The sequence below is a fragment of the Aulonocara sp. 'chitande type north' Nkhata Bay genome, linkage group LG2, assembly GCF_057382095.1.
Source record: "Aulonocara sp. 'chitande type north' Nkhata Bay isolate Kocher_YH1m ecotype deep benthic linkage group LG2, A_spYH_male_GT1.1, whole genome shotgun sequence".
NCBI classification, from domain to species: domain Eukaryota; kingdom Metazoa; phylum Chordata; class Actinopteri; order Cichliformes; family Cichlidae; genus Aulonocara; species Aulonocara sp. 'chitande type north' Nkhata Bay.
In genome coordinates this window covers 38,845,030-38,917,118 of record NC_141345.1, presented here as the reverse complement: position 1 = coordinate 38,917,118, position 72,089 = coordinate 38,845,030, and the positions used below count along the sequence as shown (strand labels likewise).

The 72,089-nt window shown below is 43.2% G+C and overlaps 1 protein-coding gene across 4 annotated transcripts; it reads left to right on the top strand.

Annotated features, from left to right (window-relative positions):
* The first annotated feature begins 14,220 nt into the window (after positions 1-14,220).
* Positions 14,221-67,200, top strand: slc7a11 (solute carrier family 7 member 11). Of its 4 annotated transcripts, none has more exons than XM_086261996.1 (12): positions 14,223-14,743; positions 33,998-34,124; positions 36,140-36,255; positions 38,250-38,375; positions 39,431-39,530; positions 45,620-45,664; positions 46,474-46,597; positions 49,533-49,636; positions 50,260-50,356; positions 56,407-56,556; positions 59,004-59,181; positions 64,984-67,196. In XM_086261996.1, the coding sequence occupies exons 1-12, from the start codon at positions 14,482-14,484 to the stop codon at positions 65,037-65,039; spliced, it is 1,485 nt and encodes a 494-aa protein (XP_086118122.1). In that variant the 5' UTR covers positions 14,223-14,481; the 3' UTR covers positions 65,040-67,196. The 4 variants fall into 4 exon arrangements, with proteins under 4 accessions (XP_086118129.1, XP_086118137.1, XP_086118122.1 ...); XM_086262021.1 differs by lacking the exon at positions 14,223-14,743 and adding an exon at positions 32,284-32,437 and having other exon boundaries at positions 64,984-67,198; XM_086262003.1 differs by lacking the exon at positions 56,407-56,556 and having other exon boundaries at positions 14,221-14,743; positions 64,984-67,199.
* The last annotated feature ends 4,889 nt before the right edge of the window (positions 67,201-72,089 follow it).

The window sequence follows — 72,089 nt, the reverse complement described above, 5'->3', positions numbered from 1 at the left end:
ACAAGCAAACCCAGGACGAATCTGTGGATTATTTCATACATCGTATGATAAATGTGTTTGAAGCTAATGGTGGAATACCGAAGGACGACATGACAGGCGTCACCGCCTCCACATGTGAGCACCATCTCTGCGGCCATATTTTACGGGGACTAAGATCAGATGTGGCAGCCAAAGTAAGGTGTTCGCAAGTGGGGAGGGAAAATTAACCTCGGCTAATGGAACTACGACGCCATGCCCGCCATGCTCAGAACCACCTTGACGAAAGGAAAAGCAAGAAAGAGGAAAAACAGAGCGCCGACCTCCACAACGCAGCCTTAACGCTGTACAAGGCTGCAGTGAACCCGTGGGGTGGCTTCCACTGTAAAGCCAGCTGGCGCTACCGAGGCCGGGGAGGAAGACGTGATCGAAGACACGATCAACAACAACAGCAGCGGGGAGGAGACCCAGATGCCTGCTTTTCCTGTGGTAAGCATGGACACTGGAAGCGGAATTGCCCTAACCGAGGCTATCCGAGACGTGAACAGCATCAACACTAAAACGACCAAGTGACCAGGGCCAGGGGTGGGTGCAGACGGACTGAGACCGGAGTACGGTGTACATTTTAGGACATCGTCAGGTCTCAGGAAAAAAGTTGTCAGGTCTCAGTCTCAGAAGAAAAAATGTCAGGTCTCAGTCTCAGATGAAAAAATGTCAGATCTCAGACTCAGATGAAAAAATTACAGGTCTCAGACTGAACAACAACCACAACAACTGGTCCAAACACATACAGAATGGATTTCACTAAGATGATCATTGTTTTAAACCCTAAAGCTTTCACAATGTGTTTTTAAAAATGAAGGTGCTATGTGCTATACGTCCATGTGAGGTGTGACTCACAATACAACTGCACAGGACTATACTGTGTTACTGGGTGAGTGTGTGTATCATGCTTAATGATAGATGCCAACCCAAAAAAATGTTTTTTAAGCAAAGATGTTGCTTATTTCAGAAACACAATGGTCACCCACACTGATCATTCTGAAAACCATAGCATACATTGCCTTTTGGTTTTGATGAAAATCGCTACATTGGCAGGTTTTAATTACAGTAAATCTGTAGTTATTTTTTAAACATTTCATTCACATATAATAAACAGCATGTGCAAGTTGGATACTTGGATACTAGACGGCTGACTGGATTATTTGTATAAGACTACAACTGCATGAAAAAGCTCAACAGCTTCTGGTGTCCTAATTAACTGCCCGCCAATGACCATTGCAACTAGTAAAAACAAAGCAGAGAAGAATGAAAAACAGAGCAGACAGCACATAAGAGAATGATAAGTGAGTGTGGTTGATCCGCCACTTATGAGAAACACAGAAAATGAGATTTGCTGTTTCCCTCTGAATGCAGCTGAGGAGTGGGGCTGGATAAATGACCTTGGTGTTAATGGAAATGTGATTCTCTTCTGCTCCCTCACATTCTTACAGTCTTCTCTCTTATTTAAATTTCTCATTATCTTGATATTTTCTGAGAGCCTCATCTTGGCTTATTGAAATCCTTTGATTCAGTGACTCATTGAGTTACTTTTCAATGTGAAAAAAATTCTTCCACATGGAGGTAAAAATGCTCTAAAACACACAGTAATTATTGCATTTCCCCAAAACGTATTCAGTCTTTCTATGGCAAACACAGAGGTGTCCTCAGTCAGGACTGAACTGGACAGGTACATTCAAAGTGCTGTTCTGCTCAACCTGAGCACCCAAAGAGTTTCGTACTACAAGCATCGTTCATACAGACATACACACATTTCAAAAAGCACTTTGAAAGCACTTATATTTAGGTATATTTATAATTCTTATAATCATAGTCTGTCAGTCATCCATCTCAACACACTGTAAAAATTTGTTGAATTATAAAATACTAAAATATTGTAAAATAAATAAAACTGTAAAGTACTGGTAGCTGTTTTTGCCAGAACATCGCTGTACTTTTTACAGGTAGTGAGTGAACACATTTATAAGACATAATGGCATCTTTTTTGTCAACTGTAATTCGGTTTAGATTCCCCTCACCAGCTTTCCACGCCTGGAGCTGGTTTGGAGGCAATCAGGCGTGGAAGACTTAAGACTTACCTGGAAATCCCCTCGGCTCATCACTCTGGCTCTAGCCCACCTTCCAGACTCCTGGATAATTCACTGTCTCGTTTGGAAATCTCTCAGTGCTTCATCTGCCTGCTCTCCTGCCACCACCACTCCTCGAACCTTTGGAACTCAGGTCAGCCCTACTGTAGCATTCTGCTAACCCGGATTCACATTACCTCTTCTCAGAGCTCATCTCTCTCCACCTGCAAGTAAGCAGTCAGTTTAGTTATATTCACTTCCATTCATCCATCTTCTTCCACTTACCCGGTGCCGGGTCGCGGCAGCAGCAGCCCAAGCAGAGAAGCTCAGACCTCCCTCTCCCTGGTCACCTCCTCTAGCTTGTCCAGGGGAACACCAAGGCGTTCCCAGGCCAGCCAAGAGATATAATCTCTTCAGCGTGTCTCCTCCCGGTGGGACATGCCCGGAGCACCTCACCCAGGAGGTGTCTTAAATGTGTATGCAAGTGCTTGTGTGTTTACTTCATGCAATTGATGATAGAAACATGTCATTTAGTTTTCCCTAAAGCCTGATTTTCAAGTCATACAAAGAATAAACCAAAGTATTTGCAGTACAATGTATTTCTATTCCCTTTTGTTGGATATTCATTTGTTAGTTCTTGTAACTGCTAAAAGTGTTTACTAGTTTTTGCCTGTCACGTATATTTTTTATACCATGTAAACTGTGAAATTCCAAGATTTTCAAACTTGCCTTGTAATAGTGGCCTCACAGAGTCTCTGGAATCTACAGAAAAGAAATCACAACAAGATGACATTCAGGAGTACAAACTGGTGTTTTGAAGATAAGAATACAATGACATTGTGATGCAGCTTTAAAACAATTTTAAAAGCATACCATCTATAGGGAAGACATCGACATCAGACTCTGCATGCTGGGGAGATCGCAAAGCTGTGTCGGTTTGTGTGTTGTGCCGGAGTGGCGAAAGGTGCTGGAAGCTGGGTGGGGCATTATGATGGTTGCTATCAGTGGGCTGGGGGGCAGACTGCGGAGTGGTGAGGGCTGTTTAGAAAAAGATAATTTATTGAAAGAATACAGACAACTTGTCAAAAAAGTTTCCTTGTGTCAGACACAGATATGTACACAGACACTAGAAATGATTTTATTACCTGGTATTTTCACTTGAGGGGCCTTTTTTTGTAGGCTGCTCATCCTCGGAGTCCGTATATGTGTACAGGGGATTTGGTGTAAAGAAATAAAATTAAAAACGGTATTAAGTAATTGTAAATGTGCTTTTGGCATAATTTTTCCTAAAATTACAGTTTGATTTCTAACAACACAGGAAACAGAGATGTGCAAGAGGGTCTAGTATACAAGGAATTTTTGAAGTGTACAAGTGTACACGGCTTTGCATTTTTTAAAAAGTTTACAAACTTCCACCTTTTGGACTATATTATGTGGTGATATTGCAGTATGCAAGCACCACCAAGATCATAAATTCTTAACAATCAAAGATATGTTTGTGAGTAAAAAAGTTTTACTTGTGCTTTCGTTTAAGACTGGTTTGGGTTTCTGCTTCGGACTGAAGGTCAGATGTATCACAGTGTTCACGTAGATATCTCTGAAGACTGCGTTCTGTAGTGATGTTCGGATCGATCCTGAAATATCGATTCCTCCGATACCAATCATTTATGTTCTAGAATCGATTCTCACATTAAAATATCGATATTTTAGTAATTTAGAGTAAATTTGTAGTTTATCATTAACAGGAACACAGTGGAAAGAAACTATAACATTTGGATTGTCTACATTCGAAGGAACTATTTCCTCTTCCGCCTTTCATAGTCATGTGCAAAATACAGCTATATAAATGTCTCGCAGTCCCTTGGCGTGCGCACTCACAACAATGGCTGAGCATGATTGTGCGGACGTATTTTACCTCCACAAACAGCTGAGACGTGGTTTGCGATACATGTGGCAAAAAAGTGAGGTGTTGCTGCAACATCACTAACCTTGTCAAACACCTCAGAGTAAATCATTATCACAGAATATGACGAGGGTATGTTGAGGTGAACTGAAGACGAGGAGAGGGACAGGTGCTGCTAGGGCGAGACAGACGTCTCTCACGGGTCCTTTAGTGCTGCAGGCAGGCAAAGTGTTCAAATAGCGCAACTTCAGATTTTTTATTCCTGTATGATGAACTCTGCATTATTAAGTGATAAGAACAAGTAATCTGATGTCCTGTAATCATTATGATGCTATAATTTGAGATACAACAAATAAAATAAGTTTTTGTACAAAGTATCGGATCAGTATCGTCGATACCACCCTGGATATTACTTGGTATCGCATCGGAAAGGAAATCAGTGGTATCGCACATCACTAGCGTTCTGCTTCGTGAAATGTGCCTGGAAATTCTTATTATTATTATTATTATTCAAGAAGAGCTGAAAGCAATAAAAGCCCCTCTAGCTAGATATGTAATCACCATGTTATCTTTTGCCATTTTGTTAAGGTAATTTATGATAAAAGGCACTTGGTGGGAGTCTAGATCAGGGGTCCCCGATCCCAGTCCACAAGGGCCGGTGTCCCTGCAGGTTTTAGATCTCACCCTGGGTCAACACACCTGAATCACACGATTAGTTCATTCCCAGGCCTCTGGAGAACTTCAAGACATGTTGAGGAGGTAATTTATCCATTTAAATCAGCTGTGATGGATCAAGGACACATCTAAAACCTGCAGGGACACTGGCCCTCGTGGACTGGGATTGGGGACCCCTGGTCTAGATGAACTATTGTGAAATCGAATAGGTGCATGGAGCCATTGTAGTTTGGCTCTAAGAACACAGTTTAAAGATTTATTGTATCATAACCCTTCAAATCTTGGGAAACTCATCAGATTTTCGGCTGCAGTGTTGGTTTGACTGCGTTTCTTGGTTCCCTGAACTACAAAGAAGTTTCTTTTCTTGTAGAACTGTGATTCTAAAAGATGTTGATGATTCCTTTCAGTTCATTGAGGAGATTTTTAAAAAAGTCTCTTGTTAGATCATATGTATTAATCCGGTGTCTGCAGAGACAGCTATCAGGAGCATGGTTGTTGTTTCTTTAATATTCCAGGGATGCACAGCATGTATTTGTGTCACACAGTACTTACTTATCTTGCACCTGCTTGTACAGAATACTTAGAGAAAACATTCTGTACAAACAACTTGAACAGCATCATCATCATATTTCCTACACCACGGACAATGTGTTTTCTTGTCTTTCTGAACTCAAAGTGAGAAATCCTTCTGCTGCTCTGCCATGCAAAAAAATTGTGAGTGGTCAATGTGAAAGCATGCAAAGAACACAACCTTAAACCGACCTTTCTGTGTGTCCATAGCATGTGTCCATTTGTTTTGGCAGCTGGTATTTGTGTGGAATGCAGCATATAGCAATGAAAACAATGTCATTACTAGTTAGTAAGATCTACCATACACCGACTCCACACACACACGTTTCCCCTCTCTTAGTCTGTAAAGACATGTTTATGTGAAACATTATATAAAGTTAGCCAGTAGCTGTACACATGAGTCAATCTCTACATTCAGACAGCACAGAATTCTTTCACATTTGAAATGTACACTTATATATATATATGTTACAAGTATTCAGATCTTCTTTAATTGGCTTGTTTCTCCCATGCACATAGAAGGCATCAATATCCCTCTCAACATTTCTGTGCTTTATCTTTTAGATTTTTTTGGGAGAGTGGAATGCCAAGTTATTTGGTAGGGCTAGCAGGCTTGGTTAGCAAACTGCATTCATATACTGTATGGATCCTTCGTAACAGACTAATAAATTACTGAAAAAACCAAGTACACACTTCTTAAATGGGGTGTACAACACAGCAGACCATATTGCTTGTCATGGATTTCCTTTAAAATGTTTCTAAAAGACAGCAAAACACAGTCAGAGTTAAGAGTTTCTACTCATCATGGGTGAATGTCATTGGGCTTTTTATGATTTCTTTGAACTGTTCTGTTTACATGATGGAATGATCGTACAACACACATTTTTATTTTGATTAGCTACAGACGTTTGATACCATTTTATGCCACTGAAAAGTGTCTCTCTCACTGGCAGAGCAATTCTTGTTATCATAGGATTCATTTAGATGAGATTCTGCAACCAGTGGCAATTCCGTATCTCCACAATCTGCAACCGAACTCTGTCCTCCAAGATGACAATGTATAGCCCCCGTAGAGCTGGCATAATGAAAAACTACCTCCAGCATTTGGGAGTAGAAAGGATGGAATGACCTGCCTACAGTGCTGACCTCAATCCCATTCACCTCCTGTGAGATCGGCTTGGGCGTTACCAACACAACCACAATGGCAGACTTGTGACAAATGCTGGTTGAAGGGATGCCCTCCAGCAGCCATGTGTGACCAATCTAGTGACCACTATAAGGACCTCCATGGGTGGCTGTAGCTTAGGAGGTAGAGCAGGTCATCTGCTAAATATATATATGTATATTTTTGCTAAAAAATATACATATATTTATATATTTGATATATTTCACCTGCTAATTGGAAAGTATGAAGGTACGAAGGTGTCTATGTTAGAAATCACTTACATATCTTTACATTGATTGCCAAGAAGCACTGTAAGAACAAAGAAATAGTTAAACAAACAAAAATGTCCTTAATTTCTGTGCGAAGTACAGAGAAGTACAAAGCCCACAAATCATCTTGACCATCATAAGTTGGTGGAAATTTCCACCATACTGTTCATCCATTCATGAATTAATCCATCCATCCATTCAGTGTGTGGTCTGTGAAAGCTCACACCCTTCATGGAGTCGGTGTCTTCAGCAGCTTCTGAAACTGGTTAAAGTTTTGTCAGACAGCGACAGAGAGCATGATTCTGTGATTTTTATTTAGAAATCTCAGTTGCAAGAATAAAACAATAGTGGTGTGAGCAGCTTCTTAACTGAAACTGTAAAGAACAATGTCCAGTATACATCTGTCCCAAGCCTCATAAATCATGTCTGTAAAAATGTCTAAATGCTTTGTCCCCTCCAACTTCTGGGAAATCGATCTCACCATTTTCACTGATGGTTTGAAAATTTGCAAATACTCCCGCAACATAAGTCGCCTCAAGGCGCTTCATAGATACAGAGAAAAAAGCCCAACAATCATATAACCCCCCTATGAGCAAGCACTTTGGCAACAGTGGGAAGGAAAAACTCCCTTTTAACAGAAAGAAACCTCCGGCAGAACCAGGCTCAGGGAGGGGCGGCCATCTGCTGCGACCGGTTGGGGTGAGAGAAGGAAGACAGGATAAAAGACATGCTGTGGAAGAGAGACAGAGGTTAATAACAGATATGATTCAATGCAGAGAGGTCTGTTAATACATAGTGAGTGAGAAAGGTGACTGGAAAGGAAAAACTCAATGCATCATGGGAATCCCCCGGCAGCCTATGTCTATTGCAGCATAACTAAGGGAGGATTCAGGGTCACCTGGTCCAGCCCTAACTATATGCTTTAGCAAAAAGAAAAGTTTTAAGCCTAATCTTAAAAGTAGAGATAGTGTCTGTCTCCTGAATCCAAACTGGAAGCTGGTTCCACAGAAGAGGGGCCTGAAAACTGAAGGCTCTCCCTCCCATTCTACTTTTAAATACTCTAGGAACAACAAGTAGGCCTGCAGAGCAAGAGCGAAGTGCTCTAATAGGGTGATATGGTACTACAAGGTCATTAAGATAAGATGGGGCCTGATTATTTAAGACCTTGTATGTATATGGGGGTGGGAATGCACGTTTGTGTCCGCGCCTGTTCGTCTGTGTCTATATGTCAGGTCAGGTCTTAGACTCGACCTCTCTGGGTACATCTCAGGCCCTCCAAAGTACGGAGGCCCATCTCCCCTCACCACACTCCCTGCCAGTGGCTGATGCCCTCAGACGTTGGTGTGTTGGTGGTTCTTGTCGACTGGGGCTGGGCGCTCATGTATGTACCGGCTCACTCCTGGTGGCCGATTGGCGGGGCCTGCTGCCTGTGGCCCGGCTGGGCCCCTTCCGGGGGGTGGGGTGCCCTCAGGCCTCTGGCCTCTAGATCTGCTGGGTGACCTCTCGTTTGGGGCTCTACTCAGCTCTTCCCAGGAGGGTGGCACGGTTCCCCCCTTTTGGTGGTCCTCCTCGGGTCCTCGTACTCTGGGGCCTCTGGATGTCTGGGACCTGGATCTCCTCCATACCTGCTTCATGCCCTGGTGGACGGGGCTATGGCTCCCCACACTCCCTAGCAGATCGTTACATGGAGAAACCTTTTGAATACAAGCATGCTGATCCACACAGGTGTACACACGGGTGTTCACAGACGCGGACTACACCTTTCTTGGCTGCTGCCTCAAAGCACATTGTGCGCTGTCTATCTTGCGTGCTGCACAATAGCGTTTAATATTTAGTATCTACTGTTATCTACTGCTAGCTAGTTTATTGTGATGGTGCTGGGGTTTTTTTTAATTATGTTGCTCTTTTTTGTTTGTTTTCTCTTCTGTTTTTTTTTCTCCATACAGGAGATCCAGGTGTTTGTTTGTTTTTCTTTCTTTCTTCCAGCGTTCATTTGCAATGGTTTGTATTACACCAGTTTATCTGATCCACAATATGGGCCTGTACATTTTTTATATTGTTTTCAGTACAATGCATTATATTATCTTTGTCAGTGAGAGATAAATCTGCTGTGCCACAGTGTGCCCACATCCAGCCTTTTTGCATGGAGACACACTCATGAATGAAGCTGAAGTCATGGTGACAAGTATGTTCAAAAGTTATGTGATTGCCGACTCACTGATCCTGAGGGATGACTTACAATGTTAGAGCTATTTTGTACATATGTTGCTACAGAGAGGTGACAAATGAAAGAAAAATAGGATTAAATATGTTCTATGTGCTGCTAGAACAGTGAGAGTAAAACGTGATTTTTCCTCAGTTAATGTTTTGATGAAGTTGCTTTTTGCTGACTTGAAATCTTTGCTCTGAGAACAGAAATGTTTGATGATAAAGAGCATTTTTGTGCTTTTGTACAGCAGACCCAAACCGTGTCAGCACAAGAGGCCCACTAGGTTGTCACCTCATTTTCTTAACTTTGTGTACTTCTGTGAATTTATCAGTAATATCTGGTCTCAGAATGTTGTTTTTTTTTGCCAAAATGTGTCAGAGAAAAACAACCCCAAAACGCTGAGTATAATCATTTGAAAAAGGCTTCTCTTGGTGCTTTGCGACATACTGCTGACAAAGGCTTTCAGGCAAAACCACAGGAGACACACCCATGCCCCAAAAAACAAAATCCTACATTGTGTCATCTAATGATGAAACTTCCTCAAATGACAGCCAGTAAATAGCTAAACGTGGGCTTTCCAGTGATGGCAAGGTCAGTATGGTTGACAGGCGCTGCTAGACAACTCGAAATAAAGGCTGTGACAATATAATGAATGACAATAAGTGAAGGACGACCTTAGAACTGAAGAAGCTTCTCGGATGAGAGGTGAAACGTCTTCAAGCAACTTAAAGAAGTCCAGACGCTTTTCTTTGCAAGCTCCTTTGACTACGATGACCTGGATGACTGAGAACCTTCACAGACAAGTGAAGGACGTTGTTCCATCTTTTTCTTGAGGTTCTCTGGTGACTTAGTGGCAGATTAAATTTTGGTAGACTGTCATGTTTGGACTTGTCCACAGCTGACTGAACCTTTTCTTTCTGGCATCAGTTTGAGAACCACTGAACTAACACAACAAATCCTCTGCACTGTAAAAAATATCCCTAACAAAAGCTTTGTTTCTTTCTGTTTACATGAAAGCTAAACCTGGGAAAGTGGCACTGGCAGTAGTGCAGAAGTAGATGTTATGTTTTACATCATTTCAGTCTCAATTGACTATAGGTCAATGTACTGATGCTAAAATAATTTTTAAAAAGTACAAAATATGCTTAGCGTATTAGTTAACTTTGTGTTCATGAATAATGCATTTCAAACCGCAGACATTCAGTTGAAAAGGATGGAGATGCAGCTGTGTTATGTATTAAATTAGATCTCTCATTAATGACTAATAATATTTTTTGGAATGTTCAATCAATAAATTGTTCATTATAATTACAGTTACAGTTATAGTTGGAATTATAATTAGATTACAACTTGGTTTATGACAATAAATCAGTGAAATGACAGATTTAAGGAGCAGCTCCCCTGCTCACTCTGATCACATAAGCAAACACCTGAGTCGCCTTGCAGGTCAAATCCTATTAGTCCCACGTGTTAACGCTCCTCCAATGATTGTGGCACTTCTAATGCCTGGGCTTAACTCTAGTGGCCTGGAAAATAGGCCCCAAGGGAAGGTCATAATTACAGCTCTAGAGTAACCTGTAAGAGCTTTTTGCACTCACAGGTTAGAGAAAGGATGAGCACAACCAGACCTGAGGATGCATTTATGCTGCGTTCCAAGTTGATGATAATCACCCAGTGGAAGTATGATGTATCCTGAATTAACCATCTAACACAGCTAAACTGGAAAGTCAAAAATATACAACCAGTTTGCAGGTTCACAGGTTCTGGTGTCACTTTCAGCTGTGGATGTCTTAGATCCTTATCTTGCAGAAGAACCCTTTCTGTCCCCTCTCTTATTGGACGTCACTTTATTAATGTCTACTCACCTAATCTCCATCCAGTCTCTGTCTATCGGACTGATATACACTCTAAACCAAGGCACAATGTACATTTCAATTCCTTTAATTTTAAATATGTTTATATTAATGTACAGAATTCACCTGCTTGCTGCTACATATATATATAATGTTCTTCCTCTACACCCCCCCCCACCCCCCCACCCCCCCATTTTTGCACATGTCGAGGAGCGTGTCAGGCTACATTTCACTGTGTGTTATACTTGTATAACTATGCATGTGACAAATAAAGAACCTTGAACCTTGAATCTTGATATGATTTAACACAAAGTTTAAACTTTAAAATCACTTTATTTTCTTTGTCAGTCTTAACACAGAAAATCTGTCACATTCAAACATTGGGTCATACATATACAGGGAGTGCAGAATTATTAGGCAAGTTGTATTTTTGAGGAATAATGTTATTACTGAACAACAACCATGTTCTCAATGAACCCAAACAACTCATTAATATCAAAGTTGAATGTTTTTGGAAGTAGTTTTTAGTTTGTTTTTAGTTTTAGCTATTTTAGGGGGATATCTGTGTGTGCAGGTGACTATTACTGTGCATAATTATTAGGCAAGTTGTATTTGTGAGGAATAATTTTATTATTGAACAACAACCATGTTCTCAATGAACCCAAACAACTCATTAATATCAAAGCTGAATGTTTTTGGAAGTAGTTTTTAGTTTGTTTTTAGTTTTAGCTATTTTAGGGGGATATCTGTGTGTGCAGGTGACTATTACTGTGCATAATTATTAGGCAACTTGACAAAAAACAAATATATATCCATTTCAATTATTTATTTTTACCAGTGAAACCAATATAACATCTCCACATTCATAAATATACATTTCTGACATTCAAAAACAAAACAAAAACAAATCACCGACCAATATAACCACCTTTCTTTGCAAGGACACTCAAAAGCCTGCCATCCATGGATTCTGTCAGTGTTTTGATCTGTTCACCATCAACATTGCGTGCAGCAGCAACCACAGCCTCCCAGACACTGTTCAGAGAGGTGTACTGTTTTCCCTCCTTGTAAATCTCACATTTGATGATAGACCACAGGTTCTCAATGGGGTTCAGATTAGGTGAACAAGGTGGCCATGTCATTAGTTTTTCTTCTTTTATACCCTTTCTTGCCAGCCACGCTGTGGAGTACTTGGACGCGTGTGATGGAGCATTGTCCTGCATGAAAATCATGTTTTTCTTGAAGGATGCAGACTTCTTCCTGTACCACTGCTTGAAGAAGGTGTCTTCCAGAAACTGGCAGTAGGACTGGGAGTTGAGCTTGACTCCATCCGCAACCCGAAAAGGCCCCACAAGCTCATCTTTGATGATACCAGCCCAAACCAGTACTCCACCTCCACCTTGCTGGCGTCTGAGTGGGACTGGAGCTCTCTGCCCTTTACCAATCCAGCCACGGGCCCATCCATCTGGCCCATCAAGACTCACTCTCATTTCATCAGTCCATAAAACCTTAGAAAAATCAGTCTTGAGATATTTCTTGGCCCAGTCTTGACGTTTCAGCTTGTGTGTCTTGTTCAGTGGTGGTCGTCTTTCAGCCTTTCTTACCTTGGCCATGTCTCTGAGTATTGCACACCTTGTGCTTTTGGGCACTCCAGTGATGTTGCAGCTCTGAAATATGGCCGAACTGGTGGCAAGTGGCATCTTGGCAGCTGCACGCTTGACTTTTCTCAGTTCATGGGCAGTTATTTTGCGCCTTGGTTTTTCCACACGCTTCTTGCGACCCTGTTGACTATTTTGAATGAAACGCTTGATTGTTCGATGATCACGCTTCAGAAGCTTTGCAATTTTGAAACTGCTGCATCCCCCTGCAAGATATCTCACTATTTTTGACTTTTCTGAGCCTGTCAAGTCCTTTTGACCCATTTTGCCAAAGGAAAGCACGTTGGCTAATAATTATGCACACCTGATATAGGGTGTTGATGTCATTAGACCACACCCCTTCTCATTACAGAGATGCACATCACCTAATATGCTTAATTGGTAGTAGGCTTTCGAGCCTATACAGCTTGGAGTAAGACAACATGCATGAAGAGGATGATGTGGACAAAATACTCATTTGCCTAATAATTCTGCACTCCCTGTATAGAATTCACTTCATGTTTCATTCAGTTTATTTAACTGTACTTTGACACATTCATTGTAACATAATCCCTCCCTCCAGATGAATTCTTTCTTTTCCTTTTTAAAACTGTGTTTTTGTCAATCACAGTTTATTTAATGCAATTTCTTTTTATTAAATTACACGCTTTACAAGTCAGACATTCAGAGACTGGTGTGTGTCTTGCAGCCCCATCCTGCACCGCAGACACACACCAATGTCAGACTCTGTACAGGCTCTCAGTGACTCCTCCTATCAGAATCCCTTCAAAATTTTTATTATCTTATTTATTGGATGTGGTAAAATTCCCATTCATGAAACACTGTGTTATTTTCTGATCAACGTTAAGCATAATTTAGTAAAATTCACATATGAATTTCTTTCATGTAAAATCATGTATGATGGTCATCTGGTGACAGAGTTCTTATCTTCTCACATTCCTACTGTCACCACTAATCTACCAAGGCTGAAGCCCGATCATGTACGCGCACAAAATTCAGACATGCAAGCAGTCATTGTTACTACTTGAACATATTTCTCTTTTATGTATTGATCAAACTTATAATAATAATAATAATGGATTGGATTTATATAGCGCTTTTCAAGGCACCCAAAGCACTTTACAATGCCACTATTCATTCACTCTTCATAACTTTATGAAACCAGATATCAGAAAGAAGAACCATGCAGCCAATACAATTTTCAAGCTTGGCAGAGAAAACAACATTTTGGTTTTGACCATTGGAAACAGAGAAGCAGGATTGTTTCACAAGGCAGCAGAATGGGAAGAGAAAGACGCAGAAAGCCTTTTTTATTCCTGTGCCTTTGTTTTCTTACATGATCATTTGATTAGCAGTGAAAACAATGATATGCATGTTCAGTAGCTAACTTTGATTTTACATAAAACAGAGCAGTGTTTCACCAGCCCTTACAGGGTTTCTAATACTTCCTTATTTTCTGTTCCCTTGAGTACCATGGTCACCTCGAAGTAAAGCAGTTTGTATAGCTCTTTGAAGTTGCTGCTGTCCCAGGAAAGCTGGTTTTACCTGCTCGCCTCGATTGAAATCATCCCAGGGCAGGTTACAGACCTGTGTCGTCATGTTAATAAAAAGAGGAGGACGTTGAATTACAAGAGGAAATTAGACAAAAGAGAAATTGGATAAGGGGTGGAGATGAGGAAACGAGTGAGTCTGTGTTGAAAAACAGGTTGCTGTGTCATGATTACCCAACAGAGCAACACCTCACTGACGTGAGCCAGGATTTACACAAGAGGGGCTGCAGGAAGGCAAACTCAGGGTGAGACAGCAGTGCAGAGAAGAAAGAAAGGAGAGAAAAGTTTCGTGATGTCAAAGGGTAGACAGCCGGGCAGGAAAGTGAGACGTAAGTGAGAGAGATAAGAGAGAGGGAGGGCAGAGTGAAGGTTGGTGGGTGGGAGGAGAGAGAGATAGAGAGCACGGCCTGCCTGGCCTTTAGTCTTAACTCAGAGTTTTGTAACTTTCAGTCACAAAGACGGGGTGTCTGCAGTCACAGACAGAGCATTCATAAAGAGAAGAAGCGTGGTAGGCACTGTGTACAGAGATGACTGGAAGCTCTGCATCTGCTCACAGAGAAACTGCAGCAAATGGACACAAAGCTTCCTCAAACGGGACAGAACTCAAGCGTGAGGACGGAAAGGTAGAACTGGGGAAGAAGGTGACCCTGCTCCGAGGCATCTCCATCATCATTGGGACCATCATCGGAGCCGGGATCTTCATCTCACCAAAGGGAATCCTGAAGCACTCCGGAAGTGTGGGAGTGTCCCTGCTGGTGTGGATTGCCTGTGGCGTGCTGTCCCTCTTTGGTGAGTTGGAATATGAGCAGAGGAGTTCTGCTCTTGTAATATACTGGTGGAGCTTCAGAAAACTGTTTGTGGCTGTAGAGATTTAACAACAGACATAAAAAGAAGTCAGAAAAGTAACAAACAGAAGTCATTTGTTTTCTGTATAAAGTAAGATTAAAAAAGAAGAGATGTAACCATCACTGCCAAAAACACTGTCAGTATTGAAACCGTCGAGTAAGCTTCTTCTGTGCTAAAGCTGCTATTTTACAGTTCACTAATGCAAATATCAGAAGTGTAGTGATGATTTTAATATAAAGGCTCATCTCACAGCCACAAAAATCTGCTTCAAACCATGAGCTGAATGTTTCAGAGTAAAGTTTTATGGCAGCCATCAGGGCTGAACTCACTAACTTCGGTCTGATCTTCAAGTCTCAGTCAAACTTCAGTCTGCTTCACAGCATCGCTGTAAACATGGCTACACATACACAGTGACCTGATAACTCACTGTTGGAGACTGTAAAAGTCACACAGCATCAACACTTATAAAACTTTTTTCCTGCATGATTGCTGTGATTCTGCGACTTATTCTGAATATTCTCACACTTTGTGTCTCGCTCCAACAAATATGGACCTAACTATGCGTATATGTAGCTTTGTCTTCAGCACCACAGTGGATTTCAAATCAAACAGTCAGGATGTGATTGAAATACAGAGTTTCAGTTTAATTGAAGGGTTTAACAAAAACATTGCACTGACTGTTTAGAAGTTACAGACATATTTATGCAGTTTCTAGAAATGTAAATGGACAAACTCATTTTACACATGAACATAACTCATTTGCTGTCAATGATGATCTCAAGTATTGAAACCCAAGGACCTTTACAGCAGCACTTCCGCCTGTTATCTGCATGTCCATGCCAAAATGTGGCCTCTGTCATGTTACACAGAGGATGTGCTATGCCTACAGGCTGTTTAGTCAGGTCAGAATCTGCAGTCTAATCCTGAATTCAGTTCTGACTGGTCAGAGTCTTATTGGGAACAAAAAGACTAAAAAAACACTGGAGAAGAGCAGAATCTGTTGTTGAATACCCACAGCAGTGCAAGTCCAACAAAGGAGAGCTGAAGCTCCACTGCGGTCTTTGCCTAAAGCACATGCAGGCCAGAGGTCAACAGAGATGGACATGGGCGAACACAGACAAAACCTCTGCCCGGGGGCTCTCCTGGCTCCACCTTCAACAGTTGGGCAATTCTTCACTTCCTGGTTTTAATTGTGTGCACTAATGATTTCTCAATTCATTTTCAAATCTTTGAAAAAAAATGACAGATGTGCTCATGGGTTTGTTACCTTGTGCAATATGTGAATATACATAATTGCTTGGTTTCTTTGAGAAAGATAACACTTGAATTATGTAATTTTTCAGACTCTCAGTGAACTTAACAACCACCAGAACTTACGAGATGTATCAATTCTGATTTGATCATTAACCACAGGACATATTAGCCAATCATCCTGACATGTAATAATGAACACCACAACTATTGCATGACCTCCTTTGAGCGAGCCGGAAGTAAAAACGTCTTTTTAACATGAAGAAAGCTCCAGCAGAACTGGAGGGGGCGGGGGGGGGGGGGGGGGGGGGGGGGGGGTAGGTCTGATTGGGGTTGAGGGGAGGAACACAGGACAAATACATGCTGTGGGAGAGAGTCAGAGATTAATCCAGTCCCAATAAAGTTTAAGACCACCTGAGAACTGGCTAACAAAGTTCCAAGTAGAGCTTCAACATGCTACAGGAAGAAATGGAAGTGAAACAAAACTTTTTTCTAGGTTCTAGGTTCTTTATTATTTGTCACGTGCATAGTTATACAAGTATAACACACAGTGAAATGTAGCCTGACACGCTCCTCGACATGTGCAAAAATTGGGGGGGGGTGTAGAGGAAGAACATTATATATATATATATATATATATATATACACATATAGTATATACACTGGGTGAATGTGCAGTAGTAGCAGCAAGCAGGTGAATTCTGTACATTAATATGAATAGACATCTGACTATTTTACAGGATAGACAATATAAACATATTTAAAATTAAAGTAATTGAAATGTACATTGTGCCTTGGTTTAGTGTCTGGAAGAGTCCTGTCTCAGTCAATTATAGATGATGTGAGAGGGTGGGTGTGTGTGTTTAGGGCACGGATGGCTTGGGGAGAGAAGCTCCTCTTGAGTCTCTCTGTCCTTGCCCGGAAGATGCGGAACCTTCTACCAGATTGCAGAAGTTGGAACAGTTTGTTGCCAGGATGGGACGGGTCCTTCAGTATCTGCGCTGCTCTAGTCCGGCATCTCCTGGTGTAGGTGTCCTGAAGCGGGGGGGGAGCAATCCTGCAGCAGCGTTCTGCTGTACGGATCACTCTCTGGAGAGCTTTTTGGTCCTTCACACAGCTGTTCCCGAACCACAATGTCATGTTCTGTGTGAGGATGCTCTCCACAGCGCCTGTATAGAAAATCCTGAGGATCTTTGGAGAGACCCTGAACTTCCTCAGTTGTCGTGGGTGATACAGGCGCTGCCTAGCCTTTTTGGTCTGGACCTGAATGTGGGCAGCCCATGTCAGGTCTGAGGAGATGTGGACACCAAGATACTTGAAGGACTGCACCCTCTCCACTGGAGCTCCATTGATGATAATGGGCTTGTAGTCTCTGTGCTGACCCCTTCTGAAGTCCACCACCAGCTCCTTGGTCTTGCTGACGTTCAGCTGGAGGTGGTTGTCCTGGCACCACGATGCCAGATTCTTCACTTCATCCATGTAGGCCGCCTCATCGTTATTGGAGATGGCACCCAACACCACTGTGTCGTCAGCAAACTTCACAATGGTGTTGGAGCCATGGGTGGCCACACAGTCTGAAGTGTAGAGGGAGTAGAGCAGTGGCGAGAGGACACATCCCTGAGGTGCTCCTGTGTTGATGGTGTTGCTGTTGGAGAAGCACCTGCCCACCCTCACCACCTGAGTTCTGCCAGTGAGGAAGTCCAACACCCATGCACACAGACGGCTGTTAAGTCCCAGATCCCTCAGCTTTGTGAACAGTCTGCAGGGCACTATTGTGTTAAACGCTGAATGGTAAATGGTAAATGGACTGGTTCTTATATAGCGCTTTTCCACTCTTCTGAGCACTCAAAGCGCTTTACACAACTTGTGCATTCACCCATTCACACCCATTTGCACAAGCACAACTGACATTCACACACATTCATACTCCGATGAATGCATCGGAGAGCAATTTCGGGTTAGTATCTTACCCAAGGATATTTGGCATGCAGACTAGGGCAAGCCGGGAATCGAACCACCAATCATTCCGATCAGTAGATGACCTGCTCTACCACCTGAGCTACAGCCACCCCAGCTGAACTGTAATCAACAAACAGCATTCGCACATAGTTACCCTGTTTCTTGTCCACGTGGCTGAGAGTGGTGTGTAGGACGTGGGCGATGGCATCCTCTGTGGATCTGTTGGATCTGTAGGCGAACTGCAGCGGATCTGTAGGCGAACTGCAGCGGATCTGTGGTGTCTGGGATGGAGGAGGAGATGATGTTCTTCAGCAGCCTCTCAAACACCTTCATTACTACCGAGGTCAGTGCAACTGGCCGGTAATCGTTCAGGGATGAGGGTTTGCTGTTCTTGGGCACAGGGATGATGGTGGATCTTTTGAAGCATGTGGGGACCACAGACTTCGCCAGGGACTCGTTGAAGATGTAAGTGAACACACTTGCTAGCTGGTCAGCACAGCAGCGCAGCAGACGGCCGGTGATGCCGTCTGGCCCCGCCGCTTTCCTTGTGTTCACTCTCCTCAGCGCCGCTCGGACGTCATGCTCCGCGATGCTGGTCACCGGTCTCTCGCTGATGACGTCACTGTCCTCGGTAGTCAGGCGGTAGATAGCATTAGCCGCCTGGCTAACCTCGAAACGGGCAGAGTCGGCGTTGATCGGCGCAGTGTCCCTGGCTTTGTAGTCCGTAATTGTCATGGTTGGCTGTGTGGCAGGCGGGCAAGCAGGAGTGGTGGATCCAAAATGCAGGACTCAGACACAGAAGTTCAACTTAAAGCGCAGCTTTATTGCTGGAAAACCTCTTACTAACTAAACTCACCAAAAGACAAACAAAAACACTGGTGGACAGAATACTGAACTGGAACTAGAGCTAGAGCTGGAAACAAAACACTGGTAACACGGAGGCAAAACACACACACAGCTTGTTGAGGGTACGACGCAACACTGACACAGAGAAACACAGGGTCTAAATACACTGGGAAGTAACGAGGAGAATGAGACACAGAAGGAGAGCACAGCTGGGGGAAATTAGAACTGACGAGACAAGCAAAGCAGGACACATTCACATAAGTCACGGACCTTCAAAGTAAAACAGGAAGGATCACACAGAGACGCGAACTTGACACAGTGGAGACTGCAACTAAGAAACACAGACATAAACCATAAGGCAGAGGACTCTAAGAACCGAGAGACACAGAGGGGAACTCAAACATGCAGACACAGACTTACACAGAACAGAGGGGACATAGAGAAACATGAAGGGCAAGGGATCGAAACTAGAAACCATAGAAACTCACACAAGTACAATAATACAAAAATTACAAAGAACTGAAACGCTGGGTCAGGAGACCCAGGACCCTGACAGTAATGGTGCGTAGTCCGTGCCACATACTCCGTGTGTCGCCCTGGTGGAAGCGGGACTCCACACGTTCCCGGTACCTGCGTTTGGCATCTCTCACCGCGCGCCGCACGCCGTATGAGGCCGCTTTGTAGGCGCTCATATCGCCAGTGGCGAGACCCGCGTTGTAGGAGGCGGTCCTGGCGTTTATAGCAGTGCGGATCGATCTGTCCATCCACGGTTTCTGGTTTGGGAATGTGGTGACTCTGGCAGTGGGGATAATCTCCTCCGCTAGCATATTGACGAAGCATACTGCTACTTCCGTAAACTCGTTGATGTCGACTGCGCATACTCTGAACATGTCCCAGTCTACGTCGTTGAGTGCGTCCTGTAGCGTAGCTTCTGATTGGGCAGTCCACCGTTGTACCTCCCTCGTGGTCACGTCTTCCCTCCGTATGCTTTGTTTATACTGGGGAATGAGGAAGATGGCGTTGTGGTCAGACTTCCCAAAAGCCGGGTGTGAGACAGCTTTGTAGCCCTGCTTGTATGGCGTGTAGCAGTGATCCAAAATCCGATCCCCTCTCGTTGGACACGAGACATGCTGGTAAAAGTTTGGCATGACTTGTCTGAGGTTCGCTTTGTTAAAGTCTCCTGCTACAATGAGGGCTGTGCCCGGGTCCTTGTTTTGAAGCGAGCTCAGCACATCATGTAATTCGGACAAAGCCATACCTGTGTCCGCTTGGGGTGGGATGTAGACCGCCGTGGCGATGACTGAGGTGAACTCACGGGGCAGATAGAAAGGGCGGCACTTAATGCTCAGGAACTCCAGATGTGGCGAGCAGCCGCTGGAGAGAGTAGAAATGCTCCTGGCATCACACCACTTTCTGTTTACCATGAAACACACTCCTCCACCTTTGGTTTTGTTCGACTCTGCCGTTCTGTCCACGCGGAGCACAAAGAATGAATCCGACGGAGTTACGGCCTGGTCCGGCACGGTGGGGGTCAGCCATGTCTCCGTGAAGCACAGAATGTTGCAGTCCCTCATGTCACGTTGGAAGGTGACCCTTGCTCTTAGGTCATCGAGCTTGTTCTCCATGGATTGTACATTGGCCAGTAGGATACTGGGCAGTGGTGCGCGATGCGCCTGCTGTCTCAGTCTGTTCCTAATACCAGCGCGTTTTCCCCGGCGCTTTTTTGTTCTGTGCCTCGGATGAGCGGCCCGTCCTTTGTTGTTCTCTGCGCCGCGTAGAATCTCTGGCGGCCAGGAAGGGTCAGGTTTAAAAGTGTCCAAGATTAGATGTGCAACCTTGGCACCGATGTTTACAAGTGATCCGCTGTCGTATACTATAAGACTAGAGGATTTTGGGATGTAAACCAGAGCAAAAAATAAGTAAAAAACAAGAAAAGTGGATAGTCGGAGCGGAGCGGTCAGGAAGGCGTCTGGACGTGGCCGCGCCATCTTGGAACATCAGTGATTCTTGAGATAAGGGACAAAACATGTCCAGCAGATAAAACCCAATTTTGTGGTTAAAAATATGCATACAAGTGTTACCCAACTGCCTAAAAGACAAACCATGTCATGGCTCGCTGTGTGGCAGGCAGGATGAGGACCCAAAATGCAAACTCACGGACTCAGGGGATAAACTCAAAATCACAGCTTTAATGCTGGAAGGCAGATCACAGAAAATACAAAACTTAAACTGGGAACCATAAACTAACACTCGCAGAGAGACACAGGGAAATCCACTTAGCATGAGGGAGAACGCGACACAGAACTGAGGGAGACGCAGACATAAATACACAGAGGGTTAACGAGGGAAGTGGGAACACACGGGGACACGGCTGACACAGATAACCATAACGAGACAGGGCAGGGTGAACGTAACATGACGTATACAGGCGCGAGAGGCACAAAGTAACACAGGAAGTGCACGGGGGTTCAGACCGGAGGAGAGAGAGAGCACAGGGAGAACATAGACATAACGGGCAGGGGAAACAGGGAATAAACACAAAGAGGGACGAGGGCTCATGAATACACAGAGGGGCACACAGGGGGTAAGAGTCACGAAGGGAAAACACTTAGGGAACAACACAACAGGGCAACTCAGGAAACATGGCCTAAATAAGGAACGAAATACAAAAATACAGGAAACTAAGAATACTGGGCCAACATGGCGACGGCATGGGTGGAGACACGAAGGCTGCAGCTGGCGGCGGCGTGGAAGCTGGGGACGGGGACTCCGAGGCTGCAGCTGATGGAGCAGCTGGTGGCTGGACGGGCTCCTTGGGCCCCCCAGTTGACGAGGAAGGTTGCTGAACAGGTCCCTCGGACCCTCCAGCGGAGACAGGCGGCTGAACGGGCCCCTCGGACCCTCCAGCGGAGACAGGCGGCTGAACGGGCCCCTCGGACCCTCCAGCGGAGACGAGGAGGTGCTGGCTAGGCTGAGCAGAGCCGCCAGCAGAGACGAAGAGCGGCTGGAGGCGTTCCCCTGAACCCCCAGCGGAGACGAGGAGGTGCTGGCCGGGCTGACCAGAGCCGCCAGCGGAGACGAAAAACAGCTGTCGGACGGGACCCTCGGACCCTCCAGCTGACGTGACGTAAAGCGGTGGTGTCGCCGCAGGGTGCCAGATAGGCACACCCGGGAGTTCAACAGCAGATGCAGGACAAACAGTTATGGAGGCCCCTGGCTGGACTAGGAGCTGAGGAAACACAGGCTGCTGAGGCACAATCCCAGAGAGAGAAAGAGCGGGTGAAAAACATGCTATAGGGCTTAATATCTTGGCACAAAAGACCATGAAATGAGCAGTGGTAGTGACCACCAGTTCTGAGCCAGCAATCATTAGGTTCCCAGAGTCTGCATCAGTCTAAAGCGGCTCACAGGTTACTGGCCCAGTCTCAGTAATCCTAGGAGAGGTCAACATAAGCTGGTTGGACTTAACCGATGGTAGTGTGCGGCTCAGAGGAGCTGGTTCAACCATACAGAAAACAAGAATTGCCACTCGATCCACAAAAACAAGGCTTAGATCATCAGGAGCTGACTCCTGGAAAAACAGTAAATACACAGGTATGGACCTAACCAATGGCACCGTGGTAGCATGACTGTGGTGTGTTGGATGAATGTGTTTGTTGGAACCCGCACCCGCAGTGATCTGTGGCTTCAGAGTGATAACTATATTGAGTGGAGAGACAGATACAGGTAAAACGGTACGTAAACCATTAACTGAAGCAGGTGACACTTCAGGCTGAGAGTGAGTGGTTACACCATTGTTCAAGGCCAAAATCCTATCTAGTGATGAGTTCACAGAGGCAGGAGAAAATGGTGTCACGTTAACCCTGATCTCAGCCTCCATCTCCTGAGTGGAGGTAATGGTGCTGGAGCAAAACAGTTCAAAATCACCTTGTTTATTACCTCCAGGAAGACAGAAGTCATGTCAGGATAACTAGTTATGTTTTCGTTACCTTCATTCAGAGACTGGTGGAGGAGCAGGGCTCATGAATACACTTAGGGAACAACACAACAGGGCAACTCAGGAAACATGGCCTAAAAAAGGAATACAAAAATACAGGAAACTAAGAATACTGGGCCAACATGGCCCAGGACCATGACAAACCAAGGCAATGTTTATACAACAAAACTACAATTTTGCATTTTTTATAAATATATATTTATTTTAAATGGTACAATTCATTACCAGTACCTTAAAAATCCATTGTCCAGAAGCAGGTGTGATAATATTACAATACAGAAAAAAAAATTAAAAGTAATGTAAAATTTAACATCATGGCTCTCATCACTAAGTATTTAAGTCAATACCTTATATAATATCAAAATATGCAATTGAAAATTTATTTTTAAATATTTTTTAAGTGATTAAAATCGTGTCCAGAGTTTTTGTCAACACCATCAGATTTTTTTAAAAGTACAAAAAAATCAGGAATTATTGTGGGCAGCTTACACTCTGAGGACCCCTTTACCACTTCCTGTTTGATACACATGCCATGAGGTCACTGCTGTGATAATTTGTTTGTTTTTATTTCATTTATTGCACACCTTTCTGATAAAACTCTGTGTCACAACCATAGTGCGTCAACACCAAAGTCGATGAAATGCAAGATTTAAATTTTTTTTCTTGTAAAAAGAGCCTCATTTAGGTAGATTGTAGAGGCCATAAGCAGCTGATGAAAAACAAGATGGCTTCTGTCAGATAAACATGTGTTATGAGAGAAAGTCGGTGATGTCAACACCATCAGGATTTTGGTCTGACGGTGTTGACCCTTTTTCTAATGGTGTTGACAAATGCCACAAAAGTGTGCTATTCATCAATTATATTATCAATTATAAGTTATTTTTTACTAATATTTCAGATATATTACCTCCTGTGTATTTTACTGATATTTCTGCTTCACAAATGTGTCAAATATTATCAAATTTGTATTATCTTGAATCTCATTGTTTATGTATACATTATTGATCCTGTAGGAAAATGCTTAGTCCTCTGCATTTAACCAATTCACTCAGTGATGCAGTGGGCAGCTACCAATGCACAGTGTTGGGGAGTAACGGAATACATGTACCGCCGTTACGTATTTAAAATACAAAATATGAGTAACTGTATTCCGTTACAGTTACCGTTTAAAAAGGTGGTATTCAGAATACAGTTACTTTGTTGAAATAAATGGATTACACTGCGGTACTTTCCTGTTCCATTTTGTCGCGGGTCAGGACTGTTTGGGTTTTGTTTGACAGCTACGTTCTGTTGTTCCAGGCGGCAGCGTTACGGTTGCCATGGTTACAGGGCGACGCTCTCTCTCTCTCTGCGACTGTGTGTTTCCTGGGTGAGAGAGCGCCTTTTCGTTGTTGTTGTTGTTGTGCTAAGCTAACAGGCAGAATGCTACAAGCATAGCTCTAAAGAATGTAGCATCATGGGCAGTGTAGTCCGTGTTGCAGGGAGAATGGACTGCCATACACGTTATGGGTCTGTGAGCGCGAGGAGGGAGAAAAAGGGGAGTGGAAAGGTACGAGTTGTCATCGAGGAAAAACGGGAGCTGGAAGCATGTAAATATAATAATAACCACTTCAGCCAAGAAGAGTGCCTGACGAGCCCAGTTGTAAGTAAGCTATTAAGACTCGACTGTACACTGTGTTCGTGTTTTCCTCCGAAAACAATAAGTTCCGTTGGAGCAGTCTTTCAACGCCTCTCTCTGTCTCTCGCAAGAAAAGTTGACCCACACAACAAAGTAAAGCTATTTTTCGGCTACGAGCCGACAGGGACCCCGCCGTATTAGTCAGAGGTCCCTTTACTACAGTTCGGAGTCGCGGACCTTCAGTAATAGTAATAAATCACACAGCAATAGTACATTCACGTTGTTGTAAAAAGCATGATAATATATTAAGTAATCCAAAGTATTCAGAATACGTTACTGTCATTGAGTAACGTAACGGAATACATTACAGAATACATTTTGGGGCATGTATTCTGTATTCTGTAATGGAATACATTTTAAAAGTAACCTTCCCAACACTGCCAATGCAGGATAGCCGCTGTTCGTTGTATTTGAACGCCCAACCTTTCAATCATGTGGCATCTACTGAGCTAGCTGTGCCCGAGAGCTGTTCTTTAAGTGATGATGGATGAATCCTGCTTCCGGGCCCAAACTACTGTGTTTATTAAGCCTGTTGTGCTGTTAAAATGTTTTAATGCTTTTATCTTGTTCTATTACATCTGAACAAGCCCCTAAAAGCAGCCAGTGATCACTGTCAGCCTAACCATCGCGAACCCTCACGTTAACTTTTATCAAGTGGAAAAAAGTTAGTGTTCATCCTCCAGCTTCACTGTGTTTATGTTATGCTAAGATAGCTGTGTCGCTAGCGATCACATAGCACATCATTATATACCAGCTAGCCCAACTTCAGTAACCTGACAATAGTCACTGCAGTTTAGTTTTCTGTCTCCATTTATGTTGGAAGTGATAGCAGAGCTGGTGTATCATGTTCAGGTGGAAACAAGCAATCTAACTTTAACTCTGTTAAATTTCATATATTCTGTCTTCATGGATACCTGGATGTTACACCTGGTAGAGCCACACTGATCATTTTATTAAAGATGAAAGAATTTAGAGAGTTTGTATCTCTCAGTGATGCCGCAGAGTTCCTTTGACTTTGGGATCTGCAGCGGAGTTTGGACCTGGAAACAGCTAATGACATCAAACTTAATGGCTGGATAGCATTTCTATTGCTTAATGCATAATTGTGTTATGAATATTCATCCTTAATCTGTGAAAAAGCATAAGGTTCAGAAAAATTATAGTGATTACGAAATGGTACATTTCAGGCTAAAATAGCAAAGGGGAAGCTGTCAGTAGAGGAACGAAAGAGAAGGAACAGGGATGATCAAAAAAGAAGGAGAGAAAACATTAACAGCCAGCCTGAGTTGAAGAAAGAGTTTCTCATAAAGGGAAAGATGGACAAATAGAGTGAAAGAGGGAAAAATAAAGAACATCAGTGATCTGAAAGGAAGAGAAAAAAGTCAGAAGACAAGGTTTTGGAAACAAGCGCAGAGGGGCCACCGTAAATATACTTTTATTTATTCACTCCACATAGCAATGTTTGGTTTCTTCCTGAATACTATCGTTGTTTATATTTACTGCGGGAAGAAATGGTAAAAACTGTGTTTTATAAGGAAAATGCTCAAAAACGCTCTCCGCCTGTGAACAAGAACAAAACCCAAAGAAACCCCAGCCTTTCCTGTTGGTCGAAAAATGTACCATGTCGACCAATAGAAAAATGATATGGCAACATGGCATTTAGTTGTTTAGGAAGGGGGAAGTTGTAGGAGTGACAGCGGTGTTTTGAGATGTGAGAGATTTGCGACGTTTAGCGCAAATCTTGTGTAGTTAGTGTGTAGTGTAGTCAATAGTTTTGTTGTGTGTGTCAGAACAATGAGGCGACTGCTGAATGTTACAGGTGTTACAGCAGTGATACATCTCCTGTTGTCAGGCCTGCAGGTATCAGGCTGTTGTTCTCCTTCATCTCATAGTGGACAGAAATTATTTTTGCAGTGACACAAATAATTTGTGTGGCATCAGATTTGATGCAGAACAGCTGATTGTTCTGTAAATAGTGTGAAATGTTTATTTAAAAACATCTTGGCTGCATTTTTAGGTAAACAGCTGCAAAAAACTTTGTTGTTTGCATAACTCAGTTACTTTTTTGAAGAAGTAACTATAATTAATTGCCCAACATTGGTCATTATTTACTGTATTTTGCAGACAGAGAGTTACAGACTCTCTCCCAGACCACAGACTCATAATACAAGTCAGAGCTTTATAGAAAAAAAAAGAAAGTTGTGTTTTCAAAATTGGAGTTCAAGTTATTTTCCTTCCAATAGTGTTAACATCCTACACAGGTCAGGAAAAAGATTTTTTTTTAAATTTTCGTTGTAAGTGGGCTAAAGCAGTTAATTAAAAGTAGTCTAACATAAATGCTGTAATTTGATTACTTTAATAAACCATGTAACTTAGATGGATTTGATGCTGGCGTGACCACAGCGGACACGTCTGCTGTTGCTCACAGTGGTCCAAGGGACCGCTCAGAGAGTTTGTGTGTTCGCTCCGACACATGAACAATTAGAGGGAACATTGGCTGTAACTAAGTTTAAGAATATAATCCACCCACTGTTATCATCTTCAATGCCCTGTACCAACACAGAGCAGAGCAGCTATCTGAATACTACTCCAACAGAGGTCGATCATCTTGTTAATAATGTCACCTCCTCACTACGTACGACTCTGGATACTGTAGCTCCTGTGAAAACTAAGGTCTCTAATCAGAAGTACCTGACTCTGTGGTATAATTCTCAAACACGTACCCTAAAGCAGATGACTCGTAATCTGGAGAGGAAATGGCGTGTCACAAATCTAGAGGATCATCATTTAGCCTGGAGAAATAGTTTGCTGCTTTATAAGTAAGCCCTCCGCAAAGCCAGAACATCTTACTATTCATCACTGATTGAAGAAAATCAGAATAACCCCAGGTTTCTCTTCAGCTCTGTAGCCAGGCTGACAAACAATCAGAGCTCTGTTGAGCCAACCATCCCTTTAACGTTAACTAGTAATAACTTCATGAACTTCTTCACAAATAAAATTTTTATCATTAGAGAAAAAATTACCAGTAATCATCCCACAGATGTAATATTATCTACAGCTACTCTTAGTACCATTGATGTTAAGTTAGACTCTTTTTCTCCAATTGATCTTTCTGAGTTAACTTCAATAATTAATTCCTCAGAACCATCAACGTGTCTTTTAGACCCCATTCCTACAAAACTTCCATTAATTAATTCTTTGATCTTAAATATGATCAACCTATCTCTAATAATCAGCTATGTACCACATGCCTTCAAGCTGGCTGTAGTTAAACCTTTACTCAAAAAGCCATCTCTAGACCCAGCAGTCTTAGCTAATTACAGGCCAATCTCCAACCTTCCTTTCATATCAAACATCCTTGAAAGAGTAGTTGTCAAACAGCTAACAGATCATCTGCAGAGGAATGGTTTATTTGAAGAGTTTCAGCCAGGTTTCAGAGCTCATCACAGCACAGAAACAGCTTTAGTGAAGGTTACAAATGATCTTCTTATGGCTTCTGACAGTGAACTCATCTCTGTGCTTGTCCTGCTAGACCTTAGTGCAGCATTCGATACTGTCGACCAAAATATCCTATTAGAGCGATTAGAACATGCTGTAGGTATTACAGGTACTGCACTGCAGTGGTTTGTATCATATCTATCTAATAGACTCCAATTTGTGCATGTAAATGGAGAGTCCTCTTCACACACTGAGGTCAATTATGGAGTTCCACAGGGTTCAGTGCTAGGACCAATTCTGTTTACATTGTACATGCTTCCCTTAGGCAGCATCATTAGAAGACAAAGCATACATTTTCACTGCTATGCAGATGACACCCAGCTCTATCTGTCCATGAAGCCAGATACCACACAACAATGAGTTAAACTGCAGGAATGTCTTAAAGACATAAAGACCTGGATGGCCGCTAACTTTCTGCTTCTTAATTCAGATAAAACTGAGGTTATTGTACTCGGCCCTGAAAATCTTAGAAATATGGTATCTAACCAGATTCTTACTCTGGATGGCATTACCTTGGCCTCCAGTAACACTGTGAGGAACCTTGGAGTCATTTTTGACCAGGACATGTCCTTTAACGCACATATTTAACGCACATATGTAAGACTGCTTTCTTCCATTTGCGCAACATCTCTAAAGTTAGAAATATCCTGTCTCAGAGTGATGCTGAATAGTGATGGGATTTCCGGCTCTTTTTAGAGAACTGGCTCTCACATATGCTTTCAATTGTGTAATTTAAGTGATCTAGGTAGCTCTGTTTTGGAAGTTCAGTTAACGCTAGAAATGTGCTTTGGAGTTCGTACGTGTTTTGTCTCTAGGGGCCACCGCATATATTTATATATAAACATATATAAATAAAACCACTTTTTTTTTACATTAGTAATTCCTTTTGTGCATAATTTTATATTGTTGTTAATAATAAATTAATTAAAGCAACAAAACAACCTAAAGAGCCGGTTCGGAGCCGAAAGAGCCGGCTCTTTTTAGTGAGGCGAGCAGAAAGAGCCGGTTCTCTAAAAAGAGCTGGAAATCCCATCACTAGTAGTGATGGTAAATTTGATTCCTTTTAGTGAATCGAGTTTGAATGAGTCACTCACCAAAATGAATCGGGTGTTTTGAGTCATTTGAGTCACTGAGTCAGTTGCTAGGAGAGTGCAAAAAATTTACATTTTCATGCAAACTTAATTTGTTTGTCTTTTCATGTAAACCCTATTGCTAAGATGAGTGATTGAAAAAGAAAAACAACTCTTTTATAGAGCAAAAAAGAGCAAAAAATAAAGATTTGTAAAGGGAACATTTATTTTTATTTCAATAGAATATCAATGAAATTTCTGACAGATAGAAAATGAAATGTGAATCAACAAAATCAAAATCAAAAATATAAATAAAAATAAATAAAATTCACAGATTACTGTGTTCAAAAGTACTAGTCCACTTCAAAATTAATTGTCCCTTACAGATTGGCATTGAGGAAAATAAGCTCCCGAACTTTTCCAGGGCTGAGGCGGTTCCTCCTGTCTGTAATTATTTGTCCTGCCTTTGAAAAGATCCGCTCTAATGGAACGGAAGTTGCCACTATGCAGAGTTTCGTCTTCATAATATCGCAGGTTTTTTTGAAGACAGTGGCACGGGACTTCCACCACTCCAGGAGGTCAGATGTCCGGGGTAGGAGTGGCTCTGACAGGAATCCTTTAATCTCCAGCATTGCCTCTGTGAAGGGGTTTTGGACTCCTGGCCTCAGTGATGCAACCCGCTCCTCAAAATCGGCCCAAATCACAGGCACTGTCTCAGTGGAAGTACTGGCCTGTGGGACACCCTCTCCTTCCTCTGTGCTGGGTGTTGCCAGTGGCAGTGGTCTTAAGGACCTTGATGCAGCTCCCACAACTCTTGTTACAGCATCTTCTGCATGTCTATCATGTAAAAATGCATGCTTCTTGAACCTGGGATCCAAAAGTGTAGCATCTGCAAGCAGGCTCACTTGTTCGATCCCCCCAGCCGTTTGACAATTTCTGCCATGAGGATGTCTACCATGTTGTGGATTGGCTGATAGATGGAAGGACTTCTCTGTCTGTGTGCAGTAATCCTCTGCAGCCCTCTTGCCATTAAAATGGCTTTTGATCCAGTAACAAACCTGTTGAGGAGAAATAAAGGAAAGACTATAGTTCCATGCGTTTTAATGCAGTTACAGTGCAGTGCATTAAGCATACATTGTCATATAAAACCATTTTACAGTTTACATTTAATTATAAGCTGTTGTAAGAAACATCTTAAATGCTATTATCTGGGAAAGAATTGAAAAATGTGTTTAGGCAAATGTAATGACACAACATGAAATATATACATGTATTATGACACTATTTTAACATACCTTTCGGCACTCAGTTCCACAGTCACTTCCTCAAAAGGCTGCAGGATCTCACAGGTTTCCTTGACCATCTCCCACTCTTCAAGTGACAGGGTTTGCAGCTGTGGATTTACCAAGACCAGGGTGGAAATGAGGGGATCCTTCACTTCTGCAATCCGCTTCAGCATGTAATAAGTGGAATTCCACCTGGTTGGCACATCTTGCTTCAGTCGTAGTTGGGGCTGTCCCATCTGCTGCTGTGTCTCTCTCAGTTTAGCAGAAGCCACTGTGCTGCGGCGTGTATATTCAGTTATTGCTTTTACCTTTCTAATAATTTCTTGAATTTGAGACTGCTGGATTCCCTTTCTGACAATTAAATTCAAAATGTGTGCAAAACCATTTAGATGGTTCCAGTGCAGGATGTCACCCACAGCCTTCTTGACATTGGCTGCACTATCACTTACACATGCAACTATCTTTTCCATAATGGCCCATTCAGTTGCAATGCTTTCCAGCTCTCTAGCCAGGTTTTCAGATGTATGGTTGTCTTTTAATTCAAAACAGTCCAACAAGTTTGACTGCAGCTTAAACTCGGTCACATAGTGGCATGTAACAGACATGTAACTTGCTGATGTGCTGGAGGTCCAGCAGTCAGTTGTTAAGCACACAGCAGGTGCTGTCTTGATTTTTTCCTGAACATCAGCTCTTATCTTCTGAAACAAATTGGGCATCAGCTGTCTTGATACTGTACTTCTACTGGGAAGAACATATGAAGGATCAAGTGCCTTGGTGAACTCCCTAAATTCTCTGTCATCAACGATTGAAAAGGGCTGAAAATCTTGGGCAATCATTTTAACCAGAGCCTGGTCAACCTTGCTCTGCTGAAGTGGTATCATGGGCCTTGACACAAATGCTCCCATGTAAGACTGGCTCTGTCTTCTTTTTGCTGATTGTTGTTCTTGCCCTGCTGTGTGTGTGCTTGTATTTTCTTTCTGAGTACTTGTTGATGTGCTGCTGGAATAAACAGGTGATGTGACCGCTGTTGATAATGCTGCTGTTGAAGATTGTTGCTCCTGCTGCTGGCTGCTAGGTTGTCCAATGCTAGTAGCTGCGTTTTGACTGTGCTGTTGTTGTAGCATGACTGTGGGGTGCTTGCTACTGAGATGTCTTCTCATATTTGATGTACTTGCCCCTCGAAAAGACAAAACTGTCTTGCAAATGTTGCATTGTGCGTGTGTTGCACTTTTCATTTGAAAATGCATCCAAATATCGCTTCTTCGATGACTATCCATTGTTCCTCGTATCTTTAACTCGCACTGCCGGCAAACAACACCGTAGTACCGCCCCCTTGCCCCATACACGTGGAAAAAAACACAAACACCTTTAGAATTTTCTGTTTTTTTATTATTAGTATTTTCCTCAAATGTGTCACATATATATTTTCTTATCTAAATAATTTAGTGAAATAGCGAATTTCTAATTATTTAACTTACATTATTGCAGCAGCAGTTCATATATTTTTTCCTTAAGTCTGCTTATGATCTTTTCAAAAAAACAAAGTGTAGACTGAATGTTATACTGCGTCAGTCAGACTATCGGATTTCGTCTTCGGTGAAGGAGCGACTCTTCCAAGGTAACACGCTCTGAGTTTCAACAGCTGATAACCGAGAGGGAGGGGTGAGTGTGTCTCATGAAGCATGAGGGTCCACTGAGCTGTGTACCAGGGGGCGCTAATGTACCTTAACGTTGGTGCTAACTAAGAAGAAGAAGAAGCTGCGAATCGGAAGGGAGGGGGTGAGTGAGTGAGTGATTCCTCTATGCTACGATTCAGCACAGGAAGGGAGGGGGTGAGTGAGTCAGTGATTCGTTCAACTCGTTTTAGCTGTGAGCCAGGAGGGAGGGAGTGAGTCCTGAGTGATTCGCTTACTCTACGATTCAGCACAGCAAGGAAGGGGGTTAGTCAGTCCTGAGTGATTCGTTTATGCTACAATTCAGCACAGCAAGGGAGGGGGTTAGTGAGTCCTGAGTGATTCGCTTATGCTACGATTCAGCACAGGAATGGAGGGGGTGAATAACTCAAATGTGCTGTTAGCATGTTAGCTGAGCGATGCTACAGTGAACCAAGGAGCTATTTTCTTGATGTGAGGTTTCTACTCAAGGTTTTTTCTTCCAGTTCAGAGCAGAAATGCTTTTGTTAAGAAACTGGCTGTTGTTTCCCCCCCACAATTTTAATTATAAGCTAGATATATTTCTACTAATGGAATTAGCTTGCTAACAGCAACAGGGATGAGTCAGTGAGTCAGTTGGGCTTGTGAATCATGATTCACGAGTCAGTAAAGTGATTCTCGAGTATTGAATGATTCGTTCACGAATCGAACATCACTAATCACTAGTGCTCAGTCGCCTAGTGCCTGAGCTCGGATCATACCAAAATTAGGGGGAATTTACGATGGTACGCTCTGTGCTTCGTGTGTTGTTTTTGTTTTATACAGTTGTCAGGCAGGCATCTAACTAACAAATTACACTCTGAAAAAATGGCTTAAGCCCTGTAAGCCACCACCCCCGCTCCGCTGATGGTTGACTCCAAATCTCCTGAACACTATGTCGATTTGAGAAGACCGAAACAGCGAGACCAAGACCGAGACCAAAGTCAGTCGAGACCAAGACAAGACCCAGACAAAAGTCCACGTAAAAGTGGTCTCGAGACATCCAACTCTACAAAAGAATGCCACATCACTCGATGGAAATGAGCATTATCAGCCTACACCGGGCTGAAGTCAAAGACAGCCCGAAAGGATCTGAGGTCTGAGTTGCAGTCTGAGGTGCAACCCGATGGTGTCAGATGGACCGAAACATAACTTTTCAGAGGTGTTCTATGGATTTTTATTTCAGGCAAGCATGGTTCAAGGTTCAAGGTTCTTTATTATTTGTCACATGCATAGTTATACAAGTATAACACACAGTGAAATGTAGCCTGACACGCTCCTCGACATGTGCAAAAATTGGGGGGGGGGGGGGGGGGTGTAGAGGAAGAACATTATATATATATATATATATATATATATATACACATATAGTATATACACTGGGTGAATGTGCAGTAGTAGCAGCAAGCAGGTGAATTCTGTACATTAATATGGATAGATATCTGACTATTTTACAGGATAGACAATATAAACATATTTAAAATTAAAGGAATTGAAATGTACATTGTGCCTTGGTTTAGTGTCTGGAAGAGTCCTGTCTCAGTCAATTATAGATGATGTGAGAGGGCGGGTGTGTGTGTTTAGGGCACGGACGGTCAGTCACGTCAGTGGTATCAATTCCCTTATTCTCCAGGAATTGCCTGCATGAGGCTAGGTACTGTCATGCACCAGAAGGAACCCAGGACCCACTGCACCTAATGGCTGTTGCCAAGCCTGTACTGAAATGGATAAATGTGATGCTTTTTTCCACTCAAAAATGTTGCTACAGAACTGAGGCAGCTTGCGCAATAATACATTGCTCTAATCATGGACACAAAGGGGAGAGAGTACACCTCTGAGACAGTTTAACAGTCCTGGGACTGGTATGTACCTAGCCTCTTGTTTCTGAGCTAGGATTAATATGTCACCTCTGTCACTGCAGGAGCCCTGTCCTATGCTGAGCTGGGAACATGCATGAAGAAGTCTGGCGGGCATTACACATACATAATGGAAGCGTTTGGACCTCAGATGGCTTTTATAAGACTATGGGCTGATCTCATTGCTATAAGGTAATGCTTTTTGCCTCAAATTAAGTCTGAATCTTTAGCTCTACAAATCATTGTTTTTTGTCACAAAGTATAATATAAAGGATGTTGCTTGTGGTGGCAAGAGTCACTGGTTCCAGCAGTAAGCAGCTATTTTCTGTAACAGTGTAAAGCCTTAATACAATGCTAACTCGGTAGCAAACAGAGAGACAGATGCAGTCAGTGACAGGTCAGTAGTTGGTGGAGACCAAAAACAAAGCTAAACAAGACAAATGTTGGACTTAAGTGAGTATTAACATGATTCAAAAAGGAAGCTGATGTTACTCATCAAACCTGATGGGACCTTTGCCATAACATCTTTATAAGTGTTATCTTTCAGTTTGATTTACAGATCTGTTGCTCATTAGTGACCACATAGTATAAATAAAACTGAATTGAATTGAAAGTTTAGACTCGGGGTGTCACATGTAACCACGGATTGACGATAAATCTGATTATATAAATTGTCTAATTGTATGTGTTTGTACAGTTACTGGGACTTATTCAACACAAAATACAACAAGTTGTATGGAGGTGATGAAAAAGTTTAAGAAGAAAAGACAAGAAGCTATAGATGAATTTAAATGACAGTATTATTTCTATTATTATATTATATATATTATTGCATTTGGGTGCTCTAGTTTAGATTATACCACATCAGCACAAAAATAATTTCTCTCAATCTCAGGCTTTTACATCATCACCATCACACAAGTCAATGCTGCTGTAATTGGTGGAGGAGCAGAAAACAACTCGTACGCCTCTAGTCACCTAATGTGTTGCAAATATTGTGTAGTGTCTATTTTACAAAAAAATGGTGTATACATAATCTCTTAGACTGTGTTTGGTGGGGAGCAAAAGCTGAATGGCTGCATGTGACACTAAGTTTACTTTGTACCACAGAGTTGAAAAAATGCTCTATGGAAGTAAATGTGTACACAGACAAGGTGAAGCAGTACAAACCAGTCTACTGGCTATTTGGAGCTGCACAATCTTATGCTACCCTCAGGCTACAAGGACTGAATGGAAACCATGGGAAATGAACAGAGAGGGAGGCAGAGAATGAAAACAAGAATGAGGGGGACAAAGAGCGATTTCCCCGGCTGCAGTGACTGCTGTGGGAAATGAAGAGGGAAATACAGATGAGCCAGAAGCTGAGCCTTTGGGACTAGCCAGTATTGTTTCATTCATATTGAAACCAAGCCCACTACTGTGCACAGATGAGGATGTGATTATGGAAATGTTATGTCTAGGAAGTTGCCCATCTGATATTACAAACAAACTCCGATCGTTATACCTGCTACAGTGGGACTTACAGTGGGATGTGAAAGCCGGCTTGGAAATCACCACGATCGTATTTATTTGAGAAAGCTTTTAAATAGACCAGAGTCTGTGAAATGTGCTGTATAAGTAAACGTTTTTTTTTAACTTATTTATGATCTAACACATGTACCATCACCAAGTAATTTTTTTCTAAGAAGTCTTGTCACATATTTCATAACTTTCTATGAAGTCATGTTGGATCTTTCAGCATCAGCTGTATTATGCTGGGTTAAAAACCCATCAAACTGAGATCCTTTGATTTCATTTTTGTGACTTTTGTGTTTCACTTGCTTTTAAAAATGTATATCACAAAAACAAATATAACAAATATGCTGCCATCTAACAGATGCTTGTTTTCCCATACCCACTACTGCATTTCTTTGTTTCATGTCCAGCTGCAATGAATCGAAGTCATGTATTTGCTTTGTATTAGCTTTGATTTTGGTCACCACCTTCAGTGTTAGCTCTAGAACCATGTCTTTTTTGCTGTACTGACTTGATGAGACTGCCAAAGGTGAAGATGCAGAAAATGAAACAAAGCTGTAGTTGAAGGTGACTAAAAAACTCTACAAGGCTGGAAACATAAGTGATAATCTTTTATGGACGTATGAATGTTACCTAAGGTTATATAAATTAATGTTAATATAAAAACTGACATATTTGGTTGCATCTTGCAGGCCTGCAGGCATGGCGGTCATTTCTCTGGCCTTTGGTCAGTACATCCTGGAACCTCTGTTCATGCCATGTGGTATCCCCCCCCTGGCTGTCAAACTGGCCACAGCCATTGGCCTAAGTATATACCTTTGCTACTGTAATAAGGAGTGTTATAATATGCCCAGATGTTATCTTAGTGAATTGTTGTGAAGGGTGTTGTAAATAGCTCGGGTAAATAGCAGAAGACAGAAGTGTGCATGAGAAGGAAGAGGGGTTTGACAAAAAGACCCAGGACTATCCTCAGCTTATCAACCTTCTAAACAATCATAGGGCACAACAATCTCCAGTATAGCAAATTCACATGAATGAGCATTTCAGAGCATTTTAAACTGGGCCACTGATTATACACACTGATAGTTGCTCAGTTTCTCATATTCAGCCAAACTTTCCTACGTTCAGCACTGTAAATAACTGAGTTTGAATTCTGTCAAAAGTAGGACATTTTGTTTATATCATAAATGTTTGAACATAAAGTATAATTTGTTTTGTCAACACAACAAATTATTGATGGAATAAATAATCGCATCATGGTTTCCCAACTAAAGGATAAGTTGAGTGAATTAGTTGATCCTTCTCATTTATCTGAGGGAACATCAGGGCTTTGTCAGTCTAGTCGAGAGATGTAATGTCTCTAGCATGTCCTGGGTCTATCTTGAGGCCAGTCAGGAAGGGTGCTAGGCAGATGGTCGAGCCACCTCAACTGGTTCCTGTCATTGCGGAGGGGTATTGGCTCTATTTCTGATGAAGCCAGCAGAACTACTTTACCCACTAAAAGCAGAGATGAGGCCACCAAAGTTGAAGCCTTCCATAATTTGGCTCCAACTAGAATTTCTGTCCATAGAAATTCTGAACATAATCGGTGACACAGAAATGCCTTAGTGCCGTCTAGCACCCAGTGCAAATTAGTCCCACTTATTTCCAACAAAGCGACCTTCCGACGTTCCAAGCTCTCGCTGTAGTTGTACAATGGCTTGGAACAGTGGGTCAGGTACCCCATACTCCTGTAGCACCTGCCACAGGATACCTTGACGGATGCAGTCAGATACTTTCTCCAAACGTACAAAACATTTGTAGAATGGTTAGAAAAAAATACTGACGCACATTAAATATTCTCGAAAGGGGATATTTCTTAAAGATGGTAATTGTAACCACAATTTGCCAATACAGAGACTCCACCTCAGTTCTCCACTCAACGCAAGAGAGTCCAAAAACATAGAGGAACTCAGTGTGAATCTCATCCAATCCAGAGTTTCTGCCACCCAGTAGTAATTTAACTACCTCAGGGTCCCTGGTCCTCCAACTCTGCTTTCTCTTCTGAAGGCCTGTCAGTGGGATACAAGGCTGAGGGGCCCAAGTAACCCAGTACAGGGTGAGCTGGAGTGAAGTGGAAGACTGAAAAGACACCACTTGATATATTCGTATATTATATAATTATCATAATATAATATAATATAAACATGTTTTGACAAAAACAAATGCCCCCCACGCCAAATTTGTAGCTAAAGGCATCTGGTTATCAAAAAGCTTACAAAATGTTTCCTTTAATTCTAAACTGGTTTCTTGTAAGGCAGCGGTCCCCAACCCCCGGGCCTCGGACCAGTACCGGTCCGTGAGTCGTTTGGTACCGGGCCACGAGAGTTGAGGCTCAGGTGTGAAATGTATAGTTTTCAGGGTTTTTATCGGTTTTCAGCGTTATTTTGTTATCGTTTTTATCGTTCTTTTCACGTGTGTTATGAATAAATTTCCTTTTTTTCGGTACCGGTACTAGTTTTATTTTGTTGTATTTATCCGCGACACCTTAAAGGCTGGTCCATGAAAATATTGTCGGGCATAAACCGGTCCGTGGCGCAAAAAAGGTTGGAGACCGCTGCTGTAAGGCACAGGTTGTGACTGACGTTAGCACAGAAAACAACATTCAGGGACATCTGATCTTTAGTCACTACATAGAAAGTAATCCCACTTACTAAATGTAATAATGTGATATGACTAGCTTAGACTTTTCTGTTGATGGTGAGCCTTCAATATGGTCACAAACACTGTATGACTGCTTGACATGGTTCCCTCTCTCTGCAGCGTCTGTTATGTACCTGAACAGTATGAGCGTAACGTGGACAGCCAGGATTCAGATCTTCCTCACTGTCAGCAAGCTTCTGGCCATTGCCATCATAATAGTGCCAGGCATGTACCAGCTCTTTAAAGGTATCATCAGTGACACCTCTCTAGCACTGCACACGTACCACCACCAAAATTCTGAGTGTTCTGGGTTGCACACAGTGTTCAGCTGCACGTGGTTCAACATGAATCCTGCGTGTCATACACACCTGCTCACAGCATGCTACAGGTCGAGCATTTATTGGTGTCCGCACAGCAGGACAGGATTTCTGTCTTCCTCTCAACTGCAGACTTTGCTGTACTTTAAAATGTCATTAACTTAAAATGTTTCTCTGAAGCAATACTGTATGTGTCAGTGAGCACTCTTTGCATTCATTCCTTAAAACAGTAAAGTTAGTACATATTATGTATATAATGTTCTCCCAAGCCCTGGACTGCACACGATCTGTTGTATTTATTCAGTTTATCTCTCTTAATCTTTTTCACTCTGTCCACATTTCTGTAACGTAAGCCCAGATTGCAACTCATATATGCATATTTAATAAATTAAATAAATCTTCTTCATGAATTTGACCTTTAAATTAATTATACTTTTAATAACTTGATTATACTTTTGGGCTGTTTAACTCAGCATTTTCCTAATGTGAACAAATTATTAATTCAAAGAAATTTCTTAATTAACTTCAGAAAACGAATTACTCATTGACACGCAAATGTAATTACTGATTTTTCTTTGTGTGCCCGGCTGAGTCATTTGTGCACAGAGATAATGAAGCACCGTACTCCTGAAGCCTCTGCAGAAGGCAACCTCCAGCTTTAACGTTGTAAAAAATAAATCTACATTTGCACAGCTGATGGTGAATTATTGCAATTAATGTAATAACTCAACCATGGAGTTCATGTAGAGAGGCCAGTGTCTCCAGTAGCCCTCAGGTATACAGAGAGCTTTGTGATCATTTCTGTGATTGCAATTGTTAAAGATATTAAAATGATTTAAGAATTCACGTTTCTCTCACAAAACGCTACGTCCAGATGACCAGAATCAACTTTTGGAAATTTACTTTCCTGGATGATTGAGAATGCATCAAGACATCTTGCACAATAAGGCAAATGTGGCAGTTGATGTGTGTGCATGCTTGCAGGAGAGACCAGACACTTTGAGAATGCCTTTGACCTGAGTAATGTGCAGCTCTCTGGTATGCCACTGGCTTTCTACTCTGGGATGTACGCGTATGCTGGATGGTAAGTGTGCGCACGGTACACACATACACACACGTCTGGTTTGCTATCCTCCTGGTGACATCCCATTGACATAATGCTTTCCTGAGCCCTTTACTCTAACTCTAACCATCAAAAATGAATGCCTAATCCTAACCCTAATCATAACTACTTTAAAGAAGATTATTTTTTCAGGGAGCCCCTCATCCTTCCCTCGGTCTGGGAACCTGAGTGGTATACATTGTATGATACCATCCAGGACTTGATGCGCTATCAGAGAATTACAAAATAACAGACAGATAGTAATCAAGCCGGCGGACAAAGGGTCCAAAATAGTTCTAATGGACAAGCAGCAGTATAGGCTGGAAGCAAATAGACAATTGGAAGATGAAAAATACTATAAAAATATTCCTAGCTCTATCCAAACTGTGGTACAGCTTCAAATAGGACAAATCGTCAGACAGCTTTTCCATAAAAAGTATATCTCAGCTAAACAGCGGGACTATTTATTAGGATCCAACGATCCAAGTTCGAGACAATTCTATCTGTTGCCTAAGATACACAAGCGACCTGATACATGGACGAGACCAATAGTTTTGGATTGCAATAATCACAATACATTGATCTCTCTACCACAGGCATCCAAGTTATTTAAAAGATACATACCACTTCTTGCAGGTAATCCATCCCATAGTTGTGCCTAACCAAGCGTTTTTATTTACAATTGACATACACAGTCTTTAAACAAGCATCAACACACAGATGTGACTGATGGGGTGGAAAACTTCTTCCTGCGTTATCCGGTCACCAAGCGCCCGGATAACGCAGAAATTCTACATCTGTTGGAACTCTATCTTACCAACAATGACTTTGAATCTCAGGCTCTCCAAGGTATGGGGGCCCATCTCCCCTCACCACACTCCCTGCCAGTGGCTGATGCCCTCAGACGTTGGTGTGTTGGTGGTTCTTGGTGTCTGGGACTGGGCGCTCATGTATGTACCAGCTCACTCCTGGTGGCCGATTGGCGGGGCCGGGCGCCTGTGGCCCGGCTGGGCTCCTTCCAGGGGGTGGGGTGCCCTCAGGCCTCTGGCCTCTGGGCCTGAAGCTCGGTCCTCTCTGGCACAGCTGGCTGCCGGCAGAGCCCGTGGGCACGTCACTGCAACCCCCTCTGGCCTCTGCTCCGTAGCTGCTGGGCGACCTCTCGTTTGGGGCTCTACTCAGCTCTTCCCAGGAGGGTGGCACGGTTCCCCCCCTTTGGTGGTCCTCCTCGGGTCCTCGTACTCTGGGGCCTCTGGATGTTTGGAGTTTTGATCAGAATCAGAATCAGAATCAGAATGGGTTTATTGCCAGATGTTGAGGTTTACAACATTAGGAAATTGCTGCGGTGCTTCAGTGCAGACAATAAGAATTAAAGTGCTATGTAGAAAGAAAGATATGTGCATGAGATATACATGAGATATATACATGAGAATAAGAATTATGAGTGCTACGTAGAAAGATATATACATGAGTGCAGGTGGTGATCAGTGCCAAACATGAAATGATGCAGTGACACAGCGTAGGGTCATGTGTTAGTGGCGGGGACAATCATGTGGTTATTGTTCATGTGTCCAACAGCAGAGGGGAAGAAACTGTTCTTGTGGCGAGAGGTTCTGGTGCGAATGGACCGGAGCCTCCTGCCTGAGGGGAGCAGGTCAAACAGACTGTGTCCAGGGTGAGAAGGGTCAGCTGAGATCCGGGCTGCACGCCGCAGTGTCCTGGAGGTGTACAGGTCCTGCAGAGATGGGAGTCTGCAGCCAATCACCTTCTCAGCAGAGCGCACAACACGCTGCAGTCTCTGTTTGTCCCTGATAGTGGCTCCAGCGTACCACACGGTGATGGAGGAGGTGAGGATGGACTCGATGATTGCAGTGTAGAATTGCATCATCGTCCGTGTTGGCAGGTTGAATTTCTTCAGCTGCCTCAGGAAGTACATCCTCTGCTGGGCTTTCTTGATGACGGAGGTGATGGTGGGCTCCCACTTCAGGTCCTGGGTGATGGTGGTACCCAGGAAGCGGAATGAGTCCACAGAGGTGATGGGGGTGTCAGTCAGGATGATGGGGGGGAGTGGGGCTGTGTGCTTCCTGAAGTCCACAATAATCTCCACTGTCTTCTGGGCATTCAGCACCAGGTTGTTGTGGCTGCACCAAGACACCAGACGTTCAACCTCTCTCCTGTAGGCAGACTCGTCCCCGTCCGAGATGAGCCCAATGACGGTGGTGTCATCTGCGAACTTGATTAGCTTGACAGACTGGTGGGTGGAGGTGCAGCAGTTGGTGTACAGGGAGAAGAGCAGAGGAGAAAGAACACAGCCCTGAGGGGAGCCGGTGCTGATGGTCCGGGAGTCCGAGACATTCTTTCCCAGCCTCACGTGCTGCTTCCTGTCCGTCAGGAAGTCAGTGATCCACCGGCAGATGGGATCAGGCACATTCATCTGGGAAAGCTTGCCTCGGAGATGGTCTGGAAGGATGGTGTTGAAGGCAGAGCTGAAGTCCACAAACAGGATCCTGGCGTAGGTTCCTGGGGAGTCCAGATGCTGCAGGATGAAGTGTAGGGCCATGTTGATGGCGTCGTCTACAGACCTGTTGGCTCTATATGCAAACTGCAGGGGGTCCAGGAGGGGGGCCGTGAGGGTCTTGAGATGGGAGAGAACCAGGCGCTCAAATGACTTCATGACCACAGATGTCAGAGCCACGGGTCTGTAGTCATTTAGTCCAGTGATCCTAGGTTTCTTGGGGACAGGGATTATGGTAGAGGACTTGAAGCAGGCAGGCACATGACATGCCTGCAGTGAGGAGTTGAAGATGCCAGAAAACACTGGGGCCAGCTCGTTTGCACAGTGTCTGAGGGTGGCAGGAGACACACCGTCTGGGCCGGGAGCTTTCCGAGCATTCAGACTCCTAAACTGCTTCCTCACATCTGCTTCATGAATATGAAGAGTTGTGGTGGGAGGAGGTGGTGTGAAATCCTCTTTTGTGTGGGGTGAGGAGGGGGGTGTTGTAGGTGAAGTGTTTGATGGTGGTGATGGCTCTATGGAGGGGGGAGAGGTGGGGGAATTAGTGTCCAAAGTGCCTCTATTGTTGGGGTCGTTGGAGGTGTGAAGGCTGCCTGATGGCTCGTCAAAACGGCAGTAAAAGTCGTTAAGGATGTTGGCTAAGAGCAAGTCATCAGTGGAGTGGGGGGTTTTAGGCTTGTAGTTTGTAATATTCCTAAAACCTTTCCACACAGAGGCCGAGTCATTCTCTGAGATCTGCTGCTGCATCTTCTCAGAGTGCTGATGTTTGGCAATGTCCACTTCTTTAGTGAACCTGTACTTGGCCTCTCTGTAGCAGTCCCTGTCTCCGCTTCTGAACGCCTTACTCTTTTCCAGCCACAGCTTTTTGAGTTTAGGAGTAAACCAGGGTTTGTCATTGTTATAACTCACCCTGGTGCGTGATGGCACAATGCTGTCCTCACAGAAGTGGATATAGGAGGTGACAGTGTCCGTAAACTCGTCCAAGCTGTTAGAAGCAGCCTTCAATGTGTCCCAGTCTGTGGTCTCCAAACACGTGCGAAGCTCCTCCACAGCCTCGTTGCTCCACAGTTTTTTGGTCCTCACGACAGGTTTGGAGAGCTTCAGCCTCTGTCTGTACGCGGGGATTAGGTGGATCATGACGTGGTCAGAAAGTCCGAGTGAAGCGCGGGGCACCGCGCGATAGGCCCCGCTGATCGTGCTGTAGCAGTGGTCCAATGTCCTCTCCTCTCTGGTCGGGCATTTAATATACTGCTTGTATTTCGGAAGCTCATGGCTCAGATTGGCTTTGTTAAAGTCCCCAAGAGCAATGATGAGAGAGTCCGGGTATGTCCGCTCCATGTGGAGAATCTGCTCTGCGAGTGCGCACTGAGCTGCCTGCGCATCTGCGTCTGGCGGGATGTAAACAGCGGCCAGGATGAATGAAGCAAACTCCCGCGGAGAATAAAACGGTTTGCAGTGAATAAAAAGATATTCCAGAGAGGGAGAGCAGTGCTGAGCAATCACTGTTACATCTGTGCACCAGCCACTATTGATGTAGAAGCAGACACCTCCACCTTTGGTTTTACCGGAGAGAGCGGCCTGCCGGTCCGCGCGCAGCAGATGAAAGCCCTCCAGCTTGAGCGCGCAGTCCGGGATGTCCTCACTGAGCCACGACTCCGTAAAACATAAGACACAGGAGGAGGCAAAGTCTCTGTTCATGCTTCTCATCAGGGCCAGTTCGTCTATCTTATTCCAGAGTGAGCGTACATTAGAAAGGAAGATCCCAGGAAGGGCCGTTCTCAGTCCGCGCCTCCTCAAACGCACGAGTACGCCGGCTCGCTTACCTCTCTTTCGACGTCTCACTTTCCTGATCAGAGTCAGCAGTAAATCTGCCGCAGATGCGACAAATATTGGAAATAAATCCACAGGCGTTGTAGTCCTGCAGTTAAGGAGCTCTTCTCTGGTGTAAGAATATCCAGAGGAGTGCCCAGACACAGAAGAAATGCACAAAAACAAGACAAAAGTAACGCACTGAAGCACCAGGGCATCCATACGCGGCGCCATCTTGGAAAATAATCTCCTCCATACCTGCTTCATGCCCTGGTGGACGGGGCTATGGCTCCCCACACTCCCTAGCAGATCGTTACATGGAGAAACCTTTTGAATACAAGTATGCTGATCCACACAGGTGTGCACACAGGTGTACACACGGGTGTTCACAGACACAAACTACACCTTTCTTGGCTGCTGCCTCAAAGCACATTGTGCGCTGTTGATCTTGCGTGCTGCACAATATCGTTTAATATTTAGTATCTATTGTTATCTACTGTTAGCTAGTTTATTGTGATGGTGTTGTGTTTATTATGTTGCTCTTTTTTGTTTGTTTTCTCTTCTGTTTTTTCTTATCTCCATACAGGTGATCCAGGTGTTTTGTTTGTTTTTCTTTTTTTTTAATTCCCCCCTTTCTCACCGTCTCTTCTCCCCTCTGGTTTTCTTTCTCTCCCTCTCTTTCTTTCATTCTTTCTCCCTGTCCTATCCCCCAGTCATGTCTGTCTCGTCTGTAACAACCGAAAATAAAATAAAATAAATACATAATTATAATAAAGGTCAATCAAATGGACCAATATGGCAAGGCCATGATGATCCACTTAGTAAAGTAAATCCACTTGGCATCTTTCTTGGCCTTCAGACAACAATTCTGATGGCTAAAGATCCAAACGGGACAGGCAGAAAAAAACAAAACAAAAAAACAATGACTTTGAATTTGACAATAAATGCTACTTACAGCTGGAAGGCACGGCCATGGGACAGAGATGCGCACCATCGTAGGGAAATATTTACATGAGCAAGTGGGAAAAGGGGGCGTTGGCCAAGTGTGCACTACAACCCATGTTTTATCTCCACTTCTTAGAAGATATTATAGGCGCGTGGGCACGTGGAGAAGAGAGTTTTAAACAGTTCGTGCAGATTTTAAATACACATCACCAGTCGAATAAACTGAAATATGAGACCAGCGACTCTGAAGATGGTGTCTAAAAAATTAATTTCAAAGTAGTAGAAGTTCAGAAAAAGATGTGGACCAAGGTGTATTTTAAATCTATGGACATGCATGCGCTTATCATCTGCCCCACACGTTTCACGCCATAGTTACAGATTTTACGTTTCCATCGTATATGCTGCAGGGAAATAGACAGGGGTATGTATACCTGTTGGTATATAATATATTTTGAATAGTTTGTTCTTTTTGGACCACTCTCCTCTGGTTGCTCTAATGAGTAAGGGCCTCACAGCCCATTAGTATTTGGACACGTTAGTTAAACTGTCTCCATACCTAACCATAGCCCAATTGTAACCCTGACACTAAAACCACATTTTGAGTGTGAAAAATGCCTTCAACTCTGTGCGGACTGGGATTTCGGTCCCCATTAAGATCTGTTGGTCCCCACCAGTGTAGCAAGTTTCAGATTTTTGTCCCCACCAAGATAGGTCGATCCCCCCCCCCCCCACACACACACACACACACACACTGTTGCTGGTCATTAATAAGTGGAGGTAATAAACTAACTCTTTCCTTACTCAGGTTCTATCTGAACTTTGTGACAGAGGAGGTGGACAACCCTGCAAGGTAAGTTTAGTCCATGTGCTTACTCTTCTGGTCATGTAAAGTTATTTATAAATAATAGAATTTGAAGTCTAAGGAATCCTATTTCTTCATCTGTTGGACAAAAGTGGCTAGTTTCACTGTGATTAGTGTTTCTAATAAACAGCATTGGATCACGTGACTACTTTGAAGTGAAATGACTGTGTCTACTGTACCTGAGCCTTACACAGCATCTTGGTGTGTTACCAGTTACTATGGTTACTCATGTTAGAACAGGAAGGGTCCATCAACAAACTGCTGACTGACTGAACCCACTATGTGACGTTACATGCTCTACCACTTCATGGCTGAGTTACTGTTGTTCCACTTTGTCACTCTGTATTATTGTAGACTCTTTACAACATAAGTACTTTGAGGCAACCTTTGTTGTGATTTCATTCCTACAATATTCAGTATATACTGAACTGAATTGAGCTGATTTGAATTGAATTGAAGTGAATTCATCCTGTTGGCATATCTGGGACGTGAACATTATTAGATACTGTTTCCTCTGTGTTCACAGTGACGTCTCTTCTGTTTTTAACAAAAAAATGCAGAGTACTCTGATTGTTTTGTGCTGCCTACCAAAGAATGAGCACAAAAAGCAAAACTTTGGAGCTGTTGTAGCTAGCAGAATTGATCAGCCCGATAGTAGGTGGTACATTCTGTTTACGTCTCTTAGAAAGCTGTACAGATGGAGCATGTATGGAAGTAAAACAGACATAGATATACAAGGGAAAGAAGGATGAGTAAGTCTTGCAAGTGCCTAACAGTGTGCTCCCTCCGGCCCTCAGGACTGTTCCACTCGCCATCTGTATCTCCATGGCAATTGTGACTTCTTGCTATGTGCTCACCAATGTGGCATACTACACTGTAATGTCAGCTGAGGAGCTCCTGGCCTCATCAGCTGTTGCTGTGGTAAGTACTTGGAAAAACAGTGTAAGTACTGAACCTTTAAAAGTAACTGTCACTTATCCGTCTACCTTAAATATTGTATTAGGAATAAAATAAAAAAGCAAAAACCAACAACAGTAAAACAGCAACACAACTTTATAAATGTACGTTTCCCCGCATGAGTCCTCAATCAAGGCCATACACACTCAAAGTGGGACCCCTCACCCATGTCTCTTATTCACAAAATATCTGTATCAGCTTAGTGTATAATTATAGTGTAACTAAATACATCTGTAGTGAAAATGATTCTACCTTAAAGCACTAGTTAGATTTTTTTTAATGATATGTGTTTGGGAAAGAATCAATAGATTGTGTGACAGTGCATTTATTATAGCACAGTCATTCATTTAGAGACCCATATTATTGTTTCTGTCCTGAGCTCTGCATGTACCGTAACATGCCTGTAAACAGATAAGGATGTTATGGGTAAGAATGATTGACATAGAGCAGACAATGCAAACATCCCATCATCTAAAAAAAATATATTCTGTAGAGCTTTGTAAAGCATCCCAATTGGCTAATAATCTGACTGGCTAATCAGTAATAAATAAGCAATGCTATTACGGTAACTTTGTTGACAATTTGGTCATAAAGCAAAATATTCAGCAGAAAAAAATAACTTAGAGAAATATGTAAACGAGAGACAAGAGACATCTATGCCTGAACAAAATGTAACAATTCACATATAAAAACATAGATCAAAAGCTCACGATTCACTAGAATCATCAAAGAACTACATTTTGGGGCATTACTTTGGGTAAACACAAATAACTAACAGTCACAAAAATTCAGAGCTGCTTAAACAAGTGTTGTAAAATGCCAATCAGCATCAAGGTGGTAGAAATAGGGTGTGTTCCCAAGTCAGAATTTCCAAGTTCCCAGTTGAAATGTGAATCTGGAATAACTCAACTTCCCACTCGTAAAGTCAGAGTAGCCACAATCCACGATGGCAGAACTGAACGTAAACAGCGGCAAAACTATAACATTTCCACTGGTGGATATTTGTGACTCATTAAATAAGCCATTTCCAGACTGCAAGGTATCTGCAAAGCAGGAAGACGCCATCAGGGTAACTATTGTATGAACTAGAAACTTTTGGGGGCTATTTTGTGTCTGAATCCTCACCACTATTGGGAACGCTATGTAGCTCTATTTCTGAGCATTCAGTTGGCCACACAGTGGAAGATCCCATGTCTGCAGCTTTGTGTTTGTTGTCATAAGGACAATGGATTTGGAAGCTAAGTTGTTCTAATAAATTAATCTGTTATGGTAACCCTATCTCTCTAAAAATCAGAAAAACTACTTTGAAGGCTTTTTGCAGTTACTGTTAAACTAATCAGGAAATGTGAAGCCAACCTATATGCGCTATAACAAAAACTTGTCACAGACAGGCAGTGTGCAGGAACAGGGAAAGTTCAATAAAGCAACGAGAAAAGCAAAACTTTGTTATGTTATATGTGATATCAGTAGCTTATATTAAGCAGAAATTATGGCAGTGGCTCCTTATTTGACAGTGAAATATATCTCACAGTGTTTTTCACTGTAAGGGCTGACCTTGGCTCTCTGCAGTAAAACGTTGTGCATGCTACTTGAAAGCATTTAGTTGAGGTCTCACCTCTGTGGTGTTTACTTCTGGCTTGAGCAGTGCGGTTGCCTTCCTGCACTTAGCATGTCATTATCAGCAAAGTGTCTCTGACAGCTTGGCTTCCCAGCAGCTGTTAATGTGATTGTTCCATCCCAGCCCTGTTAATGTTAATCACATCACAGACATTCCCCAATAATAACCACTGTTGCTTATTAGACTGAGGATAGCGATCAGAGATCGCTGGTCTTTTGTAATGCAGTTAGTTTTATTGCCCTGTGCACAGAGAGCGATAAAAGCACCTTAAGACAGGTGTTAAGAGCATTTATGTGTTCTTAGAAGGCTGTGATAGGATAAAAGCATTAAACTATGTTCTTCCTCTCTCATAGACAGCGGGCAGAAGTTTACATCTCAAACTTGATTACAGAGTTTAACTGGTGTCTAGAACTTATCTCGAAGAAGCTTGGCTTGAGGCACGATTAGTCATTTTAGGCTTTTTGAATTAGAGGTGTGTTCACATAATGGAAGAGTGATGAATGGAATAGGCTGAAGTCATATATAAAGATCATTTTTATTTAGCATTTACCTCAATACACTACGACAAAACTTGGACATTTTCAAACGTACACCCAGGGCTCCTAAAACTTTGGACAAAAGTACAAGTGCAGCAAATGTTTAGAAATGAAACTGTACTAATGTGGACCTTGTGTCCTTCAAAAACGTGTACTACATGTATTTAAACAGAACCTTTAAAAATAAATGTTCCGCTTTCATTTAGTTCCTCTGACTAAAGATAATCCCTCTGCTTTTTAAACAAAGCTCTTGCACACCAAACAACTAATAGTGTCTGTTAGTTCTTCAAAGCTCTGGTCATGCTACTGTATGAATCCTGTATGCAGGGTGCAGCTTATCTCTGAAGGGTGGAGTTCTGCTCCTGCTTGGTCAGTGTTTAGTTGATTGACTGCAAGTGTAACCTTACATCCAATGGTGTTTTCAGTTACAGTCTGCCTGAATATGCTTCGGATGCAACTGATCCAACTTCCATGAAGTGTTTTAAAGAAAGGCCGTCGTTCAGCTCTGATGTTTTCACATCGTTTCGTTGGCCTGTTTCCTTCTACCACAGTGCTGCTTCGTCACCAACATTGTACTGAAAATATTAGAAAACTTTAGTCAACACTTCCTGCAAGTTGATTTATTCGAGCTAGTCTCAAATACACCTGTCACCTGAACACTGCTTTCCATCTGACATTCAATACAAACAAATGACCAACAAACGCTCATCTGTCTCCCTTTATGTCCTCTTTGTGAAATCCACAGACATTTGCAGAGAGGCTTCTGGGGAACTTCTCTATCGCCGTGCCAGTATTTGTAGCCTTGTCCTGCTACGGCACCATGAACGGCAGCGTCTTTGCCCTGTCAAGGTAAGGTTCGTGTCACTGCTAAAACACCTAGAGTATGTATGCCGATGTGCTCACGACAGAATCCTGTAGCAGTTAAACAAAAGTTCTAACTTTGCAATAATTTGTGGTATTAAGTATACTTAAGTATGCTTATACTGTGTGTGTGTGCGTGTGTCATGTGTAGGGTGTCAAATACATCAGTTTTGTCAAAGTTGCTGGTGGTGCACACAAGGTGTCCTTATGCATCTGTGCTACGGTGCAACAAAAGTGACAATGATTTAATGAATTTAAACTTTTCCTAAACCTAATCAAGGAATTTTCAGAGTGTCACATTAACCAGCAAGTAAAATCTGAACTACTCAGAGAGGGAAACAAAGGACACCTCTATCTTTTTCTCTCTTTTTTTGTAAACTAGCATTTATTGTAAAATATGCAGGCACAGTTAGTCAAGCAGGTTGTCTTTTCAAATCTTTGAACCTACACACTTGAGGCATTTTTAATGGGAATGAGAAAACTGCCCATGGGAATATGTTTCATGTTGAAAAAGAGCTGATTTTAATCATACAATGTGACTGTGTTGATTATCAAGTGAATGTCATGGTGTCTCTCCTCATTTTGTCTGTCATAATGTGTGTGTTCACCAGAATGTTCTACGTAGCTTCACGTGAAGGCCAGCTCCCTGAGGTTTTGTCTATGATTCATGTCCGCAGACACACTCCACTTGCAGCTGTTCTCATAATGGTCAGTTTACTAACATAAGCATTTCATTTCAGACAATATACTAAAGGTCACAAAAACTAATCTTTGAAAGGGACGACAACATGAGCTAATAGATGTCATGAGTCCTGAAAACAATTCTGTCTGAGCTTTCTGCACTTTTTTGGACAAAAATTGTAGGAAGGTTAGAGATTCAATTCAGTTTCACTGATATAGAACAACATCCTAACAACAGTTGCCTCAAGGTGTTTTATATTATAAGGTAAGACCCTACACAAATACAGAGAAAATCCTGATACTCAAACAACCCCTTATGAACAACAGTGGGAAGGGAAAACTCCCTTTTACCAGGAAGAACCCTCCAACAGAATCATGGTCACGGAGGAGCGGGGCCATCTGCAACAACTGGTTGGGGTGAGAGAAGGAAGACAGGATAAAGACATGCCGTGGAAGAGAGACAGAGATTAATAACAGGTACGATTCAGTGCAGAGAGGTCTGTTAACACACAGTGAGTGAGAAAGGTGACTGGAAAGGAAAATCTCAATGCATCATGGGAATCCCCGGCAGCCTACGTCTATTGCAGCATAACTAAGGGAGGATTCAGGGTCACCTGGTCCAGCCCTAACTATATGCTTTAGCAAAAAAGAAAGTTTGAAGCCTAATCTTAAAAGTAGAGATAGTGTCTGTCTCCCGAATCCAAACTGGAAGCTGGTTCCACAGAAGAGGGACCTGAAAACTGAAGGCTCTGCCTCCCATTCTACTTTTAAATACTCTAGGAACAACAAGTAGGCCTGCAGAGCAAGAGTGAAGTGCTCTAATAGGGTGATATGGTACTACAAGGTCATTAAGATAAGATGGGGCCTGATTATTTAAGACCTTGTATGTGAGGAGCAAGATTTTGAATTCTGGATTTAACAGGAAGCCAATGAAGGGAAGCCAAAACAGGAGAAATCTGCTCTCTCTTTCTAGTCCCTGTCAGGACTCTTGCTGCAGCATTTTGGATTAGCTGAAGGCTTTTCAGCGAGTTTTTAGGACGTTCTGATAATAATGAATTACAGTCGTCCAGCCTGGATGTAATAAATGCATGAACTAGTTTTTCAGTGTCACTTTGAGACAGGATATTTCTAATTTTAGAGATGTTGTGGAAATGGAAGAAAGCAGTTCTGCTTATTTGTTACCCACCACAAGTAAATTAGCAACCAGCAGCGTCTTTAAGATAAGGATAAAATGATAAGATGGGGCCTGATTTATTTTCTAGAATTTGATTCTCATATTAAAATATCAATAGTAGTAATTTGGGGTAAATTTGTAGTTTATCATGGAGTAGGAACATAGTGGAAAGTAACTAAACTACCAGTCAAAAGTTTTAGAACACCCCAATTTTTCCAGTTTTTGTCAAGTCTGACTGAACGGATTCAGGGAAAAAGTTTAAGGGATAATACACTAACTAAGAATAGCACAATATATACAGGCATATATATACACATAAAAGTACCTTATAAATAAATAGCTGAAAATGAACATGTGCAAAAAGGGTGTAGCTGTTGCAGTAAACAGTGTGTTAAGTGGAGGAGTTGTACAGGGAGCCACAGGCAGGAAAGATTTCCTGTGTCGTTCAGTGGTGCTTTTCGATGATCTCAGTCTCTCACTGAACGTGCTCCTGTGACTAACAAGCATGTCATGGAGTGGGTGGGAGGTGTTATCCAACATTGTCTTTATGTTGGAAAACATCCGCCTCTCTGACACCACCTTGAGGGAGTCCAGCTCCATCCCCACAACATCACTGGCCTTACAGATCAGTTTAACGAGTCTATTGGCATCTGCGACCCTCAATCTGCTCCCCCAGCATGCAACAGCATAGAGGATCGCACTGGCCACAACAGACTCGTAGAAAATCCTCAGCATTTTCTGGCAGATGTTGAAGGACCTCAGTCGCCTCAAAAAATAGAGACGACTCTGGCCCTTCCTGTAAAGCGCTGTGGTGTTTTTAGCCCAGTCCAGTTTATTGTCAATGTGTACTCCAAGGTATTTATAGTCCTCCACAATGTCAACACTGACCCCCTGGATTGAAACAGGAGTCAAGTGTTTCCTGGTCTTCCTGAAGTCCATGATCAATTCCTTGGTCTTTGCCATGTTGAGCTGCAGATGATTCTGCTCACACCACGTGACAAAGGAGTCGACCACAGCCCGGTACTCTGTCTCATCATCCCTGCTGATGCATCCAACCACCGCAGAGTCATCAGGAAACTTCTGAAGATGGCAGGTCTCTGTGCAGTGGCTGAAGTCTGTGGTGTAGAGGGTGAAGAGGAAGGGGGAGAGGACAGTCCCCTGTGGTGCCCCTGTGTTGCTGATTACCTTGTCAGACACACACTGTGGGAGACGTACATATTGTGGTCTTCCTGTCAGGTAATCAACAATCCAGGACACGTGGTATCTTTGGAATAGGGACGAGGCATGATGTCTTCCACATCACTGGGACCCTCTGCAGACTCAGCATAAACAGTTTATGAAAGACTCCACACATCTGGGGGGCACAGGTCTTGAGGACGAGGGGACTCACTCCGTCTGGTCCAGCAGACTTGCCTGAGTGAAGACTCCTCATTTGCATCTCGACCTGGTATTGAGTGAAGGTGATGGTTCAAGGTTCAAGGTTCAAGGTTCTTTATTTGTCACATGCATAGTTATACAAGTATAACACACAGTGAAATGTAGCCTGACACGCTCCTCGACATGTGCAAAAATGGGGGGGGGGGTGTAGAGGAAGAACATTATATATATATATACAGACATATAGTATATACACTGGGTGAATGTGCAGTAGTAGCAGCAAGCAGGTGAATTCTGTACATTAATATGAATAGACATCTGACTATTTTACAGGATAGACAATATAAACATATTTAAAATTAAAGGAATTGAAATGTACATTGTGCCTTGGTTTAGAGTGTCTGGAAGAGAGTCCTGTCTCAGTCAATTATAGATGATGTGAGAGGGCGGGTGTGTGTGTTTAGGGCACGGATGGCTTGGGGATAGAAGCTCCTCTTGAGTCTCTCTGTCCTTGCCCGGAAGATGCGGAACCTTCTACCAGATTGCAGAAGTTGGAACAGTTTGTTGCCAGGATGGGACGGGTCCTTCAGTATCTGCGCTGCTCTAGTCCGGCATCTCCTGGTGTAGGTGTCCTGAAGCGGGGGGAGAGCAATCCTGCAGCAGCGTTCTGCTGTACGGATCACTCTCTGGAGAGCTTTTTGGTCCTTCACACAGCTGTTCCCAAACCACGATGTCATGTTCTGTGTGAGGATGCTCTCCACAGCGCCTGTATAGAAAATCCTGAGGATCTTTGGAGAGACCCTGAACTTCCTCAGTTGTCGTAGGTGATACAGGCGCTGCCTAGCCTTTTTGGTCTGGACCTGAATGTGGGCAGCCCATGTCAGGTCTGAGGAGATGTGGACACCAAGATACTTGAAGGACTGCACCCTCTCCATTGGAGCTCCATTGATGATGATGGGCTTGTAGTCTCTGTGCTGACCCCTTCTGAAGTCCACCACCAGCTCCTTGGTCTTGCTGACGTTCAGCTGGAGGTGGTTGTCCTGGCACCACGATGCCAGATTCTTCACTTCATCCATGTAGGCCGCCTCATCGTTGTTGGAGATGGCACCCAACACCACTGTGTCGTCAGCAAACTTCACAATGGTGTTGGAGCCATGGGTGGCCACACAGTCTGAAGTGTAGAGGGAGTAGAGCAGTGGCGAGAGGACACATCCCTGAGGTGCTCCTGTGTTGATGGTGATGCTGTTGGAGAAGCACCTGCCCACCCTCACCACCTGAGTTCTGCCAGTGAGGAAGTCCAACACCCATGCACACAGACGGCTGTTAAGTCCCAGATCCCTCAGCTTTGTGAACAGTCTGCAGGGCACTATTGTGTTAAACGCTGAACTGTAATCAACAAACAGCATTCTCACATAGTTACCCTGTTTCTTGTCCACGTGGCTGAGAGTGGTGTGTAGGACGTGGGCGATGGCATCCTCTGTGGATCTGTTGGATCTGTAGGCGAACTGCAGCGGATCTGTGGTGTCTGGGATGGAGGAGGAGATGATGTTCTTCAGCAGCCTCTCAAACACCTTCATTACTACCGAGGTCAGTGCAACTGGCCGGTAATCGTTCAGGGATGAGGGTTTGCTGTTCTTGGGCACAGGGATGATGGTGGATCTTTTGAAGCATGTGGGGACCACAGACTTCGCCAGGGACTCGTTGAAGATGTAAGTGAACACACCTGCTAGCTGGTCAGCACAGCAGCGCAGCAGACGGCCGGTGATGCCGTCTGGCCCCGCCGCTTTCCTTGTGTTCACTCTCCTCAGTGCCGCTCGGACGTCATGCTCCGCGATGCTGGTCACCGGGCTCTCGCTGATGACGTCACTGTCCTCGGTAGTCAGGCGGTAGATAGCATTAGCCGCCTGGCTAACCTCGAAACGGGCATAGAACTGATTCAGCTCGTTGGTGAATGCAGAGTTGGCGTTGATCGGCGCAGTGTCCCTGGCTTTGTAGTCCGTAATGGTGCGTAGTCCGTGCCACATACTCCGTGTGTCGCCCTGGTGGAAGCGGGACTCCACACGTTCCCGGTACCTGCGTTTGGCATCTCTCACCGCGCGCCGCACGCCGTATGAGGCCGCTTTGTAGGCGCTCATATCGCCAGTGGCGAGACCCGCGTTGTAGGAGGCGGTCCTGGCGTTTACTGCAGTGCGGATCAATCTGTCCATCCACGGTTTCTGGTTTGGGAATGTGGTGACTCTGGCAGTGGGGATAATCTCCTCCGCTAGCATATTGACGAAGCATACTGCTACTTCCGTAAACTCGTTGATGTCGACTGCGCATGCTCTGAACATGTCCCAGTCTACGTCGTTGAGTGCGTCCTGTAGCGTAGCTTCTGATTGGGCAGTCCACCGTTTTACCTCCCTCTTGGTCACGTCTTCCCTCCGTATGCTTTGTTTATACTGGGGAATGAGGAAGATGGCGTTGTGGTCAGACTTGGGTGGAGGAGGGGTGTCAGGAATCTCACAGGAGGCCACAGTGCCATGTGGAGAGAGGCTGGCACAGTGGTGTGGCTCTGGGTTCCAGGCAGACTACAGGTGAGGTTGTGGGGGTGGGAGCAGACACTGTGATGTCGAATCTATTGAAAAACAGATTCAACTCGTTAGCTCTATTCTCACTTCCCTCAGCTCCCCTGCTGTTGGTTGGCCTGAATCCAGTGATGGTCTTCATGCCCCTCCACACTTCTCTCATGCTGTTCTGCTGGAGTCTCCACTCCAGCTTCTTCCTGTAATTGTCCTTAACCTCTCTGATCTTGTCCTTTAGTAACACCTGGACCTTCCTCACCTCTTTATTGCCCCCTCTGAAAGCCCTCTTCTTGTTGTTGAGGAGGGCTTTGATGTCCTTAGTCACCCACGGCTTGTTATTTGGGTAACAATGAACAGTCTGAGCTGGAACAATGGAGTCGGTGCAGAAAGTTATGTAGTCTGTGATACACTCAGTAAGCCCATTGATGTCCTCGGCGTGAGGCTCACAGAGTGTTTCCCAGTCGGTCACCTCGAAACAGTTCCGCTAAGGCCGCCGACAGGTCTCGCACGCCACAGCTGCTCTATCACGTGACGCATACTGCTTCGACGTGCTAAGGTTATGAGCTGGGCTACACTATGTCGCAAGTTTTGTGAGGTGCTTTTGAAATATTTAATGGATCGGATTACATTTTTTATTTCTCTACGATATCCGATCCAGTAATTTAGGTCAGTATCAGACCGATACTGATACGTAATATCAGATCGGTCCATCTTTAATCCATACCAGAGGGTATTGCATGGCAATCCAGAATGCTGCGACAGCCATTTTGTTTCAAGGCTCCTATCACTGACCCTGGATCCAGTAAAACAGCCTGTGAAGAAGGAACCAAAGATTTCAAGTTTTGATTCATCAGTCCATAAAACCTACTGTAAATCCACACTGTAAATACACAGTCTTGACTGATGGAAATACAACCGTCTTGTATGTGTGTGTGTATTTGGATGTGTATGTGAATATACAGTACCCTATGACCATGCTCCAGCTGTTAGTTGGAGACATCTACAGTCTGTTGAACTTCATGAGCTTCCTGCGATGGCTGTTCATCGGTGTGGTGGTGCTGGGTTTGATCTACCTCCGATACACAAAGCCGGACCTCCCCCGCCCTTTTAAAGTCAGTATTTCCACACCACTATGCAGCTATATCTGAACTTTGCAGTATTAACAGTTATATATGCAATTAACCTTTTATGCATCCAGATACAGTGCCGTGTAAAAGTATTTGCCCCGTTTCTGATTTCTTAGTGTTTCCTACATTTGTAACACTTATGTTTCAGATCATCAAACAAATTGCATTTTATATTTTAAAAGTAATTGTCCCCTAAACCTAATCACTGGTTGTGACACCCTTCACAGCAAGAACTACCACCAAGTGTTTGTGTTGTCATGCTAAAGCTTCGCAGTTTTCTCAGTCCTGACTTTGACAAGGCTGCTCCAAAGCCTTCATTTATTAATTTATTTTTGAGCCATTCAGGGGTGGACTTGCTGGTGTGTTTTGGATCATTGACCCACTGCATCATTCAAGTGTGACTGCTGAACATTCTCCTTCAGGATTTTCTGGTAGACAGCAGAATTCACCGTTTGATCAATCATGGCAAGTTGTTCAGCTCTTAAAGCTGCTCCAGACCACCCCACTACCACTATCATGTTTGACTGTTAGTATGATGTAGGGCTGGGTATCGTCACAGATTTCTAGAATCGATTCAATTCCGATTCACAAGGTCCCGAATCGATTCGATCCACGATTCGATTTAATTCGATTCGATTCAATTCGATTTGAATCTGGGAAATTTTGACAGTCAGAAATATTATAATTCAGATCAGTACATTTACATATTTTTGTATCTATAAAAAGGAAGCTGACACACGCAAGACTTTATCAAAGGTGTGAGCATCACAGCTGATGCCTTTGTGTCAAAGTAGCTGAGGATAAAACACAGAAAAACATGAAGGCGATTTTCCTGGACTAGATTTTATAAAAATATTCTGCAGTACATCAAAAACGAAAGAAAACCATTAATCAGCACATGAACATTACCTCTGAAGTTACAGCGGTTTTATTAGAGACACGGCGTTTTGCATTTTGCATAATTTTAAAAAGTTTACATTTGTTCAGTGTTGAACAGCAGAAATTAGGTTTTCTTTTCGGAAGAATGTAAAAGGGAAAAAAACAGCAGCTGACAGCGCTGTAAGCAACAGTAGACTTGTGCGTAACAAGCAAGCGAATAATGAAGAAAGGGAAACTGTTCTTGAAGTACAGAGAGAGAGGGAGAGGGAGAGAGAGAGAGAGAGAGAGAGCGAGAGAGGGAGAGAGAGAGGGAGAGAGGGAGAGAGAGCTGCGCATCGCGATGGAAGCAAAACAGCGAAAGTCAGAGTGAATTCATGACGATGTTTATGTGAAGCATAGTTTGGATCTTCTTTTGCTCCTGGTTCGGTCAATATTGTTTGGAGAGAGATAAAACTAACAGCTTTAGAATCAGCGCATAAAGGGCATGAACACAAAGCGCGGACCCACCGACAGATCACAATCAGCCAGCTGTCGGCTTTCAGCCCCGACTGTGAGAAAGGCGACATCTAACTGATTCTGATCCGCCGGTTGCGCTGTGTGTTTAAGTCTTTGTGCAGAATCCGTGTTCCTGCTCTCATTTACTGTCTTAACTGTTTGGTGGTTGTTGAAAGTTTGTGAGATTTCACCAGAGATTCTGGCATTTCGGGCAAAATAAATTTATATTAAAAAATCGATTCAGGATTTTAATGAATCGATTTTACGTTATCCAAGCCAGAATCGATTTTAATCGATAAATTGATTATAAAAACCCACCCCTAGTATGATGCTCTTTGTATGCAATGGTGTTACACCAGATGTAACCAGGACTCAAACCTTCCAAAAAGGTTCAGCTTTCGTCTTGTCAGACAACAGAATCTTTTCCCCAAAATCTTGGGGCTGAGTTGGTACTAGTGGAAAACCATTTCCCAGACTGATAAGTGTCACTGAGTTTGTTCCTTAGCTCTGATGTGTTGGCCTTCACATCTAGTACTGAATTTCCCGGAGGAACCCACCCAAAGGATTAATAAAGTTTCATCTAATCTAATCTATTAGCCTACTTTACTTTGTCAGACAGGTTCTAATTACGTGATTTCTTGATTCAGCAGGTGTGACAATAATCAGGACTGGGTCTAGTAATGAAAATTCACTCAAATTTAATTGTGGTTAATAATTACAGTTAATTCATGATTTACCAAAGAGTGCAATGACTTTTTCACAAAGGGTCAAATAGGTTTTGCCCTGAATAAATAAAATCATTGTTTAAGAGCTGCATTTTGTATTTACTCAGAATATCTTATTTTAATAATGAAGTTTGTGTCATGATTTAAAACATGAAATTGTGACATAAATACTAAGGAACTGTGAAGGGGACAAATACTTTTTTCACAGCACTGTAGCTCTTACATTTTCCTCTGAAATTTTAAACACAAAACATTCAATCAGTTCTGCAAAATCCTGACTTTTCACCATCTTTGTGTGTACAGTATATAATTTCACTGTTGATTTGTCCGCAGGTTCCACTGTTTTTTCCGGTGGTGTTTTGCATCACATGTTTCTTCATGGTCTTCCTGTCTCTGTACTCGGACCCTGTTAACACAGGAATTGGATTTGCCATTTCCCTCACTGGCATCCCTGCATACTACATCTTTATTTACTTCAACCACAGACCAAAGTGGCTTCAGAGGACTTTAGGTAACACATCATTAAGTTACTGATGGGTCACTTGATTAAGCTGCAAACATGAAATTAATAAAGCACTATTTGTCAATTATTTATTTAATAATGGAAGTGATCTGTAGTGTAGTAGTAAATTCACCTGTGATGGAAAAGATCCCCAGTTTGGTGGGGAGGAAGCACAAATTCCTAGGAGTGTTATCATCCACTGTAAGAATCTGTCAGATAAAACATGTGCATTAATCCACAGTGCCACCCCCCTGTGAAAAATATCGACCACCCAAAAGAAGTTTTTCTTTTTCCTCATTTAATTCTGAAGTAATTCATCAAGGTCTCAAATACATATTTCATGGTTCAGATTGAAGTGAATGTAATTTTTGCATTTCATTTTTAAAATCAAGGTTCTTGAGTCTGGCGAGATACTGGAGAGGCACAAAATCAAACTCGAGTGTGAAAGTTTGGACAGTCTTTCATTACTTTTTGGGGTGCCGTGTCATCTAGTGATGGGATTTCCGGCTCCTTTTAGAGAACCGGCCCTTTCGGCTCGGCTCACTAAAAAGAGCCGGCTCTTTCGGCTCCGAACCGGCTCTTCAGGTTGTTTTGTGCTTTAATTAATTTATTATTAACAACAATACAAAATTATGCACAAAAGGAAATACTAATGTAAAAAAAAAAAGTGGATTCATTTACATATGTTTATATATAAATATATATGGTGGCCCCTAGAGACAAAACACGTACAAACTCCAAAACACATTTCTAGCGTTAACTGAACTTCAAAACAGAATTACCAAGATCACTTAAATTACACAATTGAAAGCATGTGTGTATTGTTTGTGTATTTATACACAAGCACTCACATATATTCAAATAATTTAAAAAAATGTTCACTTACCTGCTACTACCACACACCAAATCCGGTCGTTTGTACTTCCTGGCTTGTGTAGCCACGAGGTAACAAAAGCTCAACACTGCGCCCTAGCATCCTGGAGCACTTCTGTTGTTGTTTTGTGCGTGCTTCGGAGTTTTTACGTGTTTTGGAGTTTTCACGTGTTTTGGAGTTTTCACGTGTTTTGGAGTTTTTACGTGTTTTGAAGTTTGTACGTGCTTTGTCTGTAGGGGCCACCGTAAATATACTTTTATTTATTCACTCCACATAAAATGTAATAAATAAATCATATAATACAAAAACCAACTATTCACATTTCAACTTTTAACTGTTTAAATTTTCAGCTTTTTCCTTTTACAAATTTAAAGTGAAACAACACAAAACACTACAAACCACAACACAATTAAATATAAATTAAAATACGAAAACAAAAAGAAGATGCATATTCTCTGTCATATGGACCTGCATGAATAAACTTTCTGAATCCTTTATCATCTGCAACTGAAAATAGTTGTGGATGATTGCTATACCTTTCTAATGTGACGTTGTTGTCCCTGGCTCTCTTTCTCTCTCTCTCCCTCCCGCTCTGTTCCTGTGCTACTGACTAACTACCGCCCCTCCCCCTCTGCCCAGCGTAAAGCACAAGGCTCGCGTGCGGAGTGAAGCGAAAAAAGTGCGAGAGAGAGGGTGAGAGAAAGAAAAAAAAAAAAACCCACTGCTCGCAATAAGGAGCCGGCTCGCGTCGTTCACGTCAAAGATCCGGCTATAAGAGCCATTTCGTTCGCGACCGACATATCACTAATGTCCTCTGCTGGGGTTGGTCTTTGTTGGTTGGTTGAGTTTTATCAAGTCCATTGATCTACTGAAAAAGTTGGTTATTGAAAAGGACGACCGGTTATTTACAAGAAGTGTTATTGAACTGGATCCAGTGTTACTCTCCTGGTGTGATGCTTCTGTCTTGAGCTGAAACTTTTTCTTCAACTTGAAGAGACCTCCAGCACTACAGACTCAGGAAATAAAAACTGTAAGGAAGCGCAAAACTCAAGGTCAAGAAAGACACAGTAAAGGATAGAGTACAAATAAATATGCACAATGTGTGTTTCCGTATCTGTAAGAAAAACAAACATACATATCAGAATCAGAATACTTTATTAATCCCTAAGGAAATGATGTGGGTTACAGTGTCTCCAGTACAGTAACAGAAAGAGACTAGACTATTTAACAATACAATATGTTACAGATTTAAGAAAAAGCACAATATATACAAATCACTCAATAATTATATAATAATAAATATCAAGGATTGACAGAGGCGATTATAAATAAATATCAATAATATTGACAGCAACATTACTGAGTTGAAAAGAGCATGTGAAAAAGGATGTTACTATTGCAGTGTTTACAAGTGTGTTAGATGGAGGAGTTGTACAGGGGGATGGCTACAGGCAGGAATGATTTCCTGTGTCGTTCAGTGGTGCTTTTTGGTAATCTCAGTCTCTCACTGAGTGTGCTCCTGTGGCTAGCCAGCACGTCATGGAGTGGGTGGGAGGTATTGTCCAACATTGTCTTTAACTTGGACAACATCTGCCTCTCAGACACCACCTTGAGGGAGTCCAGCTCCATCCCCACAAAATTACTGGCCTTGCAGGTCAGTTTATTGAGTCTGTTGGCATCTGTGACCCTCAACCTGCTGCCCCAGCATGCAACAGCATAGAGGACAGCACTGGTAACAGCAGACTCATAAAAAATCATGATCATTGACAGATGTTGAAGTACCTCATCCGCCTCAGAAAATAGAGATGACTCTGGCCTTTCCTGTAGAGTGCAGTGTTGTTTTTAATCCAGTCCAGTTTATTGTCTTTGCCTACTCCAAGGTATTTATAGTCCTCCACAATGTCCATGTTGACCCCCTTGTTAAAACAGGGGTCACGGTTTTCCTGGGCCTCATAAAATCCACAATTAATTCCTTGGTCTTTGCCACGTTGAGCTGCAGATGATTCTGCTTGCACCACGTGACAAAGGAGTCGCCCACATCACCCCTGCTGCAAAGTCATCAGAAAACTTCTGAAGATGGAGGTCTCTGTGCAGTGGCTGAAGTCTGTGGTGTAGAGGGTGAAGAGGAAGGGGGAGAGGACAGTCCCTTGTGGTGCCCCTGTGTTGCTGATTACCTTGTCAGACACACAATGTGGAAGATGCACATATTGTGGTCTTATTGTTTGATAATAAACAATCCAGGACAACAGAGAAGCACCTGCATCACTGTTTGCTCATCACCCAGGAGGCTCAGTCTGATGGTGTTGAAAGCACTGGAAAAGTCAACAAACAAGACCCTCACAGTGCTCGCTGGTCCAGATGGGTGTAGACACGATCGAGCAGGCAGATGATGGCATCCTCAGTTCCGAGGCGGGGCTGGTAAGCAAACTGAAGGGGATCCAGATGTGGTCTGACTATGGGTTGAAGCTAGTCCAGGATGTGTCATTCCAGGGTCTTCATGACCATACAAAACATATAAAACCTGGAGCACTATAATTGGAAAGTGCACAGGTACATTAATCTTTTTTTTTTTTTTTCTAAAAAAATATACAGGTACATTAATCAACAAGCTTCTTGTGGTGTGTGTGTGAGTGTGAGACAGAAAAAGAGAAAGAGTGTCAAGTGTGAGTATGTACGTGTGTGTCTTTGTCATGAAATGTAGTTAAAAATGGGGGGGGGGGGGGGGAGCCACAATAACACCCTCCAGGAACCAGAGGCGAGATGGATCTGGGAGAACCTTCCCATCCACAGCCCCCAGGATTATTAAAGACCCAAGACTATGCCTGTGCACCCATCCCAGCAGGAGCAGGAAGGCCCTAAATGTGGTGCCCATGGCCAAGGGGTGAGAGTCGAGGAGAGAAACAGAGGAGACAGGTAGCTGACCCCTCTAGAGACAGGCTACCCCGGTGCAAGCCAAGATCAGGGTTCTACGGCTCCAGGTGCCCAAGAACTGACTGGATCTAAGACCACCAAGGGAGTGGGTCAACAACCACACGAGAACCAACAAGTACTACATCACAGTAGGGGGGTAGCTGTCCCAGGTGGGGAGCGGTAGGGAGGGTGAACCCTCCATCATTTATCTGGACTCTCATACCATGAGAAGCAAAGTTCTCTAGAAGAAAGTTGGAATACTTGGCCTGAATGCCAAGCATCATGTCTGAAGGAAACCGGGAACTGTTCATGACCTGGGCAGTACTATCCCTGAAGTTAAACATGGTGGTGGCAGCATCATGTTGTGGGAAAGTTTTTCAGCAACAGGAACTGGGAGACTTGTAAGGGTTGAGGGAAAGATTAATACAATGTGCAAACACATCCTTGATGATAACCTGCTAAAGAAAGCTCTTGCCAATGAACTGGCAGCCCAGCCAATTCCAGTTTCCAACAATGGCGGCAGCTATTTAGTGTTAGTATTACTCTTATTACTCTTTCTGGGTCACAAAATAAAGTTTTAACATATTTTTAGGCAAGAGTGTGGGTGTGTAAACTTCAAATATCTGCTCGGTCTATCAAGATATCGCATATTTGCAAAAGTGCTCCGATGTTTTCGGAGACGTCTGTTACCCACCAGCTTGATAGCTAGCCGGGGCGATAACAGCGTAGTCCCTGCACACCGTTTTCAAACCACCCGTGGTCTTTCACAACTCAGGTTAAACATTATATATAAGTCACTTAGATAACTTAAAAATGTTATTATTTGGCTTTTTTCAGTGTTTTAATTTTTCGTGAGAAAATTGGTTTGGCTGAGATTAAAGATTTCGTTTTCACACAGCTGAAGAAACGTCAAACAGAAAACTGATTAAATAGAAGTGTGAGATGATCGAGAATGTACTCCAGTGTCCTATTATATTTTAGATAGAAAGGAGCAGACGGCCGAGTTTATTAAACTCCACCGAGACAGCTGGTGACGCAAAACTGAAGGCTAGATCGTCTAATTTCACAGCCTCGCAATTCCGGCCTACCCGGCCTTCGGAGGACTCGTCCCACGTAGACCGCAAAGGCCGGGTCCTCAGGAGTATGCAGCCTACGAATTTGGAAACCCCGACGCGTCTGTTAAGCTAATTCCGTCAGACAGACCGCTCGTCAGATGCTGCAAAGCGGTTCAGAGACAGGAGTGCTCTCTGCTCTTCAGGACTCTTTTGAGTACAAAAATTCACCTTCCAACAGGACAATGACCCTAAGAACACGCCTAAGAAAACAAAGCAGTGGCTTTGGGACCACCCTGTGAGTGTCTTTGAGTGGCCCGGCCAGACCTGAACTGAACATTTCAGGAGAGATCTGTCAATGGATGAAGCTAAACATCTAAAATCTGTAATAGGAGGACTTTTTGACATTTTTCTGTCTTTTTTCTTATGTTGCAAATCATATTTAACATCATTAATCAAGTTTTGGCCTACTGCAGCATATTTTCAAATGGGTTATATACTAGACATAAAAAAATAGACTACGAAAAAATTCTTTCATATCTTTCTGTGTTCCGTCCTCAGTTTTTTGACATAGTGGTATCGGCTGTGATACTTACACCTCACAAGTCTCACAAGTGTTAGCTTTATCTTGGGTGGTGGTGGTTTACAGAAGCCCCTGGGAGTTAAAAGGTATTTCAAGGGGCTGAACCCAACTCCTGACAAACAACTCAACTTCAGCTCACCCCCCCCCCCCCCCCCCCAAACAGCTCTCCATCCAGTTGCCAGATGGAGAACTGTAATTTATCACTCCAGAGAACACATCTTCATTGCTTTAGAGAGCTAATTGTATCTGCTTTGTATAATGTGCTGATTTCCAATTGTTGCACTGTTATCAATGATTTTTATGAAACAATCACCTTTCATTTGTGTTTTAACTGCAATCTTGTTAGGCTGTTATCTTGATGGAGCTTTACACGATTTTGTTTGTGTCATCAGATTCCTTCAACCGAACCTTGCAGATCATCCTGGAGGTTGTCCCAGCTGACCAATGACAGCACACAAGCATTACAGCACCAGCACAATCGGATAAATGCAGATGTTTTTAAACTGAAATTCAAAGTTATTTTATTTTTACTTATTTGTCACTGATCTTTGGGAACATTGTGATTATTTATGTAAAAGGAGAAGAAATGTTGCCTTTTGCTTTGTACAACCTATACATTATACATAAATGATACTATTGTGTGTTTAATATGTTTCAAAGCATTTAACGATTTGCCTTGAATGCTCATATTATCAACATTTCAGTAAATAGGAACATTTGCAAACATAGAACACATTGAACATGTAAGGCCCACCCACCTGCCCAACCAGACGTGTTGTTTACAAGGACAGCCAATCAGAAGGTGAAGAAAAAGAGTTTTTTTCAGCAAAGAATAATGCATTGTGGCCCAATTTATAATAAATAAGAATTGTTTTAAACTGGGAATCATGCATAGCTACTTTAGAGTAACATATTTTCTTCTGTGACTGCTTAGAGTTTAAAGGCGATTTACAGTATTATGCTTATTTCTTGCTCTCTAAGCTTATTTAGGTACCATGGGACAGTAGTCTGTAATGAGTGATTTTATTATCGATGTGTTATAGTTATTTAAGATAAGAGTTTTTGATCAGTAGGTTTTTTTTCATTGTTTGACCTTTTACATATAACGCAGTTGTTTGGTCATCAGTATTGTTACCTCTTAGAAAAATATTTATGTAACACAGCAGACTGAATGATTTTTTTTTATATATGCTTTCAGCTTATGAAGCAGAAAAATCATTCCCCCAACTTTTTGCTGTGGATACTGACAGCATGTCCACTGCTAATAACTCTGACCCTGTTGCACCATAATAAAATGAATGCACAGTTCTCATTCTTCTCACCACCTGACATGGACCCCTCAGCTTGTTACACCAATGGCAGACTCTCAACTCCAGCTGAAGCTCAGAAATGAACTTATTACAGCTGAATTTAAATCATTCAGCTACAAATTCAAAACCACGGACTAATGGGGAGGATAAAATTGATTTTCTCCCTACAGTGCAGGGCTTTGTAGGAAACCTGGGGTCTGCATTTATTGGCTGTTTTTGTCACAAACCACCAAACCAAAATGTTATTGGGAACCTTGCAGGCCATTCGTGGAAGTATGGATTGACCATTTGATCCATCCATAACAAACACAACTAGAGGATCGTGGATGTCCAGTGACAAAATAAAGTTCTGGGCATATTCAATATTAGGTGGGTTTTAACGTTGTAGCTGATTGGGTTCAGCCTTAACATCTGGACCTTTGCCATTTGACTCCATCATTTCATTACTTCTCTGACTTTATGTATATCTCTGCTCCCCCGGCACTCCATTCACATTTCCCATTCAGACTGCATCAGCACTTCCCTCTGCCTGCATCAGGAATGAAGGGGCTTGGCTCTGTGTGACCTGGTGTTATAATCTTATTTCAAGAGGTGACTGTGTGTGTGCATGTCTGTGTGTGTGCGTGCGTGCGTGTGTGTGTGTGTGTGCGTGCGTGTGTGTAGACTGCAGATGTGGCTGCTCTGAGTCCCCTGGGTGGGATTTGCAGGTAATCTGTCTGTGTAACTGCTACCCTGTGGCACCCTGCATCCCCTTTAAGCTCTGTGTCCTGTAAATGGAGGGCTTTTACTACTGATGAGAGGAGGGCAGCATAGAGACAAAATGCCCGGGAGCTTTCACTTTAGCTGTGAAACATTAAAAAAATCTGGCTTAAACTAAGCTAACACCAGCCTTTGTGTTGGCTAGGAGCAGCTAGATTTGGATACAGTGCAGGCATTTGGACAATTACAGAAATACTAATGCTCCAGGAGCTACCTGTGCTCCAGCTTGAGTGTTAGTTTAACAATTAAATGGGTTTAAGATTCAGATGTAATGAACACCATGAAAGTAACCCAGTCTCATAATACCTGTGACATATTATGAGAGAGGGTTACCTCTGCACCACCACGTGCTGCTGTTATACAGAGACACAAAAAAGGAAAATATGATTTTACGCTCATGAGAACAAATGTTATGGTAATGAACTTTTCTTACAGTATTATAGTGTGCTCAATATTATACATGCTACATATTGGGTGATAGTGTTTTGCTAAATCCTTCCAGGACTTAAATAGATTTTAAGTTACCTAATAAATAAAGTTCTTTTCAACACAGTATGGCTTTGCTCAGATGTACTTACATCTGTGTATTGTATTTGATTACTGTGGTTTCAATGGAAGCCTAACTTTGGCCTTCAGTTTTTTGCAGGGCGTGATCCAGTCAAACATACAGTAAGTAAAGATAGTTCCCCAGCATAGTTCTCTGTGAAGAACTATGCTGGTTTTACATGTCATGGTGTGTTTAGCATTAAAACCCTACTCCCTGGTAGGGTCAGCCATGGCAAACTGGTCCTGGGTGAGAGACCAGACAAAGAGTGATTCAAAATTTAGCGGGCCTTAGTCCATGGGGCCCAGCCAGGCACAGCTCGAAAAAGTGACATGGACCCAACCTCCTGAAGGTCCACCGCCTGCTGGAGGTGGCCGTAGGGGTTGGGTGCAATGTTGTCAGGCGGCGGACAGGAGGGGAGGCCCTGGTCGACCGATCCCGACTACCAAACCTAGTGATTTGGACATGGAACGTCACCTTCCTGGTAGGGAAGGAGCCTGAGTTAGCGCGTGAGGTTGAGAGAGACTAGATATAGTTGGACTCACCTCATCTCACGGCTTGGGCTCTGCTGGATAGGGGCTGGACTATCCAGCTGTTTAAAAAATTGTAGAATTTACGGTGAATTACTGGCAGCTGTGGTTGCCAGAATTTCACCGTGAAAAATAAATTGTAAATGTAGAACACAAAATGGTATCCTATTTTGGTAACCATAAATTTCACAGTAAATAATAATTATTTTTACAGTAAATGACTATGAATTTGAACCTAAATTGTAAAATTGTTAATGGGTAATTCATGTGAAAACCACAGACATTAGATTAACCGGATTACCGTCTTACTTCGTTAAATATATAAGAACGTAAGTGAAACTATATAAAATAATACGGTATCATACTAAAAAGTTGAATATTACGGTAAATTACTGGCGGCTGTGGTTGCCAGAATTTCACAGTGGAAAATATAGTGAGAATGCAGAATACATAACGGTATACTTTGTTGAGAAATGTAAAATTCACAGTGAACTTTGGTTTTTGCACAATAATTACATTGAAATAAAAAAAAACTAATATAATGTAAACCTGTTAAAATACATTTTAATAAGCTTGATTACCGTCTCCTATTGACAAAGCACAGAAGAGCTGTATAATACAAAACATGTCTTTTTATTCAAAAGTTCATATTTACAGTAAATTATTGGCAGCTGTTGCAGCCAGAATGTCGTCTAAAAAAATAAGCTCCAACAAATGAGGTAATAAACATAATAGGGCTAATTGGCATAAAACTTACATTATGACTTTTTGTTATAATTTGCTAGAAACATTAATGAAAAACCAGTAGAGAAATGATTAAATTAAACAGTTAATATTAAATAATCAAATTAATGATTAAAAAGGCACTGATCTAATTAATATAGAATAGAATAGAATTAGAATAGAATTCAACTTTATTGTCATTGCACATGCACAGGTACAGGGCAACGAAATGCAGTTTGCATCCATCCAGAAGTGCTTTAGTGATATAGATATATTACAATATATATTAGCAATAATATAGATATGTGAGTATATTACAGAAATGGGTCTATTATGGTATGTTATAATGTACACGGTATGAAGTATGTTGTGAATATTCTATAACTATAAGTATGTACAGGCTGTAGTGAGTACAAGCTATGAACAGGATATAAATATGAAATAAATAACTTTACAGAATCTGAGATATACAGCTATACAGAAATGGGAACTATACAAGTTGTAAACAGTTGTAGGGTTAAAAATTATCGTATGTACAGAATGATTATTTACAGAGCTATACAGTAGTGCAGTTAAGATAAGTGAGATATGTGGATAATTTCTACAGAGGCTATATAAAGTGCTAGTGGTTGTGAGTGGTGGTTCAGTCCGTGTTATTATTGTGTGTTTGAGGGTACAGTTGTCCATTGTGGGTGTGTGTATGTTCAGTCCATGTGTTAACGTGGGTCAGATGTCAGGAGGCAGAGTTCAGGAGTCTGACAGCGGTGGGGAAGAAGCTGTTCCGGTACCTGGTGGTCTTAGTCCGGAGGCTCCTGTAGCGCCTCCCAGAGGGCAGGAGGGTGAAGAGTCCATGTGATGGGTGACTGGGGTCTCTGATGATTTTCCCAGCCCTTTTCAGACACCGCTTCCTGTAGATGTCTTTTATGGCAGGAAGTGGTGCTCCGGCGATGCGCTGGGCAGTTTTCACGACCCTCTGCAACGCCTTCCGGTCCGAGGCAGAGCAGTTCCCGTACCAGACTGTTATACAGTTGGTCGGGATGCTCTCGATGGTGCAACGATAGAAGTTCACCAGGATGTCTGAGGACAGGTGGTTTTTCCTCAGAGTCCTCAAGAAGAAGAGGCGCTGGTGAGCCTTCTTGACCACCTTGGAGCAGTTGGTCGTCCAGGTGAGATCCTCGGAGATGTGGACTCCCAGGAACTTGAAGCTGCTCACACGCTCCACAGCCGTCCCCTTAATGTGGATGGGTGGATGTGGGTCAGCATTCCTCCTGTAGTCCACGATGAGCTCCTTGGTCTTCTCGGTGTTAAGCAGCAGGTTGTTTGTGTTGCACCACTCAGCCAGACGATCCACCTCCTCCCTGTAGGCGGCCTCATCATTGTCACTGATGAGGCCAATCACCGTGGTGTCATCTGCAAACTTTATTTTTTTTCTTTTCTTTTTTTTTTCTTTTTGCCTGTCCCGTTTGGCTCTTTTGCCATCAGAATTGTTGTCTAAAGGCAAAGAAAGATGCACAACGGATTTACTTTACCAAATTGACCATCCCAGCCTTGCCGTAATGGTCCATTTGATTCACCTTTTATTGTTTATTTTATTTTCACTTACTGAATACGGGACAGACTTGACTGGGGGAAAGAAGGGGAGAAAGAAAGAGGGAAAGAGAAACAGCTGAGAAGAGGGACGGGGAGAAGGGCAAAATACAAAAACCAACAGAACGGGCAGAAAAAAAAAAATGCATATATCAATCACCTGGATCACCTGCTGAGAAAGAAAAAAGAAAACAAGCAGAAGAGAACAAGAGTAATAGAATAAACAACATCACAATGATATATGGGAATATGACAGTAAATACTAAATATTAGACATTATTGTGCAGCACATAAGATCAACAGAACACAGTGTGCTTTGAGGTAGGAGCCAAAAAGGGTGTAGTTTGTGGGTGTGATCACCCGTGTGTACACCTGTGAGCATGGACGTGCTTGTTTTTTTTTTAAAAGGTTCCTTCATGTAATGATCTGCTAGAGGGTGTGGGGGGGGCACAGCCCCGTCCTCCAGGGCATGAAGCAGGTATGGAGGAGATCAAAACTCCAGACATCCAGAGGCCCCCAGAACACAAGAGACCAAGGAAGACCAACAGAGGGGCAGCCGCGCCACTGTCCCAGAAAGAGCTGAGGAGAGTCCCAGATGAGGGCTCACTCAGCAGCCACGGAGCAGAAGCCAGGGGGGGTTGCAGTGACGCGCCCGTGAGCTCCGCCGGCAGCCAGCCGTGCCTGAGTGACCGAGCCCCAGGCCGAGAGGCCGGGGGCACCCCACCTCCGAAGTGGCCCGAGCGAGCCCCAGGCTCCAGGCCCCGATAAGCGGCCACCAAGGAGTGAACCAGTGTGTACCTGGACGCCCATCCCCGGACACAAAGAACCACTCAGGGCCTGAGATGTCCCCAGAGAGGTGACGTCTGACACCCAACCTGACATATAGACACAGACATACAGGCACACACAGACACAAACATCCATTCCCACCCTCATGCTCTCATATGCACTTACTTCACACTCAACCAACATGGAGACAGACATAAAGAGACGCTGTACACACGATCACACTCCCCAAGCATACTCTACGAACCGGGTCTAGGTACCCTTGCCCCTGGAGGGGGGAACTGCACCCAGACCCAGGTGGTGTTGCCCTTTTCCCTGCGGTGGGGGGAGGCAGACCGCCCCGACTCCGCAGCAGCAGGGAGGCCCCACACTCCAGACCGCAGTCGGACAACCAACTCCTCCTCCTAGCCCCCCCGCTCCAGCAGGCCGCAGAGAATGGGGTGAGAGAAGACTCCAAACCTCCCTCCACCCGCTCATTGTAGTGTTGATGCATGTGTGTTCTAAGGTGCATTTAAAACCCAGGAGAGCATGGAGCTACCTGCCAGAGAGCAGCAGGTCATCTGCAAACTTAATGATGGTGTTGGAACCATCAGCAGGTCTGCAGTCGTGGGTGAAGAGGGAGTAGAGGAAAGGGCTCATCACACAGCCTTGTGGTACACCGGTGTTCATTGTGATGGTAGATGAGCAGCGGTTATCCAGCCGGACATGTTGGGGGCGGTTGGTCAGGAAGTCCAGTAACCATTTGCAGATGAGGGAACTGATGCCCAGGTCTGTCAGTTTCCTGATGAGTGGTGAGGGGTGGATTGTATTGAATGCTGAACTGAAGTCTATAAACAGCATTCTGGCGTAGGTGTTGTTGTTGTCCAGGTGTGAGAGGACAGAGTGCAGTGCGATGGAGACTGCGTCCTCTGTGCTCCTGTTCTGGCGGTATGCGAATTGGTGGGGGTCCAGGGTGGGGGAAAGACAGGATTTGAAGTGTGCTAGGACCAGCTGCTCTAAGCACTTCGTGATGATGGGGGTGAGTGCTACTGGGCGATAATCATTGAGGCAAGATGGGTTGCAGTTTTTGGGTATCGGGACGATGGAGGTGGATTTGAAGCAGGCCGGTACCACAGCGTGGGCCAAGGACAGGTTGAATATGTCTGTGAGCACTCCTGCAAGCTCCCCAGAACACGCTCTGAGAACACGCCCGGGGATGCCATCAGGACCTGCAGCCTTGTGGACATTGATCCTGCTCAGCACCGCTCCTACATCGGTGG

Bases quoted from the DNA above. Each gene is read 5' to 3' on its own strand.
- slc7a11 (XM_086261996.1), top strand. From the start codon at position 14,482: ATGACTGGAAGCTCTGCATCTGCTCACAGAGAAACTGCAGCAAATGGA. The intron at 39,531-45,619 runs GTAAGTGTGCGC...TTCCTTACTCAG, and splicing joins ATGTACGCGTATGCTGGATG to GTTCTATCTGAACTTTGTGA. The intron at 45,665-46,473 runs GTAAGTTTAGTC...TCCGGCCCTCAG, and splicing joins GAGGTGGACAACCCTGCAAG to GACTGTTCCACTCGCCATCT.